General features: G+C 36.8%; 3 protein-coding genes and 1 long non-coding RNA gene across 8 annotated transcripts in view; 3 read left to right on the forward strand and 1 right to left on the reverse strand.

Moving 5' to 3' along the window:
- The first annotated feature begins 4,025 nt into the window (after positions 1–4,025).
- LOC122282106 (chloride channel protein CLC-f) lies at positions 4,026–32,835 on the forward strand. Of its 2 annotated transcripts, XM_043094062.1 has the most exons (9): positions 4,028–4,837; positions 5,584–5,986; positions 9,810–10,004; positions 29,058–29,512; positions 29,639–29,743; positions 31,005–31,226; positions 31,385–31,597; positions 32,221–32,453; positions 32,569–32,835. In XM_043094062.1, exons 1-9 carry the CDS (start codon positions 4,445–4,447, stop codon positions 32,648–32,650), a joined length of 2,301 nt encoding a protein of 766 aa, XP_042949996.1. In that variant the 5' UTR covers positions 4,028–4,444; the 3' UTR covers positions 32,651–32,835. The 2 variants fall into 2 exon arrangements, with proteins under 2 accessions (XP_042949997.1, XP_042949996.1); XM_043094063.1 differs by lacking the exon at positions 9,810–10,004 and having other exon boundaries at positions 4,026–4,837.
- Positions 32,836–33,632: 797 nt separating this feature from the next.
- Positions 33,633–49,472, reverse strand: LOC122281451 (peroxisome biogenesis protein 5). 2 transcript variants are annotated; one of them, XM_043092934.1, is made up of 15 exons: positions 49,187–49,471; positions 48,929–49,045; positions 48,599–48,785; positions 47,753–47,946; positions 47,015–47,266; positions 46,711–46,821; positions 45,598–45,753; positions 44,438–44,631; positions 41,442–41,688; positions 40,289–40,373; positions 40,033–40,142; positions 37,854–38,078; positions 35,437–35,502; positions 34,096–34,190; positions 33,633–34,009 (listed from the first exon to the last, which is right to left on the reverse strand). In XM_043092934.1, exons 1-15 carry the CDS (start codon positions 49,298–49,300, stop codon positions 33,931–33,933), a joined length of 2,232 nt encoding a protein of 743 aa, XP_042948868.1. In that variant the 5' UTR covers positions 49,301–49,471; the 3' UTR covers positions 33,633–33,930. The 2 variants fall into 2 exon arrangements, 1 of the variants encoding a protein (XP_042948868.1); XR_006230222.1 differs by lacking the exon at positions 33,633–34,009 and adding an exon at positions 34,391–34,747 and having other exon boundaries at positions 34,117–34,190; positions 49,187–49,472.
- Positions 49,473–50,447: 975 nt separating this feature from the next.
- On the forward strand, positions 50,448–53,752 carry LOC122282885. 3 transcript variants are annotated; one of them, XR_006230491.1, is made up of 3 exons: positions 50,448–51,323; positions 52,513–53,055; positions 53,186–53,752. It is a non-coding gene; the product is annotated as an uncharacterized LOC122282885 (long non-coding RNA). The 3 variants fall into 3 exon arrangements; XR_006230489.1 differs by having other exon boundaries at positions 50,454–52,512; positions 52,640–53,055; XR_006230490.1 differs by having other exon boundaries at positions 50,455–52,512; positions 52,795–53,055.
- A 15,135-nt stretch (positions 53,753–68,887) lies between these two features.
- The window catches only part of LOC122281393 (probable WRKY transcription factor 2), a 4,778-nt gene continuing 1,576 nt past the window's right edge, over positions 68,888–72,089 (forward strand). The window contains exons 1-4 of the mRNA XM_043092837.1: positions 68,888–69,604; positions 70,221–70,752; positions 71,372–71,560; positions 71,772–72,089. The exon at positions 71,772–72,089 is cut by the window's right edge and continues 554 nt beyond it. Coding sequence (XP_042948771.1) covers positions 70,300–70,752; positions 71,372–71,560; positions 71,772–72,089 — 960 coding nt within the window. The 5' untranslated portion in view covers positions 68,888–69,604; positions 70,221–70,299. The remainder of the gene's footprint in view (positions 69,605–70,220; positions 70,753–71,371; positions 71,561–71,771) is intronic.

The following is a 72,089-nucleotide window of genomic DNA, read 5'->3' on the forward strand; positions in this document are numbered from 1 at the left end:
TTAGTTCAAACCAACACTTACTATCAGAATAAAACTTTTGAATAGAAAGTAGGTTTGTTCCAGCAGTAGGTAATGGAGCACATGATTGAGTTTGAAAGACTTTTGTGAGTGAAAAACAGGGGTGGAAACTGAGTTTAGAATTGGTAAACCTGTATCATTGCCCACAACTATCTCTTCTTCACCTTTGTATGGTTCTTATATGGCCAAGTTTTTGAGTTCAGATATTACGTGAGAGTTGGCTCCACTGTCAGTAAACCAAGATTGTTCGTTTGATTGTCCATCAACGATGTCTATGAGATCAAGGCTTCTAAGTACTGGTAGGAACCAGGAAACCCAATTTAGATAGTTAAGGTTGTCAAGTTTGATAGGAATGAAGTGTGTAATGCTAGGTAGGGACAAGGTGCTTTGCAAGATAGGAGTTTGTGAGGAAGAATCCATGATTGAGATGTGGTTACAGATTAGAATGGTGTTACTTTGAAGGTGCTTGATACCATGAAAGAGTTTAGAAAAAATAGAGAAGTTTTATTAAGCAAAGAAATAGAGTTTGTATTTTAAACTAATATTATAATAAGCCTAGTCTGTGTATATATACGCTTTACATATAAGCTATGTTTGCATAGAATCCCATGATTAGAGATATTATAATGGAATGCTTGATATGATCATTTAGGATTGAGTAATTGGCTAATCATTGGATATTTCCTTGTTGGTAAGATTGACATCTACAAAATAATTGCTGTTTAGAATCCCATAATTTGAGGCTTGATGCTTGCTACTAGGGGATACTACTAGTGTCAAGTGAGCTTCAATTTTGGTCATTGATTGTTGTATCTTAACATTGATGGGGGATTTTAGAGAGAAAATCAAAGAGTGAACTAGTAAAGAAGAAATTTGATAGTTTAACTTGTGAACTTTTTAAATTAGGTTTGGAGCTGCATCTTGGAATGTGACAGGACAACTAATTGGGCAGTAATGTGAATGGAGTTCTTCGGTCAAGTATTGTTAATGAAGATTTTATCATATTTTTCCTTTGAATTCTTGTTGATGAAATGATCCACGTTAGCAACAACAACTCATTGAGAATATAAGGGTTGTGATAATGCAATCATATGTCGACATGGATACGAATTGAGAAAGATCGAAAAGAGTTGGAGGTGTTAAGCCCACATGTCCAGCTTGTGTGGCAATTGGAGGCTCTGCTACGTGGTGATAGTGTGAGATTTACGCATGGATGAAATGTCGCATGAGTCTTGAACATCATTATATCAATAGCTCTATAAGTTTTTAAGAAGAGAGTTGTCAGGAAGCAACCCCTATTTTAACACATTGGTCACATTGGCCAGAGTGTGGGATGAGGTGGATTTTTCTTTGACCAAATAAAACGAAATGGAAGAAATAAAAGTATTAAAATGGGAGGTAAAAATAGTTGAGGAAATACGTCTCACCTTGCCCAAGTTCGTCGTGCTCACATCGCCTAATCTAGAGAGAGGGAGAGAGGCCGAGAAATGGTCGAGTAACTTTTTATCATTCTATTTAAATACATACATATTTAGGTAATAAGATAGAAGAACAAAAATGATAAATTACATGATGATTAAGTGAAAGTGTGTGGTATAAGCCTTTTATATGATTGGCTTTTATTCGTTTAAGAATAACAGCCCATCAACACAACAACATGGCATGTGTGAAGTTTTATTGGAAAGAAAGTAGTTTTATTTCCTTTTTAGAGCAGCGTTTCATTAAATTTAAAAGGATAATGATAGATTTACTATCATCCTACCACTCTTTTACTACTCTATAGTGTATTTGAATTTCTTTTATTTTTTTAGTTTCAGGATTTTTAACATCTTTAATCATTAAGAAAAAATTAAAAAATTATATAACTTTACTAATAGTCACTTCCTTAACCATTAAGTAAAAGAAAAAAAAAATAAAGAGAATGGTAAAAGAATAGTAGAAAGTAATAAGTTTATCATTATCTAATTAAAAAAGTGAAATTCAAATGGCTAAACAAATATTATGTTATAAACAATGCAATGCATAAAAAAAAAACAATGAAAAATAAGAAGAAGAAAAAAAAGCCGCTTTGCAACGGTCAGGCCAAAGTTAAGTCAACAACAGTACCCAATAAAATTCGTCCACGTAAGCAAGCCCACACAAAAGCCACACAACAGCAATACACTCAATCAAAATTAAATCATCTTACAAAAACATCAAATACGAAATTGTTCTTTCATCTTCGACCCTCCCAAACGCAAGTACCATCGCCACCGCTCATTCCGTTGCTCACTGCAAGTTCCTTCGCCCATCGACGGCCACAAAGGGAGAAACCTCTCTCTGGGAGTCTCGCACTCTAAAAATACACAAAAGCAAGAACACACACCACCTTGATCTCTGCCACTAGAATTCCCTCGCTTGCAACTCAAACACACAAACAAACCCACTGAAATGCAAGGCTTTATCTTCCTTCTAATTTCGGCCTTTGCTGTCATGTTGGTCCCCGTTGTCTTCTAAGTCCTATTCCCCAACCTCTTCTTTCTCAAGAGGACCTTTCCTTTGTCTCACTGGCTTGAGCTTGACCATCTCATAGCCCTAGACTAAGCCAGGCACACCCGGGACCTAGACATGCGAGAAGGGGGAGGGGAAGAGGATTTCAGCAGGTTCTGTGGGTTGGGTTTTGATGTAGGGTCTGCGACAGTTACATCCATGTGAGAGGATGAGACAGGAAATGACTTCGGTGGGTTGTTGCTACGAGAAGCTGAGACGGGAGAGAGGGGGGAGAGGGGAGAGGATGGGTTTCGTGGGTTCAATAGGTGCAAGTTTCATGTGGGATGTAGGCACATCACAATTAGAATGGGGAGTCTATGTGTCAACATCCCATTGATAGACTGACTAGTTTGAAGTTATTCTAAAAAATAATAATAATAACTTCTAACTGGTCAATCCAATATCTCTCAAATAACAGCCTTCTAACATATGAGTGACACGTAGACACCACATGTTAGATTTCATGCAGCTGCACATCAGGCGGATGATTTGAAATTCATCCCCTCGCTCTCCTCTCTCACGGAAAGAAGAATTTTTGTTTTGCGACGGTGGCAAGAAAATCGTTGGACCTATTTTGCCCAACCCCTCCCAGGTGACATTCCCTGTGAAATTACTCTTAATCATGCATATTTTCTTCCATTTAAGCATGCAGATTCCATACAGCCCCTTGAAGTCCTTTTTTCATATATTAAATCACAATTGGAGTTCCAATCCCCTAGAAGTGATTATCCTCTATTAATTCTCTTTTTATTTTCACTTATCAAAAAGAAAGACTCATTTTATTTTCTTAAATTTGGGCCCATTGGTTTCTATCGATCAGTTTTACCTCTCCAGTCTTCTCTTTTCCTTTGAATCCATTTGAAAAAAAAAAGGTAAAAAGCCAGAGAGAAGAAGAAGAAGGAGAAGGAGATTGTCAGAATTGTGCACGATGATGCGTTGGAGTTGGAGGGTTCTGTGCGAAGCGGTGAACCACGGGTTGCCACCAGTAGTGCCGAGCAATGGGAAGTAGCATCGTGTTCGATACTTTGCCAAAAAGGCCCAGACAAAAACAATTTGAGAGAGAGAAAGAGGAAATAGTTTGAGCAAATCTTCTAATTGGTGGGCGACAGACGATGGACTGGTGACGGAACTAGTGTCGACGGACTGGTGATGGTGTCGTGAGGCGGTGGGCGACAGGAAGATAATGTTGGAAGGACGTCTGAATGAAGGTCTCAAATTGATTTTTGAATGGCAGTGAGGGGAAGATAATGTTTTATTATCTAGTGTAATGAGTCTATTGTAATTTCTATAGAATTCCTGACATGGCGGAGTATTAGTCGAGGTTGTTAATGCCTCACCTTCGGATGGACCATTGCGAAGTGGGTTTAAAAAAAAAAAAAAAAAAACAGGTGTTCGCTATATACTTTGATGTGGCCGACGAAATTATTGTCATAGGACGGTTATTTTATATGAGCCCACTAGGAGATGGGCTATATTGTGATAGAAAGTCGAAGCAGCTAACGATGTACAACGATGGAAAAGAGGGGAGTGGAAGGGTGAAATCTCGCTGGATTGGACAAATAAGGGGTTATTGTATGAATTTCAGAGAGTTGAGGGACCATATCTCGCTAATATTTGGAGATAACTCGGCCAAATCCCGTGGATGAAGAATGGAGAAATAAAATAGCGGAAAAAAGGGTATATGTTTGATAAAACCTTTTTCTTTTGTTTGATTTTTCCAAACAGTTGATTTTTTTATTTTTTGTTGGGGTGAAGAAAACTGTGAGAGAGAGAGAGAGAGAGAGCGGGGAAGAAAACGACCCGAGGGATCAACCCATATAGGAGGAAAAAACCGCATTCGACGAAGAAGAAAAGTAAAATCGGAGAAACTATTTGTGGGTGATGCGAGTGAGAGAATATGTCAGGAGGAGGAGAATACAGCGATGAGAATCATTTGCCGAATCCTACTAATTCAAATAACATAGACGAAGATGAGTTGGAGGCTCAGGAGAGACGTAGCGCTAACATCAACGACAGAGGAGGAGGAGGTGCCTTCCAGGATCTGCTCAAGCATTTGGATCGAGGCTTCTCGGGACGCCGCCACAGTTTCAAGCGCGTCGACATAAGAGATCATATTAATCATCATCAGCATCATGCATTACTAGACAATCATAATCACCTTAATAATCTCAATGCTTCCGATGCTAACGACGTCCTTGGCGACAGTGCCCCTCCCGAATGGGCTTTGCTCCTTATCGGCTGCCTTCTTGGCCTCGCCACCGGTCTCTTTGTCGCTGCTTTTAACAAGGGGGTTTGTTCTTTTTTCTTTTACTTTTTTCCTCTTATTATTGCTGCATGTATTCTCTTAATTTCCTTTAAATTTTCCCCTTCATCTGGATCTGATATGACCAGAGTCTATAGGCTCGCTCTTGTTTTAATTATAGGATTTCACTTTATTTGCTGTATACTTAATGTGTATTTGATATATGCTAAGGCTTTCATTATCTGTACTTGAGCTTTGCCTACTGCTATGAATAAAACTTCTTGATTACCCATAAAAAAAAAAAAAAACGTTTGTTACTAAGCCCCGTGTCTATAATAATGCACTGAATTTGTGAACGCAGTCAGGACAATAGTGCAATATCGATGAGGTTTCCTCACTTTTTGTTTTCCAGTTATGGTCTCATTTATGATCTAGGAGATAGCCAAAACCCATATGGCAGATTTGGATTTAACCTTGATGCTGCCGTCCGTGGTTGGGACTTGCAAATCTCTCAAATCAAACTTTTAAACAACAAATGCAGCTTGCCTGCACCAGTTTTTAAATCCAAAGCTCTCACCATTCCTCCTGAATAATTAGCAAGACCAATTTAGTATTTTCCTTGTTATTCACTCATTTATTTAAGATGCAAGTCTTATTACCTATCCAAAAAAAAAAAAAAAAATTATTTAAGATGCAAGTGCATGATCACCATCCCATTCTTGCATGTTCGGGGCATTTACTGTTCTCCATGAAGTTTTCTATTAACAGTTACTGATAGCTTGGTGGCCATCCAGGTGCATGTCATACATGAATGGGCATGGGCTGGTACACCAAATGAGGGTGCTGCTTGGCTTCGTTTGCAGAGATTGGCTGATACCTGGCATCGTATTCTCTTGATTCCAGTCACAGGAGGTGTTACTGTGGGCATGATGCACGGTTTACTTGAAATATTGCACCAAATAAGGCAATCAAGCTCCTCTCAAAGAAGAGGTTTTGATTTGGTTGCTGGAGTCTTTCCCACCATAAAGGCTATCCAGGCTGCTGTAACTTTAGGTACTGGTTGTTCTTTGGGTCCTGAAGGCCCCAGTGTAGATATTGGAAAATCATGTGCCTACGGATTCTCATTGATGATGGAAAACAACCGAGAAAGGAAGATAGCACTTGTTGCAGCTGGGGCAGCTGCTGGAATTGCTTCGGGTATGTAGATTTTCTTGTCTTGGATTGGTTTCATTCGAGATATTGCAATTCTGGACTTTTCCCTATAGTTCAGGATATATATATATATTTTATCGAGTACTTCGTATAGTTAAAATTTGTGCATCTTTTTTTTTTTTTTTTTTCCTGTTTCTTTATTTAGTTTGAATTAGCAGAAGACTCAAATTTTTGATTGATAAAATTTATTAGATATGAATGTATTCCACATAAACAAAGGATTGAGGATTAGGTCATAAGTTCAGTCCCTTAGGGGTGCAATCAAAGTGATCTTGGAACGACATGTTTCGTGCAATTTTTATTTTTATGGTGCGGCTAATCAAAGTACTTCGTATCTTTGTTCCCCTTGTCTTCTCTTTTGGTGTGGCTAATCAGATGGAGAAGATTTTTTTAGCATTATTATGAGGAGGAACTGGGGAGGAGGCCAAGTTCCATCTGGTTAGTTGAGACAAGGTGGTTTTGCTCTCCTATCTTTAGTGGAGTGTTGGGGGTCATAACCTGGGGATATGTAATTAGGCTCTTCTAGGGATATGATTAAGGCTGTATCACCAAGAAGGGGAGTCTTTGTGGAGGGCTGTAATTGATTCCAAGTATGGAGGAGAGAAAAGAAGGGGGGGGGGGGGGTGGGGAGGTTGGTGTTTTAATGAAGTGAGGGGTGCACGTGGAGTGAGTTTTTGGGAAAATATTAGTAATGGGCGGGATGTTTTGCTGGTCATGTTAGATTTGTTGTTGATGAGGGGGGATACCGGGTTAGATTTTGGCATAATGTTTGGTGTGGTAATTTGTAACACCCCGTTCCCGTAGGATAGAGACGTTATTAACAAACATGACAAAATGCCCGGTAAAGAGACTCATTATTCTGAAATACCTCATTTATTGAAAAAACTTAATTGAAAGGATATAAATAGTCTTGAAACTTGAAACTGAATAAAGCAAAACATGAGCTAGTCTTAAACAAGACTAGTTATTGAAATGACATAAAAGAAAACTTAATCCTTGTGTAAATGACACTTATTCATCTCTAAGTCTTTATACTAAAACTACTGCTGTCCATCCAGCTCTGCATCATCATAATCACTATCTGTGGCAATCAACATAGAAGAAAACAAAAAGACAAACAACAAAAATGAGTTGAATACTCAGTAAATAATACATCATACCGTAAAATACTATCTAGCTTAGCATAAATTTGATTTTTAAAGCCTTATCATAACTTTCATATAACATTCATGGATTAACATGAGCGGAAACATTCATAATCATGGCAAACATGAAGCGTGAATGCATGAGTAACTTGTTTATCTTGAATTATACTTATTTCATGGTGAACCACGCTTGAGTCCATGGCACCACATAACTTGTCATGCAGTGAAACACGTTTGAGTCCGTGTTTCACTTAACTTGCATAACATGAAGTGAAACACGCTTGAGTCTGTGTTTCACTTATCTTGCATAACGTGGAGTGAAACACGCTTGAGTCCGTGTTTCACTTATCTTGCTTGACATGGAGTGAAACACGGTCCGTGTTTCACTTATCTTGCTTTACATGGAGTGAAACATGCTCGGGTTCGTGTTCACTTAACTTACATGACATGGAGTGAAATACGCTTGAGTCCGTGTTTCACTTAACTTGTGGTAACCACGCTTGAGTTCGTGGTACCGTCTTAGCATAACTGTGGTAAACATGCTTGGGTCCGTGTTACCTTAAAATGTATATCTTTCTTAATGATAATTTTCTTGGACTTCATAGAATTTTCTAGCATGGCATATTCTTGTACATGGCATGGCATAACATGATATATTCTTGTACATGGTATAGCATAGCATGACATGGCCTAACATGATTTAATCATTTTATGACATTTCATGGCATGCATGATCTCAGAACTACATGAACATGGCATACATGATCTGGCTATTTATTACATGTGCTTGACTTAAGTTATTGCATGAACAATACATGGCATATATGGTCTAAGTACTACATGAATGAAGCATGCATGATCTGGCTATTTTAATTCATAGAATACCTATCTTAAATTATTATATTATCATATCATGGCTTCCATGTGATTTTATTAACATTCAATCCATCAATCAACAATCCATAATAGCATAACATATATATAGGCTTACTTTAATGTAAATTATCGTAATTCATAGAAGTTCGTGAAAGTGATCTAACCTTGACTTGGCTCTTAGCGCAACGTAGATAACCATCAAAACCATATCATATTATCATACCCAATTATAATATTTACATTACGCATACATTTATATGATCATACTATTTACCTCTTAGCGCTGTTTCCGAAATCTCACGTCATAGCTCGTGACCGAGAGGAAGATGAGGCAACGACGGCTCTAGGTGGTTGGGAGTGACCAGCGACGCCATTGGCCTTCTCGGAAAGGTGGTGCGACCCAAGAGAAGGAGTGAGAGAGCTGGAGGGAGAATCTGTCAAGCCGACAGAATAAGGGGAGAGGGGAGGATGGTGAACGGCAGTGGGCTTGCCGGAAAGGAGTGGGTTTGAAGGGGTAGGGCTGGTCGGCAATTTTTGTTGCTGTGGGGAGGTGGTCTGACGTCCTTTGTGGTCGACGAAAGTGGTTGGGAAAAATGAAGCCTATGCGTGTGAGTTTTTCTGCATATCTTTTGTGTGTGAAGAGTCTGAGTATATATTGGGGTTTTATGGAGAAAGGTTTCTTATTTACGTGGTCTTTAGGAGGAGTTTAGATAGGATCTGATTTGGGTGTTGTTCTAATCTCAGAATCTTTTTGAAAAGAATTTGAAATCCATCCGATAAAAACAAAGAATACAAGATAAAGGAAACCTCTTTAAAATTCTACTTAATTTGGTTTATTATCTCATTTAACAAATAAATAAAATAATAACATAAATAAATAATTTCTAACTGAATTAATCTAAGATCTTATTCTATGTTCGTATGTTACATAATTCCGCCCTGAAGACCATGTGCACTTCCCTATTCTAGGATCATGAAGTTCATTGTACAAGGACTTATCAAAAAAAAAATTTCATTGTACAAGGCTCTGGCTTGTTAGAGCTAGACTCCTTTTCCTTGGAATTGCATTAGGAGGAGTAAGGTGCCTTCCAAGGTCCCTTTTTTCCTTCTTTTTTTTTTTTTTTTTTTTTTTTTTTTTTTTTTTTTTTTTTTTTCTTTCCCCGGTTGGACAGCATCTCTTGGAAAAATCTTGACCATGGACAACTTGAGAAAGCATGGAATAATTGTTATGGATTAGTTTTATATGTGTAAGAAAAGTGGTGGACCTATGGATTATTTATTACTTCATTGTGAGGTGGCAAGGGGGCCTAGGAGGGTGAATCTGGACTTACATAGGTGATGCCTAGGAGGGTGGTGGGTCTTTTTGAGTGTTGGAAAGGCCTTCAGGGCAATCCACATTTTGCTGTTATATAGAAAATGCTTCCTTTATGCCTGGTGTAGCATTTGGCTTGAAAGGAATGATCGAAGCTTTGAGGATAGGGCGCGCTCTTGTGATGATGGTAGAAGTTTTTGTTTTCATACCTCATTCCTTTGGGCTTCTGTCATTGTACTCAATGGATCTACTATTCATAACTTTCTTGTATTTATTTCTAGTGCCTAACTTGTAATAGGTGTTCTCATACTCCTTGTGTACTTGGGCAACGCTTGTTTACCTGTTTTATTAAACTTATCAAAAAATGTTTTTATTTTGGTAAATTCTAGTTAATCTTCCAGCTTAATATTATTCCACATTTTCATCTCAAGACTTAAAGTTGTTAATTTTCTTTACAACCTTTTCTCTCTGCCAGGTTTTAATGCAGCAGTTGCTGGTTGTTTTTTTGCAATTGAAACTGTCTTAAGGCCTCTTCGTGCAGAGAACTCTCCTCCTTTTACCACTGCAATGATAATATTGGCCTCTGTTATATCATCAACAGTATCAAATGTTTTACTCGAGACGAAGTCCGCTTTTACGGTGCCTGGATATGACTTGAAATCTGCTGCTGGTAGATTATGTTGCCCTCATTATTTTCCTTCTTGTTAGATTCAGCATATGCATCTGATACAGGATTACACGTGTGAATTCTCTGATATGCTTATATGATAATTGTATTGGTGTATATACATTTCTCTCCTTGATTATTTTCTTAAGTAATTACAACTGTAGGTAATTTTTCCGAAAAGAAAAGCAAAAGTATTAATTTTCTGAGGCATATTATGTATGTATTAACATGGTAAACTAAAGTCATTCTTGGCAAGTTTTGGCTCTGTTTAATGCATATAGGGCTGAATAAAGTTGCCTTCCTTGGGATATACCATTTCTGTTTGTACTTTCTATAGGCCTAAACTCTCTAATTTTTTTCTCAAACATGTAATTGGAGATTTAAAAATTTTGTTGCACTTTGGTTGGAATTTTTTTTACTATCTCCCTTTTGTATATTTTGGACTGTCCAAAGTGCATATTGGTGTGAAATTTTTTCTAGGAGAGGGGCCACTTATAACCATGGCTTGAAAAAACAGTTCAATTCATATTGAATCAGCCTATTCAACTCAATTCAGTTAGACTAGCGTATTATTTGGTTTAAGCCAACAAACCAGTTAGATTGGCTATTCAAACCAATTCCTTTAGTTTGAATGCGAGAACTAAGCATATATAAAAATTTGAGAGAACTAAGCATATATTAACTTTTGTTTCAAACCAATTCGTTGCGTTCCAAAGATGATTTATTTATCATGGATGAAAATTTGAGAGAACAAAGCATACATAAACTTTCTTACTAAGATAAACCTCTATATTCAATGCGAACTAGTAGTGTCAATGGTCCTTTACAACTCCCAAAGAGCTGCTATCCAACTTGCCTACCTTTTATGTATTTTTTTTCCACCATCTGTAGTGCCAAACAACATTAGAAGTTATTTAAGTTTTTTTTTTTTTTGGGGGGGTGGTGGGGGTGAGAGATGGGGATAGAGCCTAAGGTCCATCTTGTGAAGTGGAACAAGGTGTGTCTGTTAGTTGCAAAAGGTGGGGTACGGGTGAGAAATTGATTCTCTTTAATCAAACTCTTTTGGGAAAATTGCTATGGCATTATGCATATGAAAGAGAGAGCCTTTGGAGGGTGCTATTGGAAATGAAATATGGCAGCTTAATGGGAGGTTTGGGTTCCAATGAGGTAAATGGGTCTTTTGGGGTTAATCTTTGGAAAAACATTAAAATGGCTTGGGGGAGTTTTTTTGTAACGACCCGGCCCAATAATTATAAGGTTGGAATATTGATAATTTTATTGTGGCTAAATTAGATTTAATGGGCTATGTTGGATAAACCCACGAGCTATGAATTATTGAGGTTAATTAGGAAATTTAATTAGGCTCAATAACTAGGTTAAATCCTATTTAATATTTATTGAATGAGTTAGACTCTTTTTAGAATTTAAAGATCGGCCATTAGAAATTTATGTCAATTTGAAATCATCACTAATTGATGTTCTCTACACAGTCTCAGTCACTCTAATCCTATATTAAATGAACTACTAGAGTATGTTTTTAATTTCAAACACACTAGGATTACAATTCTAGAATCCTCTTCACCTTAAAATTCCTAAACCCAACCCATACCATCCTATAAATAGAGTCCCATGTAGTGTACGTGCACCTACCTCTTCAAGACTAGACTTTTTGTTTTTAGCTCTCTTTTCACCTTCAGCATACTGTAGCCTCATCTTCCCCACCATGAAACACGACAAGGCGACCATCGTCTCTTCCTCCCTCATAATCACAACCGTTGTTGTCCCTCCATTGCACCGTGATCAATTTTATGTCGAAAATTTTAGAAAGTAACACTACAAGGTAAGTAGCTTGATCATAAATTAGGATTAACAAACGTTAGCTAGTTTTTTTTTTTGTAAGTTCATACATACGTTAGCTAGTTATATATATTATTATTAAAGCTAGTTCTTTGGAAGCCAGTGTTTATGTACTACGCATGTCATGATATTTGCAAGCACGTCATTCATCATGTTTCATTCCTCATATTAGAGTTATATATGTATTATGCATCTCATGCATCTCATGCATCTCACATTGCATAAAACATATAAACTTTCATAAGATCAAGTGTAAAATAAGCTCTAAACAGTTAATCAAATGGCCGTTCAGAGGCATGGTACCAATGCAGTCAGGGTGGATGTGCAAACCACGGAGCCAAGTGTAGTCCACCATAGCATTTTAGCAGATCAGATCAGCAGTTCTCCTTGTGGCCACAGGATGTGGGACTGGTGCACAATCTTTCACACATGGTTAAGTGTGTTGGCCAGTCAGAACAGTTAGATAATTCAGATCATTCAGACAAGTCAGTTAATTCAGATAAGTCATTCATGTCATAGCATACGTATGGACAGTCATAATTTTAAGCTCTCAATATGAAATATTTTATGAAATTTCAATAATTATCGGGGCCTGAGACAAGGGGACCCTTTATCCCCACTCTTATTCATTTTAGTGATGTATGTACTGAGTAGAATGTTGGAGGGGGTGGTGGACAGGGGATTTATCTTGGGCTTCTCTAGGGGTAGTTCCCCGCATGGTAGCTTGACAGTATCCCATCTTCTCTTCGCTAATGATACACTGATTTTTTGTGAGCCTGATCCCGATCAGTTTCTCTCTTTGAGAGCCCTTCTTCTTTGCTTCGAAGCTGTCTCTAGTCTTAAGGTTAATCTTTCAAAGTTTGAAATAGTTCTAGTTGGCTCGGTCAATAATTTAAGTGAAGTGGCTGATATCATGGACTGCAAGGAGTCCTCCTTGCCTATGAAGTACCTGGGACTTCCATTGGGGACTCCCCACAAATCCAAGGCAATGCGGGTTGGATTGTTGAGAAAATTGAAAGAAAACTAGCGGGTTGGAAGATGATATATTTATCTAAAGGTGGACGAATCACACTAATCAATAGTACGTTATCTAACCTTCCAATGTACTTTTTATCGTTATTTCCTTTGCCAGCAGGAGTGGCGAATAGATTGGAGAAGATTTTTCTTGACTTTTTGTGGAGAGGGTTAGAGAATGAGAAAAAAATTCCATTTGATTAAATGGGATAAAGTATGCACTCCATTGTCCTTTGGCGGGTTGGGGGTCAGAAAATTGAGAACATTCAATAAGGCCCTTCTTGGAAAACGGCTCTTGCGGTATCATCAGGAAGGGGATGCCCTTTGGAGGAACATCATAGACGTTAAATACGGGACTCTGTGGGGTGGCTAGTGCTCTAATGAGGTAAGAGGGGCGTATGGTGTGGGAGTTTGGAAATCCATTTGGAATGGATGGGAAGACTTGGTAATTTTAGACTAGAGGTGGGGAATGGTGACATGATATTTGGTGTGGTGATGTGACTTTGAAAAACACTTTCTCCTCTCTTTATAGAATTGCGGCTGATAAGGATGCCTTGGTGGTTGACAATATGACCATTTCCACTGTTTCTCTGCAATGGTTCGTGCGATTCACTAGAGCTGTATAGGATTGGGAGGTGTGAGACATTGCTGATTTTTACAGTGGGCTTCATGCGCTGAAAAACCAAGTAGGAAGGGAGGACAGACTACTTTGGACACCTACAGGGAACAAGAAATTTTCAGTCCATTCTTACTACAAGGCATTAACGTCTCACTCCTTCAATGTCTTCCATTGGAAGTGCATTTGGAGGAGCAATGTACCCCTCAAGGTTGCATTTTTCGGTTGGTTGGCTTCCCATGGAAAAATTTTGACTATTGACAAGTTGAGAAAGCGTGGTCTCTACTTAATAGATTGGTGCTCTATGTGCAAGCACGATAGCAAATCAGCTGATCACCTACTTCTTCATTGCGAAGCAATCAAGGCTTTATGGGATGAAATCTTCACTAGGCTTGGTCTTGCATGGGTAATGCCTAGGAAGGTGATTGACTTATTGTCATGCTGGAAAGGGGTACGGGGTACTCGCCACATTGCAGCTATTTGGAAGATGGTGCCTCTATGCTTAATGTGGTGCACATGGAATGAAAGAAATGGCCGCTGTTTCAACAATAGGGAATGCTCTACAGAGGGTTTTAGGGACTTTTTCTTTCTTACATTGTTGCTTTGGGCTTCTCCATTGTTTTGAATGGAACGAGTTTTAATGACTTTTACGCTACTTTCCGTATCACATAGTTTGTAATTAGGCTCTCTTTTGTATACTCCTTGTGTACTCGAGTTTTGCCTAATTATGTAGATCAATAAAATCTTTCTTAGAAAAAAAAATTATGAAAAACCTTATGTTAAACATAATGAAAAACCTTATCTTAAGTATGTTTATGTTATGATAGGTTTCTTACTGAGTCATCGACTCATTTTAGTTTGTTTTTATGCTTTTAAACAACCACAGGTTAGAATATTTATGAAGGTAGAGTTGCAGGACGGGATTTAGTCCAGGGAGGCGTGACAGTGGCCTATATCATGTACAGAGATTTTAAATTATGATTTTTTATGGCACGAACTTTGAGAAATTTTAATAAATACTTTCGCGCACTCTCTCTTATGATCTTAGTATTTTAATAAAGAATGATTTATATATAGAATCTTTTTATCTGGCGCTTCCTTCAGAATAAAAGAAAATATTTTTAAGTCAAGGTTAGTTCTCCAGCTCCCTAGATCTTTAAAAGAATAACTTTATTATTAATCGTGGAGAGTGGGGTATTATAGTTGGTATAAGAGCCAGGTTGAAGATTCTATAGACTTTAAAAAAAAAAAAAAAGGTCTAGGCCAAAGTCTCCGCAAGGCATGTCTTGCTATGTAGTAAGTATCTTGAACTATTACTATTTTCTTGTTATAATTAAGTTTCAAATATATTTTTAGACGGATGCACCTATTACATAAAAGACTTGTAGAGCATGAGATATGGAAGTTGCTAAAGGTGAGGTTAGGAAGTTTTGCTTTTAAGATTAATGGTGCATATGTTCATGAGTAAATAGTCTATTATTTTGTGGAGTTTTATCTAAGGAAATTAGGAATGAATTTAGAGGATTTTTGAAGTCATGACATAAATTTATGTATGGTGTATGGTATTTCATGATGATTGGCGGTAAATATCTTATAGTAACGCGATTTTATCACCTAGCACAAGTTGTAAGATTTAGGATTTGACCTTTGTAGAGTTTTGTGTTATTGTTTAAATAAGGTTATTATTTTATGTGGAGAGTTTAATGTATTATTTTATATAGAGATTTTTAATTACTATTTTGTGGAGTTAAGATAATGGTTTGGTGAAATTATTATTAGGCTTTTAAATCGATCCTATTGTTAAGGTTGATACTTTCTTTTGATAAGTGTTAAGGTTGATACTTATTTAGGCTTGTATTGAATTTGGAGTGTATGATGGTTGACAAATAGCATACTAACGTGTATGCCTAAAGGGTTAGTAAAGCATCGAACTAAAATATGGGACGGTCACAATTTTTTAATATTAGGTTCGATTAAAGAATCGAGGATTTAAAAGAGACATAAAAAGTATGTGGCGGATAAGTATGTAAGTTATATGAGGTCTACCAAATTTCGAGGACGGAATTTTTATAAGGAGGAGAGTTTATAATGATCCCGCTCAATAATTCTAAGGTCGGAATATTGGTAATTTTACTGGGGCTAAATTATATTTAATAGGCTATATTGGATAAGCCTACAAGCTATGAATTATTGAGGTTGATTAGGAATTTTAATTAGGCTCAATAACTAGATTAAATCCCATTTAATATTTATTGAATGAATTAGACTCATTTTAGAATTTAAAGATCTGCCATTAGAAATTTATTTCAATTTAAAATCATAACTGATTGAAGTTCCTTACAGAGTCTCAGTCACTCCCAACCTATATTAAATGAACTAATAGAGTATGTTTTTAATTTCAAACACACTAGGATTACAATTTTAGAATCCTTTTACCTTAAAATTCCTAAACCCAACCCATACCATCCCATAAATAGTCTCATGCATTGTACGTACACCTATCTCTTCAAGCCTAGGCTTTTTGTTTCTAGCTCTCTTTTTACCTTCAGCATGCTGTAGCCTCATCTCCCCACCATGAAACATGACAAGGCCACCATCGTCTCTTCCTCTCTCCTAATCACAACCATTGTCATCCCTCTATCGCACCATGATTGATTTCTTCTCGAAAATTTTAGGAAGCAACATTACAAGGTAAGTAGCTTGATCATAAATAAGGATTAACATACATTAGCTGATTATATATTATTATTATTATTATTATTAAAGCCAGTTCTTTGGAAGCCAGTGTTTATGTACTACGCATGTCATGATATTTACAAGCATGTCATTCATCATGTTTCATTCCTCATATTAGAGTTATATATGTATTATGTATCTCATGCATCTCATGTTGCATAAAATACGTAAGCTTTCATAAGGTCAAGTGTGAGATAAGCTCAGAATAGCTAATTAGATGCATGTTACCAATGTAGTCTACATGGATGTGCAAGCCACGGACTCAAGTGTGGTCCACCATAGTATTTTATCAGATCAGATCAGCGGTTCCCCTTGTGATCACAAGATGTGGGACTGGTGCACAACCTTGTACACAGGGTTAAGTGTGTTGGTCAGTCAGAACAATAAGATAATTCAGGTCAGCTAGACAAGTCAGTTAATTCAGATAAGTCATGAATGTCATAGCATACGTATGAACAGTTATGATTTTAAATTCTCAGCATGAAATATTTTATGAAAAACTTTATGTTAAGTATGTTTATATTATGATGGGTTTCTTACTTAGTCATCGACTCATATTAGTTTGTTTTTATGTTTTTAAACCACCCCAGGTCAGAATATTTATGAAAGTAGAGCTGCAGGACGAGGCTTAGTCCAGAGAAGCGTGATAGTGGCCTAGATCATGTATAGAGATTTTTAAGTTATGATTTTTTATGGCACGAACTTTGATAAATTTTAATAAATGCTTCCCGCAATCTGTCTTATGATCTCAATGTTTTAATACAGAATAATTTTAAATCTTTGTACCTGGCACTTTTTTTCAAAATAAAAGAAAAAATTTTTAAGTCAAGGTCAGTGGTAGCACTCTGGCTCCCCAGATCTTTAAAAGGCTAACTTTATTATTAACTGTGGAGAGTGGGGTGTTACATTTTTCCACTTTACTAGATTTGTGATAGGTCTAAAATCTACTTTTGGCATCATGTTTCGCGTGGTAATCAATCTGTCAAAGGTTTTTTTTCTTGGAGTTATTTGTAATCTCTCTCTTGTTTTTAAGGATGCTTGTGTGGTGGATCATTGTCAACTCTTGCACGATTCTTGTAATTGATTTTCATGGCATGACCTTTCATGAATTCCTTGTATCACTAAACTAGCATACCTATGCATTGCTCTTGTATATATCCCATATACTTAGGCTTTTGCCTACTCTTTTGATCAATAAAATTTGTTTACCACAAAAAAAAAAAAAAAAAAAAAAACTCTTGCACAATTCTCTTCAATGGTGTGTAAGTTTTGTTAGGGAGGCCAATAACTAGGAGGTGGATCTTTTCGCATTGTATTTCACTGGTTGTATTTGAGTAGGGGTGATGCAATGGTGAAGATAAAATGGCTTGGGCCCATCTAGGAAATGAGTGGTCGAAGTAAAGTCATTTTTATATGATTCAAGAGAGAATTTTTTCATTTGACCAATGGCTTTAAGGAAGATTCTTACCATGGATAATGTGAAGAGAAGTGGGACATTGGAGTGATCGATCATGTTGCATGTAAGAAGCAAGGTGAAACAGTGGATGACCGTCTTTTGTATTGCGAGGTTGCTATCTTTTGTGGAGCATGGTCTATGGTCTATTTGGGATGGACTGCATTATGCCTTCTCAAGTGGGTATCTCAAGTAACTGTCAGTGCACGCTATTATGGAGAATGATCCAATCTTGTTTATTGTGGTGTGCATATAGAGAAAGAAAATGAGCATAGTTTTGAGGATTGCAAAATTCGTGTCATAATAGTTGCTTTTTCTATTTTGACTTTTCAAGAATTTTTAGTTCCTTTTTTCCTTTTACTAGTTAGGTGATTTCTTGTATACTTCCTATGTACTGGGATGGCATCTTTTTGCATCTCATTTAAATTTATGTTACCTATAAATTGGTAATAGGAAAGAGGAGTGAACATTTGAAGGATGTGCAAGTGACAGCTATTGAGAAAATATACAAGAAAGTTGCTTCAGTCGGTTTTATTTTGTGCACCAAACTTGATTGCACAAGATTAGGTTGCCTTTGATTTAATCTGAAGAAAAGGGCTGGGATGCTAGAAATGGAAAAATATGTTTAGAGACAGCTAACAAAGCAAATGATAAACAGAGATGATAGAGAATACGACCCTTGATTGGGTAGATTGGCTGAAATAAAATACATGTGGTGGGTTCTAAAGTAATGACTCAAGGAAATCCCAAACAGCAATTGCTAAAATTTGTGGTACTGAAATTTTTGCAGTGGTCTAAACTCCCTTCTCTTGAACGCTAGCATACATACAAGTTATTATTCTGACAAATAATGCACAAGTTCCTATTCAACCATTGATGTGTATTGTGACATTCCATTAGACATGTATAGAAGTTTGTGTGTTTGTGTTAAAAAAACTAAAAATGCAAAGAAATTCAGTTTGCATTTATCCTGGATAGCATGTATAGAAGTTCAACAAACATAAGATTTATGATATCGAACTCATAATTGGGGCATAGGAAAATGATAGTATGACTACCAAATATGCCCACAAAAAAAAAAAAAAAAAAAAAAAAATTCATTTAGGGACTTTGTTCTTGGACACCCTGTACCGATTAAAAAAAAGTCATTCAGTTGGTCCACACATTCTCTACGCCCTTCATTAATAGTTTTGCATCGGTACCAGGTTTCATCATATGTCCAACATATAAACATTTATGACGTGCATTCATCATTCCCTTTTTCATAATTTTCATATCATAAGCTATAACATTCATACCTAATTGGTTAACTTGCTTACAATTTAGCGAGTATTTTCCATCTGACTTGTTTTCATGCATTCGAATGCACTAACCAACACCACTCAACTGCAACCATTCTACAATTGATAGGTCTCTAAAGAGATTACCTAGAGTCACTGGCTTGAGCCATTAAGGCTGCTGTCCACTGCTACACATTCAGCTTCATGGCTGATTTATGAAGGGCATGTGCTTGAATTTCCAGTAAATATACCCTTGTAATTGGTGACTTTAGGTTCCAATGAGGTTCATGGACCTCATGGGGGTGGGTTTGCGGAAAAAACATTAGAAGTGGAATGGGGAGACTTTTTCAAGGTGTAGTTGTCTTGAAGTGGGTGATGGTCAAGGGTGAAATTTTTGCAAGACCAATGATGTGGTGACAGGGTACTCAAGGGGTCTTTTCCTGAGTTATATGGGATTGTGCGGAAGCAGGGTGCCTCTGTAACAGATCTTCTGGATATCTCAAGCAGTTCCCCTCGATGGCACATCAAGTTTTATAGAACCTCTCAGGATTGGGACAGGTACTTTATCACAGAACTTTTCAAGCTATTGTACTCTACCAGGCCAAGAATCAAAGGCGGAGGCAAGATCCTTTGGAGCCCATTCAAGAAAGGGAAGTTTACCATTCGTTCATTACTCATCTGTTTTACGATCTATGTTTGGTGTGATCAGGTCAACATGAAACTTTTTAAACTGAAAACACAAGGAAACCATTTTTTTATATTCTTGGACTACCTGCATAAAATCTAACTCAGTAACAAAAATCTTGAAATCAATCCATCATACACATATCAAGTTAAAAACAAGTCTGAACAGTCTTTTACCTAGCTTCAAAAGCGTGAACTATGAACAATATCTAGTGGCAGAATCTCTTCACCTATGTTTCCTTGACAAGCATCAGCCTCTTGCACTATATAGCCATAGGGTTCTGTGTTTGACATTGAATGACAGTGAGGAATATGTTAGATATGTAAAAAAAGAAAAAAAAAAAAAGGAATTCTAGTTGTTGGGTGATTGCTCGAGAAAATTTGCATTGAAATGAGTTTGGCGGTTGAGCAATGGAGTAAACTCCTAGAACCCTTTAGGACTTGAAAGATGTACTCACCAAGCAGTGACTGTGTGTTGTGTTTATGATGAATTTAGAATCAAGATTGGGTCTTGCACTGTTTTTATGCCAAAAACCATTCAAGAAAGATGTAGAAGTACAGTAAAAAGGTCATTATATATCTAAATTTGAACCTTGATGAAAAGAATTGAAAATACTTGAAAAAACTTGGCTAGATCACCAAAGGGAGGCCAACAGATGCGATTTCTATAAAGGGTGACAAAGTGGTGATTTTATGAAATTATATGTGTTCTGAAAGGGATAGTAGCATCAAGAGGGAATTATGGCTGAGCTGAAATGAAGATGTTTAATGCCCTTTTTATAAGAAAAAGTTGTGGTTTTCTTGGGCTATATTAAAGCTGATGAAAGTAGGTATTTAGGGATTCTAGAAAACTCCCAACTTCTATTTGCAAATAAGGAAATTCCCTAGGCTCTTTGAGAGGCATGGCAGACCTGCCCTTAGGGTTTCTAGAGACTAAAATTCTGATTTGGAAGTTGTCCCAGTTTAGGCAACTTTTCCTTTTTCCCATACAAGCCTTATTAAGATCTAATTTGGCAAGTTTTTTTCATCTACTTGACTTCTATACCTTATCAGCACTTAAATAAAGCCAAAGCAGTAACTAACACAATAGATCAACACTTTAAAGCAGTCAATTCAGCTGGAAATACAAAAATAAATAAAATTCTAAACTACTAAAAATAGAAAAATAGAAACTCTAATTTCAAGCCAATTTTAAGCCCTAGGTACTCGGGTATGACAAGATTGCACCAAATATTTGCAACCTCTAGAAACTCTGTTGAGACTTGGTAGGGCTGTTAAAATGTTTAACCGGTGAGAGGAAACAGAATCATCAAGCTGGATCACTAATTTTTTGTTTACAAGTAAGAAGATATTTTATTGATACTGAAATAGGCTGGATCAGTAATTGAAACACATTTGGTACTTTTACTATTGAAGCTTGGGGAAAAACCCTAGAATCCTCTTGCCAGTAAGTGCAAGCAGCAAGAGGGAACCAAGATTGCAATTTAAGGCTTGCAATATGGAGTTGCAAATGTGGATAGATTCATTGGAAAGTGTTCGGATTTGTTTCTGGATAAAGTTTGAAGGAAAGGTTTCTTGAAATCAAAGGATTTCCTTACTTCTAGGGTGCAGCAGCCTCTACAAGTGATTTCCAATCACTATACTTAATTTTTCTATTTCGTAAGTTTGAGAACAAAGAGCTGACAGTTCTTGGAGTATTAACAATTTCTTGGACCCCTACGGCTCTATTTTGTGGAATGGAAAAATGACATTGCTGGCAGGGTATCTCCTCTTGGCAAGCTGCAATTTTTATTTTAACTTTTTGTACTCTAAGGTCCCTTTTATAAGAGCATTGCATTGTTTTAGCTAAAGTTTTAGCCAAAGAATTTAATTTTTCTATTTCGCTGCTTTGCATAATCATTTGAAATTTACCTCACATTGGACAAGTTAATCATTTCCCTAAATTATTATAGTATTATTTTTTATTGGGGATCCCACGAATTAACTGCTACCAAATGGTCTGAAATCCCCATCAGCCCTGTGTTTGTTTCCTGAGAAGGATATAACTCTTTCAAAAGCAAAAATTTCTATCCTTCTGCTCTAAAACTACTTGTCCATCTTATCAAAAGGGTAACAAATCTCTTTAAGAGTGGCATTTTTGGTCTCTGCAGTTACTACAGCCTGCTGCTCCCTTCCTTCCATTGGCTAAAATTCTCGTAGGAAAAAAAAACCACATTAGAAATAATTAAGAAGAAGAGAATGGTTAGAAGAAGGAACATCAAAGGTCAAGAAATTCTTGAAAGAAGGGCAAGTTGGAGTGCTATTGGTTTATTGGCTGCATATGCACAATTTGGTGGATTTTGTTGTTTCTGTACAACACCATGTGACAGAAGTGTGGTGGAAAGCCAAACCTAGTACGTGACAGAAGCAACACGATGCTGCTGCTAAACCCGCTGGGTGTGAAATTGAGTTAAGAGGCAGAGAAGAAAAACAAAGATTTTGATAAAGATGAGTTTACAAGAGAAGAGAGATGTGAGGAAGAAAGAGAAAGAAAATATTAAAATAATCTTTAGCTGTGCTGCAGTTTCCAGATAGATTTGTTGAGACACTGTGGTTCAGTGCCATTCACAAAGGAAGAGATGCATGACAGATATTTCTCGTTGATGTTGGCCTACTTTTTTATGTAATTGGCTTAATTGTACTGTTGTCGGTCGCACTACAAGAATTTTCTATATGATAGCAATGTTCTCACATATATCCTGGATGAATTTGCATTATATATATATATATATATCTTGGATGATTTTGGATTTAGTGACCTTTGTTCTCCCTCATCCCAATGGTGAGGTGATTGACACTTAATGCTCATATAGGATTATATGTGGTCCTTTTGTACTCTTTTGGTAATTATTGTTGTATGTAAACTCTATTAGCGGCAAATACTGGACCAACTGCCATTAAAATCCATTACACAACCCCTAAGCATGTCTTCAAAGATGTGGATGGTCCATCCAGTTGAGTATAGAAGGTTGGTGATTAAAATCCTACATTGTTTGAGAGGTAAAAGATTATTGTCCTATTAGCTTGGTGAGCGGGATGACAAAATTCTCTCCAAAGTATTGGCGAATAGATTGAGCAAGGTGTTGGAGAGGTTAAATATTGAAGCTTCATAATGCCTTTGTCAAAGTTAGGCAAATCCTTGACTTAGTACTTATTGCCAATGAATGTTTGGATAGTAGACTCAATTCAGGAGAGCCGGAATTTTTGTGCAAGCTGGACATAGAAAAAGCCTAAGATCATGTAAACTAGAGATTCTTACTCTACATGCTAGAGAGATGTGGCTTTGGTATGAAATGGTGTACTTGGATCCATCATTGTATCTCTACGGCTTGTTTCTCTATGTTGGTGAATGGCATGCCAAAAGGCTTCTGTAGAAGTTCACGAGGATTGAGACAAGGTGATCCTCTTTCTCTGCAACTCTTTGTTTTTGTGATGGATGCTTTTAATAAGATAATTTTAGGTGTCATGGAGAGTGGGTTCATATTTGGATTCTTAGTGGGGGAGGCAATTACTGGCTCGCTCAACATGTTTCATATATTATTCGCCGATGATACCTTAATTTTTTGTGGGGCCACCCATGAAAAAATTCGAGTTTTGAGGGCTCTCCTATTATGCTTTGAAGCTGTATCAGGGTTGAAGATGAACTTGGCCAAATCAGAAATAGCGTTGTTGGGGGATGTTCCTAATGTGGAGAGTATGGCTTCTATTTTGGGATGCAAGATATTGCAGTTGCTCATGAAATATCTTGGCCTCCTGTTGGGTGCTAGGTTCAAGTCGAAATTTTTTTGGGATGTTCTAGAGAAAATGGAGATGAAAGTAGCTAGTTGGAAGAGGATGTATTTATCCAAAGGTAGTAGGGTCACCCTAATAAAAAGTTCTCTCCCCAATTTGCCAACTTACTTCCTCTCATTATTTCCACTTTCCGTCAAGGTGGCTCATCGCATGGAGAAACTCCAATGACAAGTTTAAATTTCACTTGGTGAAATGTTGTAACGCCCCCAATAGAAGGCCCAAATCACATGACCTATACTCCAAAAGGACTAGTCAATGATATAATTAGAGTCCTATTAGAATCTTATAAAGAGCAAGAACTTCTCATTCCCAAGCAATGTGGGATCCCATACACCACTCACCCTTATCCTTATCATATGGGGTATCACAATCTCTCCCTCTTAAATTTCTAACGTTCTCGTCGGGCCCTTTCGTCATAAGCGACACGGCTCAAGTCCCATATTTCTTGTTGGGATAGGCTCTAATACCATTTGTAACTGGAAAGGCCCAAATCACATGGCCAATACTCCAAAAGAACTATTCAATGATACAATTAGAGCCCCATTGGAACTTTATAAAGAGCAAGAACTTTTCCTACCCAAATAATGTGGGATCCCATACACCTACCCTTATCCTTGTCATACGGGGTATCACAAATGTGCCACAATATGCTCTCCCATGAAAGGAGGATTGAGTATTCAGAACTTAACATCCTTCGACAAAGCCTTGCTTGGCAAATGGTTATGGAGATATCACTACAAACACCGCGTGTGTGGGGGGGGCGGGGGGGGCTTGTGGAGAATAATCATCGAATTGAAATATGGAGAACCATGGGGAGGATGATGTTCTAATGAGGTGAGTGGGCCTTATGGAGTGGGGCTGTGGAAGCATATAAAAATAGGATAGGATACATATGGAAGAAATATCCGCTTTATTGTGGGTAATGGATCCAAGGTCAAGTTTTGGCATGATGTATGGTGGAGCGATAGGGCACTAAGGGAAACTCATCCACAAGTTCATGGTCTAGCACAGATGAAATAAGCCTCGATTGCCAACCTACTAATCATCTCCGATGGTATTCCTAAATGGAATGTTACATTCCTCAGAGAAGCACAAGATTGGGAAATTGATTTTTTATTTTTTTTGACATTGTGACCCGTTTGTCAAGGGGAGTGTAAGATAAGATTTTTTGGTGCCCCTCTCAGTAAGGAATATTCACAGTCCTTTCTTTCTACCAAGCCATGACCACACACAACACAAATCCATTTTCATGGAAGAGCATTTGTAAGATGAAGGCACCTCTATAGGCAACATTGTTTGTATGGACAACTTATTTGGGGCAGATCCTCACTCTAAGATAACTTAAAGAAACGTCGAATCATAGTCATGGATTGGCGTTGTATGTGTAAAAAGAGTTTGTTGACCATCTACCACTTTGTGAGATTGCATGACTTTGTCATAGACGAGGCCGATGGGCCCTGGCGTCCTCACTGAGGGCCGTTGGCGTTGGTTCCTAGTCGGCGAACACTTTCGCTTTTCTTCTTTGCCGGCGTTGATCGCCTTGCAATTTGAAACCACCATAGACCTGAATGACAGTCCTCCGTTGTGGGGCCTCTGACGTCTATCCTTCTCTGGCGACTGGGAATTTTCTGTTGCTCTTCCGTTACCTCCTTTGGCGAACTGTGATATGAGCCTTTCCACTAGCCACCGCTATAGACTGTTTCGACGGACTCCGATGACCACTTTATGGGCCTCCAACATCGGTCATCCTCCAGTGACTAGAAGTTTCTATCTGTTTCCATTAACTCAGGGCCTCCTATAGATCTGCTTTTTTTTTTTTTTTTTTTAACCTTAAGAGGATGAAGCGGGAGCGGTGGGAACAGTTTTGCAGTGGGATTTGGCAATGACGATGAAGCACGATGCAGTTTCATCCCAGTTGGAAGGTGAGAGGTGGTTGAAAGTGGAATAAAAAACTTTCATTTTTACGAAAAAGGGAGGAAATTTCTTTTGTATTTCTGAACGTAACAAAATGATAGCTAAGTTCATGTGTCTAGGGGGAACGACAGCTTCGTGGGAGGCTAAGGGGATTGAGGATTGTTTAGAACTTAACTACCATGAAGGTTTCTTCAGAGAGCTAAGGATGGGTAATGGAGTTTTTAGCATTCAACATCATGTTAATGCAAGGGGCAGTTTTTTGCAGCTCTCAGAATTCCGAAATGGAAGGAGGAAAGGTTTGTTGGTGATTCTGGAGGGCGCAAATGGCATTGGATGGAAAAGCTTTCTGCAGTCCATTCTAAGTGTCATTGAATCCAAACCCACTACTCGAAGTGGGGAGTTTGTTGATGGAAAATCGGTGGGAAGACCTTCCTCAATCAAAGGTGCTTCATACGCAAGAGTGCTGAGGTCACTGGGAGGTAGTCAGGCCAAGATCAGCTCAGTGGTAGAAAGAAAGGGCAAGGCACTTTTAGGGGACAAAAGACCTCAGGTGACATTGGGAGAGTTGGATGGGGTCTTGTGGGATGTCAAATCTCAATTGAAGGGAGTTATGGATCATGTAAGAGATCTAATGACTAAAGTGGATAAGGGGCTGGAACTAGTCGTGGGTACAAGTGTGCCGGAAAGTGTGCAGGCAAAGGGTGTGTCAACGATAGGGTCGTTGGACACTGGCATCTTTGTTCATGCTAGTGTCACTATGCCTTCTGAGGGAGCTGTAGGGTCTTAGGCACCAGTTGTAGATGAAGTTGGTCCTTCTGTCCAGGGTTCATTTGTAGTTGAAGACGGGGGTCCCTCCAAGGTCTCGAGTTTTTTGGAAAAAACAGTTGAGCCTCTTTTAGAAGATGCAAACGGGGTAACAGAAGGTAGTGCTTCCCCTCTTGAGGAAGCAGTAGGGTCAGACAAAGTGGCACGGCAAGGATCGTCGAGGGGGTGGAGCAAATACACGCAATGTTGATAGAGGGGAGGAACCTGTAATGGTAACAGATGGAGGGGACAACAATCATATAGCTGTCGAGCAACCTTTTGGTGGGATGGAAATTATCGATTTGTCATTGGTGCCTCGTGTGGGGGAAGGTTTAGAGTCGACAGTGCAGTTGGGTACTGTGGTTGAGGATAATGTTGTTCCCCTGGTTTCTTTTCCTCCAATTAACGATATAGCGGGTTCAACATTGGATTGGATTCTAAATAAAGATTACGGGTTTCTTCAAACCCTGGGACTTTCATATGGAGAACAGGGAGAATATGAAAACCAATTTAAAGCACTACTCACTGCAATTGAGGGGAGCCATGCGCTTGAAACCAAATCTAAGTTTAAGAAAGAGAAGCGCTTTGGGCCAGTGTCTCTTACCATTGCTTTTTATCGGAATCAAATGGGAACGTGCCACATATGGAATTGATGTAAAACCCAAGTCTTTGCGCCACAGGAGATCCCCCTCCCGACCCCCCTCTCTCTCTCTTCTCTCTCTCTCCCTACCTCTCTCTCCTTCTGTCCCTCTCCTTCACGAATTCCATAACCCAAAATAACATCTCTCCCCTTCAACATTCGTACTTGTCTCAATCCCTTTTACCCAAATCCAATTAATTGGCTGCTTGTTCCAGGATTTGAGCTTTAATCCAAGTCTCCTCAAGACCATTGGTTTGCAGCGGTGGCAATGAAAAAACGCTAACAATATAAGCTCTTTATGTATAAGCTCTTCTTGAGCTTCTTTTGGGACTGACATTCTTCTTGGCTTTATTTTTTTTTTCTCAGATAAGGGCTTGGACAGAAGCCTTATTGGCTTACTTCCAATCATACATGCAAGTTTCCTTTTTTTTCTTTTTTCTTTTTTTTTTAAAGAAAATTAAAGATTGAAAATACCTAGAAGTTTTGGTACGTAAAATTGATCTTTTTGCTCTGATATTTGACGAATTGAAATTTGTGTGAAAACACACATCTAAATCTAGATTTCATTGGAGGCTCCTAGCGTGGTTGCTGTTGGGTATAACATTTTTTTTTTGTTGGGTGATGATGGAAGAGAGGGAGGGAGAGAGAGAGAGAGAACATGAACATGTTTGTTGAGGAGAGAGAAAGATCAATGAAGAATGATTTAGGAGAGAGAGCTCTTTTGCAGGTAGTGAGATTTGAGAGTGATGAGGGAGAGCGATTGGGAAAGGAAACAACGTTGGTATTATTCTACATCTAGGTCTATGGTAAATTTATAAATCCACTTAGGTGTCTCTTACAATTGATGAAGTCGACTTGTATCTTCTAGGTATCATAACCCCCCTGACGTGAAACTACCCAGGTACAAAACATCCTTGACGGAGAAAGAGGGAATGAGAGAGAGATGTGATTTCGGGGTAGGAATTTCGTGAGGGAGAGAGAGGGAAGGGGAGAGAGGGGGAGGGGGGTTATGCCCTGCAACGCGGAGACTTGGGTTTTTCATCAACCCCTTATGTGTTACATTCCCATTTGTCTCCGATAAAAATCACTTGTAGGAGACACCGGCTATAAGTTAGTCTCTTAAGAAAAGCAGGGAGTTAAAGAATCTTTCATGGGCAATCAAATGCTAAGGGAGGTAGCTCAAGTCGAGGGAAGGCTAAAGGGAGGGCTTTGTGAAGATGTTCTCATAGTGGGATGTTCGGGTAGAGGATTAGTTTTACAAAGTCTTAGGGATGGGGTCAGGGAGGTGTAATGATAGTTTTTCAATTCGGGCTTGGTGTATTTTGGGTAGGTTTTCATGGGCTTATGGGTCATTAGGGGCTCTCTTGTATGGGTAGGTGTTTTTCTTGTATACGTCCAGTGCACCTGGTTAATCCTATTGATATATATATATATATATATAATATTATTACTTATCAAAAAAAAAAAAGTCTTTACTCGGTTAGGACTTGCTTGGGTGATGCCGAGAAAGGTAAGCGACCTCCTCGCTTCTTGGAGAGTCATTCAGGGCAGCTCTCAAATTGCATCCATATGGAAGATGGTCCCATTATGCCTATGGTGGTGCATTTGGAGCGAGAGGAATGAAAAAAGCTTTGAAGATCAAGAGTGGACAATAAATGAACTTGGAAACTTATTTTTTAATACTTTACTCCATTGCTCGATTTTAATTTATTTTTATGGCATAACTTTTCATGAATTCCTTGTATAACTAAAGGTTGCGTCTGGGTAGAGAGGTGATATCAGATACTTTGTAAATAGTGAAATGATAAAAAATTGAATAGTAGTACAAAATAGTGAAAAGTAATGATAAAATAATGAATAGTAGTGGAATATTTTCATAACACTCCACTACCCAAATTAGCCCTAAAAGTGTGAGAATTGAGCCGTGTCACTTAGGAGAATGACCTGACGAGGATGTTAGTGAATGAGATCCCACATTCCCAAAGAGGAGGAAATCGTTACAGTTTGTTATGATTCTATGGGAATCTAATTGTAACATTGTGTAGTTCTTTTGTAGTAGAAGTTCATATTTGGGCTTTCCTTTAGTCATTACAATTACCCCTCTATCCAGTTTGGTTTGTTCATCTTTCCTGTTTGGGATGTCTTGTAGTAGATTCCAATTTGCGCCATCCATGCACATATTTATATGATATTGCACACTTCTCTAATTTTTCATGTTGCCTTGCAGAACTACCTTTATACCTGATATTGGGCATGCTCTGCGGTGTTGTCAGTGTGGCCTTCACTCGCTTGGTTGCTTGGTTCACAAAGTCATTTGACTTCATCAAAGAAAAATTTGACCTTCCTGCTGTTGTGTGTCCTGCTTTAGGTGGTTTAGGAGCCGGGATAATAGCCCTTAAGTATCCTGGAATATTGTACTGGGGTTTCACAAATGTTGAAGAAATTCTACACACTGGGAAGACTGCTTCAGCTCCTGGAATCTGGCTGTTAACCCAATTATCAGCAGCCAAAGTTGTTGCCACTGCTCTATGCAAGGGATCTGGACTTGTGGGCGGCCTTTATGCGCCAAGTTTAATGATTGGTGCTGCTGTTGGTGCTGTATTTGGAGGCTTAGCTGCAGAACTTATCAATTCAGCAATTCCTGGAAATGCTGCTGTCGCTCAGCCACAGGCATATGCTCTGGTAAAGTTGTCCTCTCTAAGGGGTTAATTTAGTTAAGTAATAACTGTTCAAACTTCTCACTTGCTGCTCCTTTTTTCTTTTTCAGCCTGTGCAAGTTGACTGAATATATCCATACATCTATTGCAGGTTGGCATGGCAGCTACCTTGGCTTCCGTTTGTTCAGTACCCTTGACATCAGTTCTACTCCTGTTTGAGCTGACAAGAGATTACAGGATCTTGCTTCCTCTCATGGTAATTCTTGCATCATAGTGCTCAATACTAACTGTATCTGTAATAGTTCTAGAAGGCAGCATAGATCAACCATCTTAGGTCAAGGAAGCGTGTAGCTGCCTTCTCCTTTCTCAAATAGATCATTTTCTTAGAACGTGGCCATGTACCTTGGCTTTAGTTTATTGCAGCAGAAACTTCTGGTTTTCTGTTTCAGCTGTCACACTATTTTTCCTCCAATGTTGTCTGACAGCATATTTCCCAGGAAGTGCTTGCTTCACTTCTTACTGGCTTAGCCAATTAATGAAATGCGAATATATAGTGCTACCCACACCCATACAAAGAAAAGGCACTCTTCCATATTAAGCACCTTTTGGGGTGGTTCCCTTTGGTGTCGAGTTTCTTCAACACCCAGAAGTCCTACCTTTGATACGGTAGACCCTAACCCAATTAGACCATATCGAATGGTCCTTGTCAAAGAGAAAGAGTTTGCTTTATATGAGACCTGCTGTTGTTGAGTTGCAGCCTACTTCGTCTCTCTGATCTCCAAACCCTGCTATAGACGCCTCTATCTGTATGGGGGAATTTCTTGCTCAAGGTAAGGGCCAGGCATGGTGGGGTAGGAGCATTCTTCAGCAATCTTTTTGGCTTGACTAAGAAGTCTTAGGTCCTCCAACAGGGAGTAGAATCTGGGAAGGACCAGGAAGGATTCATGGAGAACGAATCTATCTTACTTGAATCCATTCCTCCCCCTACTTGGAAGGGCTGATCATAGACCTATATTAATGACGACCAAGGATAAGCCCTATACCTTTGAGGATATTCCTTTTCTTCCTTTTTCTGTCAATGTTACCAATTCCCTGAATACTCACACAACAGTCGATACTCAGGATTTCGTTTAGCTAAGTGGCCTGTATAATAGAATAGTAAACCTCACCCGAATTTCCTTGAAGCAAAATAGTGAATAATAATTCTCCAAAGGTATTCCTTTGATTCTTGCAGCTACTCCTATTTCTGAAAAAGTAGAGAGATGTACTGATTGACACATGAAGATGATTTTATGCACAGCTGTGGCAGCTTGAAATGACAATCTCCATCTTGTTTTAAACTTGTTTGTTTTCCTCATTTCTTTGTGCTTGTTTACATTAGCGCTCCATGTCTTTATCCAATTTTTTGGGATCAAGGTTTTGTTTTACCTTTTCAAGATATCATTGGACACAACATGAATGTTGACAGTTTTTTAATGCTTGAATTTTTCCCATGTTGCTGTGAATTTTGTAAGTAGGGGGCTGTTGGATTAGCAATATGGGTCCCCTCTGTGACAAACCAGACCAAGGAGAGTGAAGCATCTGATACACGGGGTTCAGTGAGAGGCTATACTTCTATTTCACCTGCTGCTGATGAAGTTATTTGGAGAGGAACTGATGGTAGAGATGATTTAGAACTTTCTGTTATGGGAAATGTTGCTGAAGAAATTAATGATGATATGCTTCTGGAAGAACTGAAGGTTGAATTATTTCTCTTTTCATAATCGATATTAGTATTCGCTATTTTACTTTTACATTTGATTACGTTTCTCATTGAGATTTTTCGCCTTGACCATATTATCTACTAATTTTCTTTTTCCTTTTTAACTGTCATCAATTTTATGTCCCTGCTTGTCAGGTTTACCAGGCCATGTCAAAGAACTGTGTGAAGATTTTGCTGGCGATAACCTTGAAGGAGGCAATAGATTGCATGCATGGTAAACAGCAGAAATGTGCAGCGGTAGTTGATGAGGAAGACTTTTTAGAGGGAATACTAACATATGGTGACATTAGACGATCTCTTTCCATGAAGCCTAGTGATACCACCAAAAGCGATTCAAGACATCCAGATGTATATATATTTATGAGACTGTCTTCATCATTCATAACATTTGTTTTTTATTGCCTCTGATGGTCATGCTAATATACTTGATTACCTTGTAGTCATTCATGATTCTCTCTCTCTCTCTCTCATGCATATCTATGTTTCTGTTCCTGCAGAATAATGAAAGTTCAATTTCCATTGATGTGTTTGTTTTGTTTTATTCTCTTATGGAGATATTACACTTTTCACGCACAAACTACCTAAAGTTTTAATTTGCACCTTAAACTAGGTATATTTTTCAATTTGTATTAGTTAAGATCTTACTGTTGATATAAATAAAAACTTAACAGTGTGCCATAGTCTCAACGGTCAAATCTTAAGCATAAGTAGAAATTGAAAAACATAGGCAATTTGGGTGTGAAGCATGTCAAACCAAAATACTTTTTAGCTCTCCCTAAAAATAAGGTCTTGAGAGTATAAGTTAAAGCTTTTGGTGGTTTGAGGTACAAAGTGAAAAAAGGACGGTAGTTCATGGGGGAAAAGTGTAATCATACAATGCTTGTTTTTGTACTTTTAAGATGTAATCATGTATAAATTGTTGGTTTGTATACAATTTCTTAAAATGATGCACGTGGCTAAAATATTTGCAGGTGAATACAATGCTTGTTTCTGCTGTTTGTACACGAGGAATAAGCTATCGTGGCCAAGAGCGTGGAATTTTAACCTGTTATCCAGATACCAATTTGGCAATTGCCAAGGAGCTAATGGAGGCCAAGGGCATCAAGCAGCTGCCTGTGGTTAAGCGCGGTGAAGAATCCAAGAAAGGAAGGAAGCGAAGGATTGTAGCTCTTCTTCATTATGATTCAATCTGGAACTGCCTTAGGTTCGCATTAGTTGCTTAGTCCGCGGTTCTATAATATTACGTCCTTACTTTATTATATCTGCTTCAAATTAATTTATGTGCTTTACTTTAGGTTGATATTTCTGTCTGTGTGCAGAGAAGAGATAAATCGCAGGAAAACCATCTATCAGCATAGAAAAGAAAACAATCTCGAGGAGATAGTTACGAATGGCCATTGATGTGGTTATGCTCGCTGTCAAGAGTTCCTTTAACTGCCTCAATGAAAAATATATAAAGTGGGACAGTGTTCGTCGTTTTTGTTTTTCTTGTAGTGGACCTACTAAGTCAGTTGATAACCAAGTATATGTTCTACAGTCCCTCATTTTGAGGGTTGAGATCAATATTATGATCAGTTTTTGCTGAATTCCAAGAGTCCTCGTTGGATATAGCAATTTGCACTTTGTACATGCCACTTTCTATTACGATTCAAATCAGAATACTTTCTGACTGAAAGGAATTGGAAGCACAGTTTGATTCAAAACCTGATTATTGAACAAATTATCTGACTTGAAAGGCATCTCTTTATAAATTTAAACCCATCAAGATAAAATAAAATAAAATGAAATTCAACTAACTTCTAAATAAGTCAATATTTTAGAATTGCGATCAGATCCGGCATTGTCCGAAACTTGGACTGAACTGAAATTAGTCTAATTTTAAGCTAAGTATAACTTACAAATACTTAATTTTCAAATCACTAAATTTATCTCAACTCAAAACTTCTTTACATGTAATATCTACAACTTCTTTCAACTTAACACCTTTTTATACATGAGATCTACAACATTTCTTAACTTTCTTTAAATATATCTAAACTCATCTTTACATTTAAACACATCTAAACTCATATTAGACAGGCTTAACAAAACTCACTCTATTATCTCAACTCATTACTATTTATAAAGAACTCATCTTAACTCAACATCCAAACGGGACCTAAAATTGCGATCTCCAATCATTTCAAACTTTGAAACTAAGCTCAACAAAAATTTGAAGACTTAAAAAGGACTTTGAAAATAAATAATAGTATTCGGTTTTCAAACTGCTAATTAACAAGTTTGTCCTCATTCGCCTCTTTTAAGTAATTTGACTCTTTGAGGTAGTGGATTGAGGTCGTGTATTCAAACCAATTCTAATGTAATTCTATTGAAGCAATAATCATTATTTCAAAGCCAACACAGGATGGAATGCGTTTAAATATGGAAGTATTTATCAAATATTCATACATTAATTCCCTAAATAAATTCCTTATTCATCACCAATAACCCAGCCCACCTGCGTTATACAGTGTTTGTCGCTCAACATTTTTCAAAGCATGTTCCTCGCCTGGAAGCATTAAGTAGACCTAATATCATCCTCGAGCTTCTCAAATAGCTAAATATACAAAGAGGAGGCTTCATATTTCCCCCATCTCAGTGCTAGACCCCCTTATTCATCCTCAGCTCCAAACACAGAAAAGTTACAATGGGAACTCCTTCTGAAGAACATCAAGATTCCGGGAATCACAAGCTTCAAGCATGTCATTCCTAGAAGCACAGCTGCAAAAAAGATAAAGATAAAAATATGTACACAATTTGGTTGAATCACAAAACAGACTAAGAAAGTTCTCTTCTAACTGAGGTACCTCAAAGAAATTCTCAAATATTGCCATGCATTGTCTGCCTTTGGATTCATAGCAAGTGCCCGGACGTAGTAACATATGGAATCCACGTACATGCCCTAGGTAACAGAAAAAGTGAAACCATTTCGTCATTCAAAAACTGCCCTTACAGTAACTCAACTGAACCCTATTTCCAATGTACAATGTTTTTGTAATTTATCAAGCATTCAAATTTTGAACTTATTATTGCTTTTATATATTGTTTTCCAAAAGATGCTATAAGAATCATGAGTGCCACAAAGCTTGGGATAGGTTAGACCTATCTGCTTCTTGGTGCCGACTTTGGGCGTGACGGGGAAGTGGTGGACCCCTATAAGCTGAATGACCCGCACACATACTAACTCAACAGGAGCTCCGTACCCAATGTCCTGCAGGGTGTTTTGCCACCCGGGGGCCCAGGGGGTAGGAGGGGATGGGGATTACACATTACCAGATTGTCAATCAGCCCCCCTACTTTGAAACAGAGGTTGCATTTTAATCCCTCGTTAAAATTTCAAAGCTAAGGAAGAAAAATAGTTGACTGGACTAATTGTACTTTGCATCTTCTTTACATATCCACAAGTGATGGGTTTTTGACAATCTAAATAAATAGCCACCACTCCACTGAGCTGCGGTCCTACAATGTGAAGAACTTTATAATTTAGTTCGTGTAAAATAAATTTGATAAAGTTTTTATGTTTATGGCCAGCTTGATGTAAAGCTATTTTGGGAAAAAAAAAATACCCGAAAAAGGAAATTTAAACGATGGTAATATTTTTTTATTTATCAGTAATCTAGGTGTTTTACATAAGAGTAGGCAAATCCCAAGTATACAGGGAGTATACATGAGAAACACTTAACTAGAGTTTACAACTAATAGTAAAAACTAGAAAGTCATGGACATTTAAGCCGTTACAAACATTGGCCCCTACCCATGAGAACAATGTTTTAAAGAAAAGAACTTATAGCTCCTCCATTGTCTTCTCACGGTTTTTGAAGCTTCTATTATTTATTTGTATTTATGTTTTCCCAACCTAGCAGCTACTTGCTATTATGTATTTGTTCTATTCACTAGAAAAACCTTGATTAATTATTGGCTGTTGATATTGCTAGTTTATAGACATGCATCATTTCATTTTTCTCTGAGTGGCTCTCAAGCTTTTATGTATGAATCAAACAACTCTGCTTAACCAGTAACACATTCAATAATACAAAATAAAAACAAAGAACAAGAAAATAAAAAGAAAATCAGTTCTCATTTAAAAGAGGAAAAAAAGGGGGGCCAAAGATGACTTTTAGATGGAACAACCAAGCACAGAAACAAACCTGGTTGGCATAACTGATACCCATATTTGCCCAAGCACGAACATAATTAGGTTTCAAATCTAGTGCCTGGAAAAATAAACAAAATAAAAATGACAAGGAAATATATTTATCAGTATGGTTGACATAAAGGAGGGACAAGTATGAGAAAGTACAAAAGGAGCACTAAAGTCTATAAACTGTCGACTTTAGATGGCCAGCAATGTGATAACATGGAATATGTTAAAGTGGAAAAGTTTGATGAACAATTATTTTTTAAGTAATGAACAGCAGAATTTGAAAGAAGAAACTTGTTGTTCGCGACAGAATGAAACATAATAAAGTTTGAGGTGAAAATTCCAGAGTGGGATTAATAAAAGTATCTTCTATACACCAATAAGTGCTTCCAGTAAGATTTAGATGGTAATATAGATTACAGTCAAGAAACGTTATCCAAAGCCAGGACTGCAACATTCCTAGTGGTGCGTCATTGAACAAAAAGAACCCCCCTTCCCTAAACAATAAATAAATATATAAATCAACCCCTTGAAGCTAAATCACCTGAACAACTACCTAAAGCCAAATGGTAGGCCCCATGTCTAAATTACAAATTTCCTTTTCAGTATTTATGTGGAAGGGAAAATTCAGGCACAAAGGGTTAAATACTAAATAGTCTCTGTAGTTTGCCTTGTGGACAGATCAGTCCCTATACTCTAACCAATGATTGCATGCCAGTGTTGTGTAAAAGGTTAAAAAAATAAAAATAAAATAAAATAAATTTAAATTTAAAATAATTAATTGAAAAGAACTGACACTAAATCATGCATTTCTGGGTGGCATAAATGGGTGCAACCCCAGATTAGCTCAAGTCACCACCTAGGTATAGAAAGGGTGCAACCTTGGCTCGCCTAGGCGTGACCCCATATCTCAGGTCACCACCCTGGCTCGCCTGGGTGGCGACCCAAGCATTGCCTAAGCATCGCCATGGTGTAGACCTAGGCAACTTAGTCTAGCAGTCGGCCAGTTTGGGTGGCAGCCCAGGCATTCTGCCTAACTCACACACATCAAGGTTGACTTTTTATATTCTATTTTTTTTGCTTATTTTTTATTTTTGTTTCATAAAATGAGATTTTAAATTTTATACAGGTGTCACTCCATGATGTCATGGCATATTTAACAAATTAGTAACAGTAAAGTAACAGAAGGATTAAAACAATCAAAGTTGAAAGTACAGGAGTAGTGGAATGAACCACAAGGACTATTTTAATATTTAACCCAAAAAAAAACCAATATTCTAATAGGTGCTAATGAAAAGATACAGGGCTAAATAGATGACTGTAAAGAATGCTGTATAAAACCAGTAGCTCAACACTCCAAGTGATGACCTTCCTTCTTACATATAGACATATTCCGCATTAAAGAACAAGAAATCCATCAAAATCTACATAAACCCAGCATACACAACTTCTAGACTGGAACTACCACATTGTAATCATAAGTTATTAACTAACAAAGCATAAGACTCAAGAAGTTCTTAGGCGTCAAGCCAATAAGAAATAGTTCAAATGGCACTTCCTTGCCCATGTGAATGGGGTAGAGTCATATACTTGACCATAAAGCTATCCTTAATTACTCAATTATATTTAATAATCAATTATTGTTTTATTTATTTTTTTATATGTACAAGATTTTATTTATAATGGTAAAAGTAGGCATAGCTGAAGTACACAGGAATTATATACGAGGAAAGGGTAGAAGTAAAAGATTTTATTGTTGTATACAAAGCAAGGATAGAAGTTCAAGATCAGTTGTTTTTCCTGCCCATCTTCTGAATGAATATGGAAGCAGCAATTTGAGACAGTAACCTGCTCCTGAAGTGGAGTAGCAATATACAATAGATGACAACTGTGTCCCTTTTTTGGTGGGAGTGGTGTAGGGAGAGGAGGAGGGGGGTGTTGGCTCTGTTCTTTAAATGCAAAATCACAAACCGTAGAAGATTTCAACACGCAGAGAGATGCGTTTGGTGTTCTTGAAGAGATGGTATTTTATGGAAGGAGTAGAATTAATTCCTCAAAGTCATTGAGAAGACTCGAGAACATCTAGCTTCAAAAATCCTGGAAATTTCTACAGAGTCAATTAATTGTAACGCGTATTCTATTAATTGGCTCAGTGTCTGTCACTTGGGTATAAGTGCCCATGTAACCAACCAATAGGGCAAAAATATTTCTGAAAAAAACGTGTCAAGGCCGTAGCTACACACCACTGTACTTTTACTTCTATATCATATTCACACCACATCATCAACTTGACATCATGATTTCCACCAATAACTATTTGTGACAGCCTAGAAATAGCCTAATTAAACCTCCTAATACACTACAGAACCTAAAAGAGGTCATCGATAGAGGATTAAGTTGATGGGTTAACAGCTTACAAAATACCTTTTGATAAGCCAATATTGCATCAGCACTCTGAACGCTATTTGCTTGTGTTGCACCAAGCTTGTTCCAAAGAGAGTAATCATGGGGCTTCAGTTTCAAAGCTGTCTGGAAAGATGCAATGGCTTTGTCATACTCTCTGGACAAATTGTATAAGACACCAAGAACTATGTGAACATCAGCATCGTCTGGTGACATTTGAGCAGCTTCGTCGAACAATCTAGCAACCTGCAGACCACAAAAACATCTCTGATGCACATATAAACGAATCATCTACGGTTACAGATGCTCATCATGTTCTAAAACTTTCAATACTACTGCAAAACCCTTTGTGATGGTCACCTAAATGCACTACTCCCTTATGGAACATACTTAAATTTTTCACTGGCTGGCTGGCTGCTGTTAAAACATCCCACCCACATAATTAAGCTAGTAGGTAAAGAGGCCTAACAAGCAGATAATCCCCTAACCAAGCTCAAACCTACAAATGCGGGATCATTTTTTAACACCAGCAACATCCAACACCATTGGAAAAGGGAGGCATGGAGCCACCAGTCACCATTGAACATTCTGAGTTTGCAACATGAGACATGCTCCATCCCTGGCTTTCTCCCTAGATATTTGCATTAAGTTTTGTAATTACAAATAAACAACTTCATTTAAGTTTATATTATTCTTTTGTTTACTAAATTGGTCACTGAAAGGTACGTTTGGTTAACAGAAATTTTGGGAATGTTTGAGTTTTTCTAAGAATTTTTGTAAGATTATTATTTATTTGGTTTTGTGAAAGTAGATAGGAAAATTTGTTTACCGACCAAATAGGGAAAGTAGATAGGAAAATTTGAAGATCTTTTTTTTTTTTTTTTTTTAAATATGTTTTGTATTGAGATTTGTGAAAGTATATAGGTAGAGTTGAAAAGTTATTTGCATATAATTTTTTGGGTAGTTTTTGTTTTGGTTTTTGTATTTTTTACTTTTCACCAAAATCTAGATAAATGATAGAATAAAACGTTGAAATAAGAAATTTATTTCAGATTGAAAGATGTTTGGATTGAAGTTGAAAATTCTATTGCAAAACTTCGGGAAAAAGAATGGCAAACCAAGCATGGCCTAAATCTCTGCTACATTGTAGTTTATCAGCTATAAATGTTCAGGGGAAAGGATACTGGCATGCATTGGACAATTGGACTAGAAATAAATTAAAACATAAAAAGAAAGAAAAGAACAACACGAAAGAGTGTGTGAATCATCATAAACTGGGATCAAAAGTCAAAACTCATTTGCACTTTTTTTTTAATAAGTAAGAAGATCTTTATTAATAAGTGCAAAGGCGCAACCTGATGTACACATGTAAATACAGGCAATCATTTTATCATGCAAAAATTGATGCCAGTATCATTGCAAAAAATATTTAAAATTTAACCAAGTCAGGAAAAGATAAAGAAAGTGTGATAAAGATATGCCCCTTTGGGTGAATTATTTTCCGAACTTAATAACAAAATAATAACTATAGGGTGAAAAGGTGGAACTGGAGAGGGATTAGAGGAGTCAGACTCTTCATAAGAAAGGTTGTTTTTATGCCAAAAAAAAAAAAATGATTAACACAAAAACAAAACACAATGTTTGCAAACATGACAAGTGGATAAGGTTAGGATCTCCAAGAAATGACCAAGAGGCGAGACCAACATGGCAAGAAGCAAGGCAGGTGTTGGAAAGACGACCTCTGGAAAGGCATCTAAACTGATTGACAATTAGTTCATGGCACAGATTGCACCCAGGACTAGGGACCCAAGCTCTGATGCACATCAATGCCCACCTCTGCAGGGTGTAAGGTCCATAGAACCTTGAAGGAAGAAGCATCAAGCACCGTTTTTGTAAAGTGAGCATCCTTCAACTGGCTACTCATGGCAAAGTACAAAGAATTTTGGTTTGGTGGGATGTAAAAGGTACTGCACTGGAGGTTCTTCTTCCAAATGTAACACCGACACAACAGTTGAAGGATAATTCACATACAATGGGGGTCTATCAATGCAAGAAGGCCTTCTAATGAAAAATCATAAGTTCTATAGTATCAGCCTATGAATTTTCCCATCTGAAAAGTTCCAAATTCCCCTGCAAAACAGGTTCTGAAGGGAACACAAGCGTGCATGTGCACACACACCCCAACAATAACAACACTTACATCAGCATAATACAAAGAATCGGACAGCTCTGGACGGACAAGTGTCCCATACTTTGGGTGATGACGTAACCATCCATATAAATATTTCAATGCAGCCGCCTGCTCAAGTTCTGCATATTTGAAAACAGGTCATAAGTTACTTGCTCTTCCATCATAAACCGTTAGTTTCCAGTACTTTTGTTCATGGCACCAAAAAGTACAGAACTCCTAACACGAAATATATGCCAAGAAAAAAGTGCAGCAAGCAACCACTAACCATTTGTATGACTCACTCCAAGGGCAAGAAGCACTTCCAGATTTGTTGGATCTGCCTCCTGCGCACGCATCATGGCTGCAATAGCCTGCATATATCAGAGTTTAGCTTTATACATTATTATGTGAGAATAGAAAGTAAATGATTAAATTTACATCTTCACTTAGCATAAACTTTAAGGACAATTAGTAGTTGAACTTGGCATTAGGTCTTGAATTTGAAACCTAACTCTACACTTCACCCTATTTCTATGAAATATTCTACATGTTGCACCCACCTATTAAGGAATCTGGCCAACATGTCAAAAGAGTGAGAATATAAATTAGGTGATTAAATTCATTAGTCCCATCAGTTTAAGCTTTTGGGACATTTAGCGATTTAACATATTCTACAAAGTAAAATCAACTAGTCAGAGTTGATAAACAACAAAGATTGTGCAGAGCATTAAATGCACAAGACTACTAATCTCAAATATCCTTGATCATGAGACTTATAACTGTCCCTATAAATAAGAACCATAATTTTTTATAAGTACCTATAAGAACCAAAATTCCAACAGTAGTAATTAAGATTAACGTAATAGATACTGTATACCTCTCTGAATATTTTTTATACTTCTCTCCAATTTTTTTTTTACGCCTATATTTTTTTGTATCTATCTTTATTATTTATGCAATTCCAATTCAATACAAGCCACTCATTATTTTCTTTTATTTTTATAATAGTTATAACAATTCAATATTATGTTCAATTCAATAAGAAAATATTGTTGAATTAAAAAGAAAATATTTAATAATTTTCTATTTTAATTTATAGTTTTTTACATTATATTTATTTCTCAACTCGGTTGTAACTAGATAGGTATCTTTCAAGTATATGCCCTGTGTACTTGGGATTTGCCATTTATGATGAATAAAACTTCTTGATTACCGATCAAAAAGAAAAATTTATTTCTCAACATTCACATTCATATTGACAACAGTATATCGAACAAATATTATAAATAAAAGAATTGCTCTGAGTGGCCATGTGGTAATGTCCTTTAAGAAGCTTGGATAAAAGTATAATTGCCCAACAAGAGTTCAACTTTGTTGTAGTCATACAAACATGCAGAAAATCTAGTAATTGTACAATTAAGCATGAAAAAGGGAATAACCTGTTGATCATCATCATTCTCGGCATGCGCTATTCCCAGTAACCTCCAACCTTCAGCAATGTCAGGGTTTTTCAAGACTTCAGCCTCTAATGCAAGCACTGCTTCACTCAGAAGACCTTTGCGGAACAGCTCCTGACCTTCTTTTAAGGGATTGGGGTGACCAACATAAGGATTCATATCGGAAAAGACATATAACCCCCTTGAAGTGTCAGACCGATTCTTGGCAGCCACTTGTTCATTTAGGTACCTATATTTTAGTGGCACACGTGGATTAATCCCATGACAAGGAGAGCTTATGTCTTAAAACACTCATAATTTTGGCACCAATTATATCATTTGCACCATTTTCGACTATACACCAAATATTATGAGAGAATTATGTGGAAAAGAATAAAAAATTAACAAGAAACCATAAGGATGAATTACACTCTGCATTCACAAAATACCAACCCTTTTGGAATGAGCACCCTAAACAACTAACAAGTTTCAACGTGCAATGAGCACCCTAAGCAACTAACAAGTTTCAATGTGCACTCCATTAAAAATTAACTGTTAAGATTATACCACATTTTTTTTTTTTTAAGATTATACCGCATGGTATAACTAAAACATATAATAGTTATAACTATTTTTTATTCATCGTAACGGTCACATATTAACCAGAGGTGCAAGTTGAAATATATTGGTAGTTTAGGATGCACATTGAAATCTATTGATAGTTTAGGGTGCACATTACAACTTTCGTAGTATAGGGTGCACTTTGCAAAACAGATGATAGTTAAGGGCTGCATAATGTAATGTTACCTACAAATCGAATTGATAGGATTTTGTTATTTATAAGAAATAATAATAAAGAGTATACCTCAACTTAACCTGATATTATAAAAGCAAGCACCACAACAAGATTTATACAACAGGAAAAAAAAAAAAAATCTTTATTGGGCATGCATATACATGTATCTTTCCCTTCTTAACAAAAGCAACTACAATCTTGGTAAATCCAAGATGGTTGTGGTGGGTGCGGTGCCCAATATTAACAGCTTGGTGCGGTTGTTGGATTGCAAGGTGTCTTCCTTGCCTATGAAATATTTGGGTCTCCCGTTGCGGGCCACCTTTAAGGCTCGAGCCATATGGGATAAGGTGGTGGAGAAAGTTGAGAGAAAGCTTGCTGGGTGGAAACAGATGTATCTATCGAAAGGAGGGCGATTCACCTTAATTAAGAGTTCTTTAACTAATCTCCCTACTTTTTTCCTTTCACTCTTTCCTTTGCCTGTAGGGGTGGCGACTAGAATTGAAAGATTATTCCGGGCTTTTCTATGGGGGGGAGTGGCGGAGGAAACAAAATTCCATCTGGTTAACTGGAACAAGGTTTGTTCTCCTATTCCAAATGGAAGCTTGGGGATATGCAATTTGAGGACGTTCAATAAAACTTTATTGGGTAAATGGTTATGGAGGTACCACTTAGAGGGGGATACAATGTGGAAGGAGATTATTGATTCCAGACATAGAAGTGCGTGGGGAGGTTGGTGCTCCAATGTAGTAAGGGAGAGACATGGTGTGGGCTTATGGAAATTGATTAGGAGGGGTTGGAGGGCTTCGAAAGCCACATACGTTTCGTGGTGGGAGATGGCTCTAGAGACAAGTTTTGGCATGATGTTTGGTGTGGAGAGTGCACTTTATACAGGGCATTTCCAACACTCTACAGTATTGCAGCTAACAGAGAGGCCTCTATTGCAAATATGCGGGTATTCTCCCATTGATCTTATCAGTGGAATATTCTTTTTAATAGAGATATTCATGATTGGGAATTGCAAGCTGTGTTTGATTTCTTCAGGGTGCTCTATTCTACAAGAAATACTACGGCTCAAGAGGATAGGGTGCAATGGAGGGTTAATGGTAGTAAAAAATTTAGAGTCAGGACATACTACAAGATTTTGTCTAACCAAGGCCATGTCTCATTCCCATGGAAGAGGATTTGGAGATCCCGGGTGCCTTCTAAGGTAGCTTTCTTCGTATGGACTGCCGCTCTTGGGAAGATCTTGACCATGGACAATTTGAGGAAGAGGGGAATCATAGTGATAAATTGGTGCTATTTGTGCAAAAAACATGGAGAATCTGTAGATCACTTACCATTGCATTGTGAGGTCACAAGAGGGTTATAAAATGAGATCTCTAGAAGAATGGGTATTGCTTGGGTAATGCCTCCACATGTGGTGGATTTATTGGCTTGTTGGAAGGAGCTTCAAGGCTGTCCCCAAGTGGCGCTAGTGTGGAAGATGATCCGTTGTGTATCATGTGGTGCTCATGGTCGAAGAGGAATGAGAGATGCTTCGAAGATAAGGAGAGCACAATGGCAGAACTTCAGAATTTTTTTATGCGCACTTTAATGCTTTGGTTTTCAGCCATTGTACGTGATGAAACAATGTCCATGACTTTCTTTCCTTAACCTAGAATGTAATTAGGAGTTCTTTTGTATACTTCCTTTGTACACAGGCTATATCTATTTCATTCATATGAATAAAATCTACTTATTACTTATAAAATAAAAAAATAAATAAATAAATAAATAAAACAAAAGCAACTAATAATAATTGGGTCGGGGAGAACCTACTATAAAAGGGTGCTGCTACTCAGCCCCATGAGTTTGCCCCCTCAAACCTACCACCAATGCAAACTGCACCTTTTTCTTTTTCTTTTTCTTTGAAACATTTTTTAAACATCTTTATACATTTTTTATAAATAAATAAAAAAAATACACAACTTCACTAATAGTCACTTCCTTAGCCATTAAGAAAAAATAAAATGCCCAAGCAGTAACTTTGAGGGGGCAAACTCATGGGGCCAAATATCATTTTTCCAATATAAAAACCTTACAAAATGGTCACAAAACCACCCAATTAACAATGCTAGTTCAAAAGTGTTCTCCCCAAGTACAAAGATGAGCATTTGACGATTGTTCAATAGTACTATATCTTCTAGAAGGTCAACTGACTTACTCATCATATGCATTCGCCCAATTATCAGCAGAATCCTCTTCCAAAGCCCCTTCACCAACTTGACGCCCAAACTCTTCTGCCCAGTCCTGAACATGCAGCTTAGAGAATTCATTGACCCACTGATCATCAACTGGCCCATGTTGCTCTTGTTCAGTTGTAAACTCATTCACCCATTGATCAGAACCATGAGAAAGCTGAAAAAAACTAGAATCAAGACAACAGAGATTGGAGGAAAACTCAACCCTTACAGAATTATGTGATGCACGTATTTTAGACATCAAAGTGAACAAAGCCAATGCCTTATTTGCATGCACCCCAAATATAGGTAGTATCTTCTAGGGCGCACACAAATAAATTGTACACGTCCTTAAACCATTGTTGTCATTTCTAATTTGCCATCATCCAAATTTACCCCGAGAAAAAAAGTCAAAAGTTTAATTTTCCAATGATACCTTTGATTTTATTATTGGTTACATGTACCCCATCTGCCTTTTTCCAAATAAATAAAAAATAAAAAATAAGACTCAACTCAAATGGTGATTTCATAAAGGACGGGCAAATGCATCTAATCTACTGATTTCTTTCTACCACTTGAAAGATAAGAAAAAGAGGTTGAGGTAGAGCTTCATTGAGTATGAAAACACTTGCCTGTCTCTGTGCAGCAGAACATGATTGTTATAAATATCATTGACTCTGATATTCTAGAATGTGACTGATATATATTTTTGTTTTCACTATATGTTGATTTCTAAATGTTTGCTAGATCAGTTTTATGCACAACATATATTGATGGCCTTTGTATGACCTTCTAATTTTATATGTCATGTAACCTATCAAAAAAATTTATATGTCATGTCATAGCTTCTTCCTCAAAAACCTATCCAAAATACCTGCTATTATAAGTTCAAGCATAAAAAAAGTGTTACCATTTGAAATCCTATGACTGATATGTAAAACTTTAAAACACAGTTTGTTTATGTATAAATTTTGTATCAGTTTATTGCTATATATGTGCATGTTCATATGCATACACATGTAGTTGTATGCTTATACGCACATGTACACATTGGGAAATGATACATACATATACAAAGAAATGCAAAGCAATGCTGTAATATATTGGATGAATGCATTAGCCAAACATATACTTGAATACATACAAATTCATCAGCCCAAGCAGAACTCCTGTTATACTGTTGTCGATATTCTGCTGCCCAATCCCCAGATGCAGGTAATGCAGTTTCCTTGACTTGATTATCATCAATAATAAGTTCACCACGACTCATCTTTGACAAAAACTGAAGAAATTTTGAGTTCTGCATGCCACAAATTGCTGTACAACATTAAATATTGCAAGAAAACAAAGCCAAAAAGTACAAAAATAGATCAATGAAAATTGAGTCATTTAATGGAAACAAAGGAAAAAAAATTTAAGTGATCACAAAACTTTTTTTTAATTGAAAAACAAAAATTTTATTGATCATGAAATAGACAAGCCAAAGTATACAGGACATATACGAGAGTGTCTCCTATGCGTAAACTGCGGCAAAATTAACACTTAATTTTATTATTATTATTGGCACCCGGTGTCCAAGAACAAAGTCCCAACTAATCCCGACAATGCACAAGCCCTCAGCAAAGAGTTTCCCACAAGTGCACCTCAGGTAATTCAAAGGAAAGTTTCCCCAATCCAATGGTCCTTAGAAATTGTTTGCACCCAACAGGATTTGAACCCTAGACCTAGAGGGAGCATGCCACCAAGACCAAGGCCTTTAATGCTCAAAATGGTCCAAACAAGATGAGTTCTAAAGAGTATTGAATCCTTTTCATTCCAAGAACAGTTTTATAGAGATTGGTACCATCATAAGTGCAACAGCCAAATAGCTCTAAGAATTTTTGAATGGTTCCTTAAAGATGTTTTCAGCATGATGCTTAAAAGATGCGCATGAAAGTAAGAACTTAAAACTTTTTTCTTCAAAACTCTGCTACCTTGAACAGCCTCTATAGATTTTAATGGGCAGAGTTTTCTCGAATATTTTCTTATTCCTAGTTAGATGCTCCTCTTGTATACTTCTCGTGTACTCTTGCTATGCCTTCTGAGTTTTTTTTTTTTTCCTTTCTTTTCAAATAAAATCTTCATTACCAATAAAAAAAGGTCGATATAAAGCTTGTTTATGTCAAACATCCCTGAGCATCCAAAACCCAGAAAATTCACATGCAAATACCATGTCAAGAATGTATGAGAAACATTAATTTCATGAGAGCATAAGAACCTGAAATTTAGGGTCATCATTTTGGGCTAACGTATTTGCAAGCATGCGGGTCTGCTCCATGGCAGCAAAGTTCGAGATATTTGCACCTCTCATGTGATCTACCGACGTCAACTGAGATTGTACCAGTAATTAAAAAAAGAGATATCAATAAAATGTCTCATGATACATGTAGTGAAGTAGAAAGGCCTTATTTTTGTCATGATCTCAATTTAAAGATTGTACGAATTTATGCCCTATGATATATACAGTAAGTACAAAAGAAGTTGTGCGGAAATGCATTCCTTAGGTAAAAATACTTTCTTACCTGCTCGAATTCAGAGGCCCAACCAATTGCACCATGTTGTTGTTCAAAAGAGTGAGCCCAAGCATCGGCATTGCCATGTTCCATTCTCTGTTGGTTAAATTCAGTTACCCATTCATCTGCAGCATGAGCACCATGTTTCAGGCTATCTTGGGACTCATTCCAGTAATCCTCTAGTTCCCTAAATCTCCCAGGCAGAGGCCCCTTAGCCCGAACGTCACCATCAATATCCAAAGAACATAAAAGAGCATTAACCTGGAAATATAAAAGTAAACTAGTTTAGATTATACGTTTCAAGCAATTGAGCTGGAAAAAATCAAGTATATGTTCCTTATGTACATCACATAATGAGAACAATTAAAATAAGGACCAAGGCCAAGACATATTTGCTTCTAAATCCTTTGAAACAATATAAATAATTCCTTATAAAAAAAAAAAAAAAAAAAAAAAAACATAAATAATGATGATAAAAAGATTATAAAAAAAAAAAAGAACTCATTCCACTCCACTAGGACCAATCAAACTTTAAGCAGAAAATTATGAAAGAAACCAAATGGCTAAACGTTAATGTAAACACGATAAATGAGGGCAGCAATCCCAAATAGTTAGATACTATAAAACTAAGCTAATTGGAACTTTGCTCAGTCCACGAAAGACCAATTCAAAATAGGGATGAAGAAAATCACTGAGAAAGTTCTGAAACACGTAATAGAATGAGGTAAATCAAGTAACATTCCAGACCTGTGCATTTATGAAGTCTTCACTTTTATCTGCAAAAAAGTGTCGGGCCATTATGCTGCTACGGTCGCGTATGCATTGCTTGTCACCTTCAGACAAACCTAATATTGGGAGTGGAATAGGGCGAAATGGTACTCCACCACGGCTACTATCAACGAAGGAATGCAAGAAGCTGGATAACACTCTCTGTGGTGGCCCTGCAGGTCAGTGGGAAGTAAAAAATATTGACAAAAATAGTAAGAAACTTTTCTTCTGCTTACAAGAAAGAGCATCCATAAACCCACCAACAAATTCTCCCAAACCCCCCCCCCCCCCCCGCACAGGGGGCGCGTTTCCCTCAGTTAGACCTGAATCTCAAATTGTTCAGGTCAGCAACATGAATCCTTCTTAAAACTACAGTGGTGTCTTTTTTTTTTTTTAAGTTTTATTCTAATAGGGAGTTTCTATTGTCCTGACCAGACCAACTTAACCATAAGTTGTTTTTCCCACAAGGAGTAATCCCCTATTGAAAAAAAAAAAAAAAAAAAAAAAAAACCTTATCCTTATTCATCAATGTTCTACACCTATCACGTCTCTAAAACCATCTTGAATTTCCTACTTCCCAATGTAAACACATAACTCTTTTCGCTTCCAATATAAGCCACATCAACTTACTAGCACCTCAAGAACAGTCTATCAAAACCACAAGAGCTTTTAAACACAGCATTACTGTAGTCATGCACCCTGTCAAAGGTCCATTCCTTTAAGCTTCTCCAAGCCCCAAGGGCCTTTATTGTAGCTTTTCTAATTCGACTTGTGTAAAATTCACGTCCAAGAAAAGCTCAGAAATCAAATAAGCTCAGACGTTACCGTCCAAAATTGGTTGTTGAGGCTGAGTGAGAGATGCCCTATCATATATGCGGTCAAGCTCAGGGATGAGGGTTTGACTTCCCCTACCCTGAGGCGGAAGCGGAGCCTGAGAACGCTGTATATCATCCCACGCAGCAGAAAGTTCACCCTGCCCTGCAGAGCGGAAGCCGCGAAGAAAGTCTGAGCCCTGACCGCATAAAAACAATTATGATAAAAGGTCCAAGTTATTCATGATAGAAAGAAATCCAAGTTATCCAGCAAGACAAGTAACAAAACAATAGAGAAGATGACCATTATGAAAAACAAAATAAAATAAGAAAAAGAAAAAACCTGGTCGTTGGATTCCACAAATGACCGATCAAGAGCTCCTAAATGATCATCGGTATCTGCGAAGAAATGCCTCTCGGAACTTGTGGGTACAGATGTAGGAATCTCCTTTATCTTTTCCTGTAACGAGACAAAAAACAGTCCAATTCTCGATTAAATTAAAACTACGATAGTTTGTCAAATTTTACATCAGAAACCCAAATCCAGTAATCGTGAACAGGAAAACTGTGACAAAATCAAGGAAATAGAGAACACATCTACCTTAGAAGAAGATCCAATAAGAGCGTTGGCCAGAGCACCGATAGGATTGGACGAAGAAGAAGAGCCGGGTACCGCACAAGCAGCTCCACCGGTAACAAGCTCACGCATCGCCATAATACTCTCTCTGTGTCTAAATTGTCAACTAAATTCTTGTTAGAGTTGGAGGCCTGTTCGATCTTTCTCTCGCTTTGTGGCGGTGTTGCTTTCTGGCTTTGCCTTCTCTCTGTTAAAAAGCTGTGTACTTATTCGTTCCGCGGTTCTACAACTTTTCTCTCTTTTATTTTTATTTTTGGCAATTTTCAACAGTTGAGCATGTTTTCATTTCGGAGTGGTTTGGTTTCGTTTGGTTAGTTCAGATGAGAAAAAGGGATAAAATATTTTATTAAAAATTAAATAAAATATTTTTAAAATATAATTTTTTAATATTATTATTATTTTAAAATTTTAAAAAATTAAATTAGTTATTATATTTTATGTATAAATTTAAAAAAATATAATAATAATATGAGATGAGATGAAAAATTTTTACTATTCAAACGGAGAATCGAATTATTACAAATTTTTTAAACTTTTAAATAAAATAAAAATAATAACATAATTTTTTTAAAAATTTTCAAATAAAAATAATATTAAATAATTATACTATAATAATATTTTATTTAATTTTATCTCATCTCATCTCATCTTTTTAACCAAAAGACCTTACACTTTTATTGTTTTGAAAGAAAAACTGTGGTATATTTAGAGCATTTGGATAGATAGAATAATAGTAAAATAGTTTGAGTTAAAATGTTTTATTAAATTTTAGAAAATTAAAGAGAAAAAATTGAATAAAAATATTATAAAATTATAAAATTATTTTAATATTATTTTATTTTGAAATTTGAAAGAATACTATTATTTTTTGTATTTTTTTTTATTTGACAGTTTAAAAATGTTATCATGATTCGAATTTAATTAGATGATAAATTTAAAATTTTGTAATTAAAAGTATTTATGTTTGAGTAATATTTGAAAAAGAAATATATGAAAATATTTAAAAATACTTGAAAATAATTACATTGCCAAAAAGACTCATAATTTATGAAATAATTATTATCTAATTACAATCGTAACATAGGAAAGAAATATGGACGAAATCTTAAACAATGAGAATAATTATTATTTTAAAAAGAAAGATGCTACATGTAGGCCTACAAAATCCTCATAACGCCCAGCTTCATAAAGCCCAAAACGAGCCATTAATGTCAAGCGACCACTTCATCCTTTGCATTTTACTTTCTAGGCTTGTTTGGTTCTTTGACTGCTATCAGCTGATGCGGTTTAGATTAGACATCTTCTAACAAGTGAACATTGAATTGAGTTTGCATATGTAAATAACTCAGTTGCTTTTAACACTGTAGGTAGATGTAACATGTCTTGACATAAAAGAGATTCCTTACATAAAATCAAACATTATAACTCTTTTTTCTCTCTCCCCCTCTCTGTTTCACGTCCTTCTTCCTTCCCAAGCCGTCTATAACAAACATCCAAACATTCCTATTTCATCATCATGCCATCTCGAATGGTAATAGAGGCGACTTCACGGCACCCATTGAAATTGGCATCACTATCGACACTCAGCTATTTTATGTTTACAAGCGGGGCCAATTTCTAACTCCAATCGTCCCCCACAGTCGACAACGAAATGAGATTTTTTGTACTGGGATTTTGAAAAGGCTGGTGTACTGTGTCAACGGAAACACTTGCCACCGTCAACCCCTCCAATGTCTGCAACAAAGTAATTGTCGTTTGAACCACTGCAGCCCTCTGGCTTCTGCTTGAGCGTGCTAAATCAAAAGGGATGCCATTTGAGTGCATTACGCTTTGGTCAAACTGATCCTCTGCTCGTTTGCACGAAACTTTATTTCCAATCTCTCAACTCATAGGTGCTACTGTAAACCAGGTCTAGACGATAGTGCCCCCATTTTTTTTTTCTTTCTAGCAATTTTTCCTATATAATTCCACCATGCCGAAATCAAGATGCCCCACCAGCATCTTACCTCGGAAGCAAAGCTCCTCTATAGTCATGCTTCACTCCCGAAGTCTTACCATCAAGAGACCAACAATCACGACACCTAGGACGTGCTCTTACCGAGTAAGCAATGATATCAACTCAATCTTGTTTCATTTCACTGTTCAATGTTTCATAAGAATTTTGTCAAACATGTGGAGTGCATGTAGAGTGCATCATTAGTATCATATCTTGATCAAGGACATCATTCGGATTTGCTCCTCCTTCTAAATGATGATTTGCCTCTAATCTAGTGTAAAATCTCAATCTGTCCATGTCTTAATTTGGTACTACATAATAGGTTTTGTGATGCATGAATTTATTTTCAACACCATAGTCAATATCAAGCTGGTTATAGAGCCATTTTCTTGAATGTATGAGATTCATGAATTAGATAACAACTGCTTAAGGAAGTCCATTGGAGAACCATATATTTGAACTTGGTCAACAGAGAGATCTTGTAAGGTAGATTCGAATTTCTGAATGCTATTTCAGGTGAAACTGGTGGCTGGAAATGATTGTTAGGATCCTTTTGATCATTTTCTTCATCACTTGAAAATAATTTGCTTTGATTGAATTTCACTCATCGCATTTAAATTAATAGGGAAGCTTGTGTCCATATTGATTGAATTGATGTGTACCTTCTGCGCTTGTGAAATGTTGCATTGGGCTATGATAAGATCAATGGCACGATTATCTTTAGTAACCTGTTATGGAAAATAGTTTAGATATTTTTTCTCAATATAATAGGAATCATGAAAAAATCATTTTTAGCAAATAAACAAAGAAAAGGCCAAACCATAATGCTCATGCGAAAGTAGGATGAAAAGTATCCTTGTATTTCTTAAGTTCATTATGAAGAAAGGTAAGAATGGTATTAATTAAGAAACATCATACTTGTTTATTAGCAAACAACTCAATAATTACTCCTGCCAATGGAATCAAAACCCTAGTACCAAATGTTTCCTGCAATTGTGAACGGTACAAAAACCCTTTTTTCCTATTGGATGTTCTTAATGAAGAAGAAACAAAGAATATAAAAGCTAACCACTTTTCATTCTAAAGTGTTTCTTTTTATATTTGGATCCAAGTTGCATGTTAAACTAGTAGGTGAACTGCAACCTTTGCATGAGTGAGAGTTTATAATTTACTTTCTTATTTGGTAATTGTTATCTAATTCTTTTTTGGTAATTGACAATAATATTTACTTTCTTATTTGTTATGTTTCTGGCAACCATACTTCCTACGCTCATCTGGTGGCTCCTTGTACAAGGTATATTTATTAATTAGTACAAATACATTATCAATAATATTTACTCACATGTATGGTTGTATTCATTCTATGATATATTACATGCATTTAATTACTCAACTTAAATGTTTGTGCTGAATGCATGTAGCTAGTATATGATGCGTATCAATACGTTTTCATATGGCTTGAAGTGCATTGTCTATTGTTGGGATTGTCTATTATTTGTATTGTCATACTCGCCCATTAGCAAAATACCATGGATGATATAGAGATTCTACGTGATCGTGACCTTTGGGTTGGCAGAGATGCTGGTTGATATGTTGTACCAAGAAACATGGAGGGCAAATTGGTGGAGTCCAAAATTACAAACCATGACAGTCTAACTTGCCACGCACCTCACTGAACTTGGTATTAAGCCAGTTGATTCATCATAAGGGAAAAATCGCACGTCTTAAGAACACACTATGCTAGTTTATGGATTTAATGGGCCAAACGGGCAAGGTTTGGAATCCCATCACAAAAACTGTAATTGATACGAAAGAACATTGGGCAAATGCTTGTCGGGTAACCTTCTTCTTCTTTAGTCTAATACATTTCTTTTTTATTAATTGCATTCTATAATAAATTCCTAGCCCATTATATGATTATTTAATTTTTTTTTTTAAAAAATCTAATAACTTTTTCCATTTCTTAGGTCCGACTGCAATGAAAAAAGTTCAAGATTTACGGTTGTCAAAACTACAATATCCTATGTGCAAGTTTTGGTCAGTCGGTTGTCACATGAGTGCTGGATTATGTCTCAACGCAAGTACCCCTATAAAGGAGGAGGAGCGGCTGGAGGATGAATTGAGAGCCCTTGACCTTGTGTTGGGCACAATACTAGCACTACCACAAACTCGACCATTGATTTGGATGACATCAAGATGGCCGGCTTGCCTCAGTGAGGGGGGCTACAGCCAAAGAATTCTCATAGGCAACGTAGGGGCCCAACCAGGTCGTCAATCTCACCAGAGCTTAGCAATGCTCCGCAAACAATTGCTGCGAGCGTTGTAGCATAGACAGAGTTAGATGCTAAGATTTACGAGGTATGCAGTTCAAAGCACAGTAGAGATGAGGGCTCAAATGGTGGGCTAATGCAGCCTTTAGAAGTATTACACAGTGTATGAAGTTTTTGCAGGACATTACCCCTCTGTTACCACCGGACCTTCATCTTCATGCAGCGAAAGCTTTTATGGATGAATAATATAATTTTTTAATATTAGTTTTGTTTTGAGATTTGAAAATTTTGAATTGTTTATTATATTTTGTATGGAAATTTGAAAAAGTTATAATAATGAGATGAGATGAGATGAGAACATTTGGATTTGGTTAAACAAGTGGGGCCTAACTGTCTTCCAGCACATGACTCTAAATCTAAGATTACAGTGGGTTTGGTCGCTAGTCTAACCACACATCTTGGGCCCCCACAATTTACTTTATCGAAACATTTTAATAAGTAGTAGTTTTCAAACTTTGGTGTGCTCCCTCGGGCCACAACCATTTATTTTATCGAAACATTTTAATAAGTTGTAGTTTTCAAACTTTGGTGTGTTGCTTGATCTTATTTTCTCTAGTCTGATTTTAGTTGTCTTGATTTCTAACACTTATTTCATGTTTGCTAATTTAAGTTCAAATATTGCATGTTGCGTTTATTGAAAGTACTTGCTAATTTGATAAAAATATTTATTTTGTTGTTTCTAATATGTTAAACAGAAATAATATTTTTTGCCTGAAAATGTTTGCATGGACATTTTTTTCAAAAGTGTCGAATGGACAATGATAGTTGATGGAATGATAAGGTAAACACCGATATCAACAATGAGGGAAACAGGGAGGCCTCCAATAGTAACCCCTTAAATACATTTGATGCAAATAGATGGGTGGAATGGGAAGTATGGAGAAGCCGTAACGCTGATGTCTACAATGGCCCTTCTAACTCTGGTCACAGCAGATCAGCAACTTAATGCCTAGCCTCCTATGCCTAGGCCACAACATAACATTGGGTTGCGTGGAAGGGAGTACATAATTTCAGTCTTGAATGGATATCCTAACAACTATTATGAGATGTTCTGAATGAAGGTATATGCATTTTGGGCCTTTATGTGATTGGTTATGTAGAGATGTGACCTTGCGTGATTCGTTACTAGAGGTCTCGATTGAGGAAGACTTATGAATGTTTTGCTATACCATTGGGCATGGTATGGTTCAATGAAATGTGGCTAACCTGTGTAAATCGACATGTCTACACAATAATGCGAGCATTATGTCAATTATCACGCTAGGTGATTAAACCAACTTAGATGACTGGGATGATGTCTTATATATAAGGAAATCTCAAACATTATACATGGTTCGAGGTAAATTATTATTATTATTATTATTATTTTTTTTTTTTTTTACATTTGCTACTTTCGTAGGCTAATGCATGTGGGAAGTACACTATACACATGCCATTTCCTGCAATCAATACACGATTTTGAAGTTTATGAAAATTTAACAAAAATCTACAAAACTGTCATTGTGTAATGGATGAAATCATGATTGATGTAGTTGTGCTGGCTTTAGTAACTAATGCGTATCTAAATCAGTATTACCAGATTGCCCAAAATGTCTTGTGTTTCTGTGATTTCAAATATGAAATTCACATTCATATACGCTAGGTGGGAGGGTACAGCTCATGATACTCACATTTTAATCAATGCGTTGAGGTGTCTAGGGAACAATTTTCCATGGCCTCAAAATGGTAAGTTGTATACATTATTTAATTTGTACCTTCCAAGTTTGCGGTAATTTCTATATACCACATTTATAAAAGATCAATGTTCTCCTAAATTCTCAGGTTATTATTATTTCATAGATTCTGTGTTTCCCTGCACAGAGGGATTTATGCATCCATATCCAAGTATGATGTACCACAAATCAAAATGTTAATACAATCGTACCTTCGAAGGATATAAAGATCTATTTAATTATCGTCATTAATCCTTCGGAATGTCATTGAACAAACTTTCGGTATATTGAAGAGGCGTTTCAAATTTTAAATTTAATGCTCCCATACCTTCCAACTTGGCAATGATATCTTATTATTGCATGTTGTACGATATATAATTTCATCTGCACAGTTACACCTGATGATGACGTATTTGCATTGTATAGAAATCTCAATGATTATCCATATATGAATGTAGATCATAACACCAGTGAACAATCTCATGTTTCTGACATGTTGACTGCATCGGCACAGACAATGGCCACAACAAGGGATGCTATTACACTACCAATGTGGGTGCATAGTACTGGGCAACAAGGAAACACCTAATTTTCAACATGGTGTAACAATGTTTTTGTTCATGTCAACATTGTAAAATAGATCGTAAATTGGAGACACTTTATTTACATATATCGATGTTTAATGTAGAGATATTGTATTTCTTTTAATTTAAAATGACCTCTTAATGCATCGTAATTAAATTTGAAGTAAAACATCGAATATTGCTTGCGACCCACATGTCGAGTGAGGGTTGACAAACTCTTTGTAGGGGAGGCACTCAAGCTCCATGTCGAGCGCCTATCGAGCGAACTCTTTGTATGAGTTACGCTCGAGCACATGTCGAGTGAATTCTCTGTATGAGTTATGCTCAAGTCATGTTGAGCTCACTTCGACTCATTCTCACTTTAACTCACTTCAACACTTGTTACAATACAATTTTACAAATGTTAGTGTTAGAATATGCCAACACACTCATTTTTACTTTAACAATCTCCCCATTTGGCAGTTCTGTGACGAAACCTCTAATACATGGACCTAATCCTAACACACCCTACACAGGATTCCCAGATACAAGTGCAGTCTTGAACAAGTTGGAATATTTCTATAATCACTGAATAAACCGTTAAACACCCCTAAAGCATAAAGATATAGGAAACCCCTCAAAATTTTTCACACTTGTTAACTCAATGTTTGCTAACAAATCAAGAACAAGAATTCAAGTATAGACATAAGAAGAATAAGAATTCAAGTATAGACACAACAAGCACATGACAAGCACAGTTTTCATCAAGAAAATCTTCATTAAGAATTAATCAGATATTGAGTTTGATAAAAGAATACAGAAGCACAAAAAATGTATGCCACAAAAAATTCAACTTTGTTTGTTTACACGCTACTCCCCCCTAACTGTATCCTATCCTACTCCACATGCTGTTCCCCTTACATATGATACCACTCCCCTAAATATATACCATACTCCCCCTGCAAATATAGCACTCACCCTTTTTGTCACAAAACGACAAATGGCTCAATGACTACCGTCCTCGCCATCTCAATCATTCTCATCATCCTCACTAGTGGTGGCAACTAATATCTGTTTCATTTCATTGAAGTGTCGTGTCACATGTTGTGGGAGGCTATCAATGCAGGTGTACAGGCTATCGACACGAACCTCTAGACTATCAAAGCTAATCTCGATACGATTAAGATGAGTATATAAGCTATCTACAAGAGCATCCATGCTATCAATGTAAGTATCCAAACGATCCTCGATGCGATGTACACGAGCATCCAGACTATTGAAGCAAGTATCAATGTGATCAAGACAAGCATCGATGCGACTCAAATAATTAAGTACCATCTGTATGTTTGACTCATTAGAATCTAATGTAGAAGTAGATGGTGTCGAGCTAGATGACCTAGAACGGGACAACTAAGAAGTGGATGCAGGAGGATACTCAACATCAAAAGGATGAGGAAAAATGTGTGCATGACTCAGTTGAATGGTCTTACAACCAATAGGAGCCTTAAGAGGGATTATAGGCTTATGGGAAGGAATAGCAACAAACTAAGACAAAGTAATGCAGGTGATAAGACTCGTAAAAGGTAATCCAGTACATAATTTGTTAGACTGAAAGGTCTCAAGAATGACTCTACAAAGATGACTTCCCAAATCGATGGGAAAGTCATTGATTAGTGCATAAAACAGAGTGGCTCTGTCAAGGCCAATATCTCTCTGATGGGCAGTTAGGTCAAAGTTAGTGAGCACGACTCTATTAAGAAAGAGATAGTCAGGGGGAGCTAAACGGTATGTAGCAGTGTCCGACCATCCCAATTAATCTTATATCCATACAAGAATGCATAGATAGCTGGCTTGCTAGGAGGAGGGGTTCTGGTATAGGGATATGTGGAGTCGATCACACGAGGGGCATTAAGCAAATTAGTTAACATGCCAGAGTCACTTAGAATTGGACGTTCCAGAGACTGACGTCAAAAGAACCATCGAGTGAAATAGCAAACAAAGGCTTAGGTTCAAAGGAACTGTTTGGGGCAATGAAAATGACTGAAGGTGGTGAGGAAGGCAACAACAGAGAAAAGTTTGAGAAACGGAGAAGAAGATGATGGCATAGGGGAGCTTGGGAAGTGGAGGAAGAGACGATGGTGAAGAAAAGCTCGGGAAATAGAGGAAAAGGCGACGGTGGAAGGGAATTTGGTAAGGGATGATGGCAAAGAAAAATTTGAGGAATGGAGGGAGCTCGAGAGAAAGCAATAACGGAAGTACACAGAGAGAGAGAGAGAGAGAGAGAGAGAGAGAGAGAGAGAGAGAGAGAGAGAGAGGTATCAATGGTGAAGAAGAAGAAGAAGAAGGGAGGGAACCTTATATAGCCAAGGGAGACTAATGGGCGTGTGGGAAATGAAGCGACGTCTAACACGGATAAAAGTAGTGAAAGGTTCGTGCACCCCAACCGACGTGATTCGGCCCTAGCAGGAGAGGTCATGTCAGGCGCGTGGGAAACACAAACCAATGCACATCCCATGACATGGGGGCCCCACCTGACAAGTCTAATCAATCGTTGGGAGACAAAGGAATTGCGGGAACCAAGGAGACACACACACGCATGACAGAGATAGGTGGCCTTGGGGAACCCAACCAATGCAGGTCGACGCAAACATTTAGGGAGGGGCAATAAAAGGCACGTGAAGGAAACTAACCGACCTCCAGTGTGGGACGAAAATGGGGGTTGGATAGAGCCCGTCTGTTGGGAATCGGTGAGGCTCCGGAAGCTCAAAGGGCCCTCTAACATTGATGGCGAGATAGACGGTTGCAAGGTAAATGTCCATAGAATGTGAGCCGAGGTGCATTGAATTCCCATCACATTTTTATCATAAGAATTCGCGGGGTACTATGAGGGGGATCTCCCCAAGACCAGCCCTAGCCCAACGAGATCGAGTCGGGAAATACAAGGAGGCCTTGTGCCCAAAGAGCAAGAGTGGAGTTATGCCAGAGGCTCGTCTAGGAAGCCCATGCCCAACAAGATTGGGCTAGGAAGTATAGGGAGGCCTTGGGCCTAAAGAGCAAGAGATGAGTTACGCTATAGACTCGTCTAGAAAGCCCAGGCACCAAGTCCAACCCGATTGAGAAGCTTGGCCACAAGGCAGCTGAAGAGCACGCCATGGACAAGAACCACCCGACACCCAATTGGCTAACAAAGTCTTGCAAACAAGGATGGGAACAACACCTGCCTCAGAACCCCGGTAGTTGGACACATCTAGGAATGGGCATGCCTAACCAAGGTCACACCGCATTAAATTGAACATAAAGGGAGGCACGCCATAGCCAAAGACCATGCCGCATTCAATACACACCAAGGGGTATACACACAAAAAAGTGCTTCCTGAAGTGTCAAAGGTCAACACAACCCAGACCTGACATACTACTACTTGGCAGAGATACAGACAACAAGTCTGACTCAAGTACGGATTGACACCCCACCATCTTCCTGGATGGCCAAGCCTGAGCCAAGTATAAATACCCTACCTCCATTGAGGGGAGGGAATATGATTCTTCTTCTTCTTACTTTACACTCTTACTTTTCCCATAAGCTTACGCAAGGAAAGTTGTCTGACTTTGGCATCGGAAGGACCCCTAACCACATCGGAGCCCACTCTTCTTCTTGGTTGCAAGTTTTGGCGTTGGGCCTCCGTGGAATTGCTCGAGCTGCAAATCACGACATTAACACTAGGTATAGATATATATATATATATTCTTTTTGGTTATTTAATTTCTTTTCCTAACTCATGGATCTCAGGTATCCGACGATTCCGACCTCCAGCTCCTGTTGGAGGAAAATTTTTACTCCGACTCCAAACAGAGTCAGAGTTTGACTTTGATTGAAGTTTGGAACTTTGATTGGAGTGTGTTTGGGCCAAGGCCCATGCCCAATGCAAGGCCCAACAACTTAATTGGCTTCCAATTTGCAAAACGTGCTACAAAAAAAAAAACTTAAAAACAAATTACAATGATTAACTTACATACAATACAAAACCAAAGAGTAGTAATTGAATAATGACAAACACAAGAATATAATATGACAATATAAATTAAAACCGAGACAGGAACAAAGTCTTGATTCTTGAAGCCATAGTAACCACTACCAGTTGTCATCATCAACTTTTATCTATAAAATAATACATCCAAAAATACTTTAAAAAAATATAGTATGAATTATGAAATTATCAACAATATTTTAAATGATTTAAATATACTAATATAGTATTTGAATAGCATAATTACAACACATGAATACAACTCCTCATCCATGTAACTTGTAAGACTCTCAATCATCACTCGTCTGCAATTATGCTAGGGTTCGCAACTAGGTCTACAAAATCATAAAAATTAGAAGTTAAAATTAAAACATTACAAATATTTAAATTATCATTTAAAAGCATATAAGCTATAAAGTTACATGATTCAAACCTATAGCTCTCGGGATCAATAGTATTTAGTCTAATGGGCGTTTCACTTAGCCAGTTCTATATGCAAACGAGGGCCTCCATAGTTTTCGGTGACAATGAACTCTGATTAGCATCCAACACGCAACCTCGAGTGCTAAAAGCCCATTCAGAGGCAACTATAGTAATAGGAATAGCTAGCACATATCGATCTATTCGGGAAAGAATAGGAAACTTGGTAGAATTAACCTTCCACCAAGTTAATAAAACAAATGCATCACCAAGTTAATTAATTTAGTGCTCGGATTCTCGGACTACACTTGTGATTTACAGCGTCACGAGGCTAAATGGCAATGGTGTAGATGACAACAAGATCATGACGAAAAACGGGAAACGAAGTGGGCGGAGGGTTTGCACAGCCCTAATCTTGGGTTAAAATGTTACTCGAACTTTATGGAGTATGTATTATCTTCTCCAGTAACTTTTCTTTTCTACTTTTGGGGATTCACCAAAAAGCACATAGGGGACTTAGGGGGCAATTGCAGTAGAGCCTGATCCTCTAGAGCTCATATTGTATTCCTCATCTAGAAAATTTCTCCAACAAAATATGAACCATAAACATAGATGTTTGTGTACCACTTTACCAAAAGCGTCAGTTCATTCCAAGTGAGTGAGGGTTGCCTTTATGGTTAGTAATGTACTGGAGTGCCTGTGATGGCAGCTAATGAAAAGCCAAACTACTTGGACTCAATAGGTTTTAGCTTAACCTGTTAATCATCATTGTTACCAGACTTTTAGGAGATGTATAGATAGTGAGTTGAGATGAGATACAATGAGATGAAAGTTGAATAAAATATTGTTAGAATAATATTTTTGTTTTAAAATTTGAAAAAGTTGAATTGTTTATTGTATTTTGTATGGAAGTTTAAAAAAATTGTAATGATTAGATGAGATAAGATAAGTTAAGAAACTCTATTAATCCAAACAACATCTTAATGTAGTTGGTAACTAGAAGTCGTTGTTGCACATATTTGGTTTTGAACTTTCTTTTTTCTTTTTCTTTTTTTTTTAAAAGTGGTTTTGAACATTTTTAAAGAAAAAATAATATCATTCTTCGTTGCATTTAAATCAAGAGTCTAAAACAGACTTTTCTAACTCGATACAATGCATAATTTCTAAAGGACCTTCCTAAATCCAAACTAATTCATCAACAAAATGTAAAGCTAATTTGGCCATTATATGTGTAGCTTGATTTCCACTCCTTGGAATAAATTGAATCTATCTAGTTACCATGGAACCGAAAAACTGCTTCAAATCTTCGATCTTCTAGCCATACCACACCCAGTTAACATCTTTGCTATTTACTTCTTTAACCTCATTAAGTGCATCCCCTTCAAAGACAATCTGATGAAGCCCTAACTCACCAACCAGTTTTGTAGCTCGTTCTAAGACTAAATGTTTAGCCAACATAGGATTAGTTACATATTTCCTAGACCAACTTGCAGAGGCTATTAGATCACCAACCCTATTCCTGATTACAATCCCCCCACCCATCACCTATTTTTTCACATCTAAAGTTGCATCCCAGTTCAACTTTAACCAATTCTTAGCTGAAGAAAGTTTTCTACCTCCATTCTTGCCCCATGCCATACCTTACTAGGATTGTCACAAATTCCTTGGAAGACCATCTTGTTCTTGCATAACCAGATCCTTCTAAATGCACATGCAATCACTTTTAGTTCTACTTTATTATTCTACTGCAATAGTGTCTCCCATAGCAAGCAAAAGTCACCTTCCCTGCACTTAGCTTTCTATAGAGGACTCAATATGTTTGACCATATATCCTGAGCTGCCACACAACTCCATAACACATGACAGCTTGTCTCAATCTCCTGCTGGCATATTGGACAAAACCCGTCCTCAGTGATCTTCCTTTTTAACATATTCCCTTTAGTAGGTAGAGCTTCCCCTACTACTTTCCACATGAAGACTTTCACCACATTTGGAACTTAGCCCAAAGCTGTTTCCACATGCCAGAATTACCATCTCTACTTGAATTGCTACTTGCTTTTATCTTTTGTTGATCACTAAGGAGGAAATAAGCTGACTTAACCAAAAATTTTCCATCCCGGGAATGCTCCCATATAAGTTTGTCTTCAAATTGTCTTTTTTCTCACTATCAAGCCCTTAATTACATTTGCCTCTTTAGACTTGAACACCAAATCAATGATCTCATACTTCTACTTCCCCTTCTCATCAATCAAAGCATTCACTTTAGCATCCTGATGCGGTACATTAATAGGAGATTGAATGCTCTTATCTTATCACCATTCCCTTATCTTATCACCATTCCCTACTCTCCACCTCAAATCATCCCTTACCAAGTTACCTACTCCCCATATGCTCTTCCAAATTAAAGAAGAACCTACTCTTTTTTTAACTCTCAAGATGTCATCATGCTTAAAATACTTTTCAAACATAACCCTTGCAACTAGACTACAAGGATTAATTAAAAGTTTCCAAAACTGTTTAGTCAACATAGTTTGATTAACGTTGCTCATATCCCTAAATCCCATCCCTCCTAACCCCTTAGAGAGACCCACGTCACTCCCTTTTTTTCAGTGTACTTTCTTATTATTATCCAAATGTTCCCACGAAAAGCTAGCTTAGTGGTTTTGAACTTAATTATAGCAATTCTTTGCACTTGGCAATGATGATAAAAACAAGGCAACTCTTCTAGTTTAATCAATTGTTTTATATTGGCTATTGTAGTTTGTTCAGAATATTGGGGCTTAAGTTTTTGAGCCTAGTAAAGCTTGGCAGATCTGTTAGAATAATGTTAAATATAAGTAACAAATTGACAAATTTTGCACGGATTCTTTATATATTTTGACATATAACAGGCACATTCTTGTATTTCTAATTGTCTATACTCACATATTTAATAGATATTCTAGGGATATGAAGTATTAACGGTTTTTCTTGTTGTTATAACCCCTTTAGATATGTTTATTAATGGATGCTTCATTTGGATTTGGCTATTTATTAATTGATGGTGGATCTCTTTAAATAACCCTATGACAAAGTTGGAAAGCAACAGACTACTGGATCATACCAACACATAAAAAAAATACCAGCAGCTATTTTAAGAAAAATGGTAAACATATAATATTTTTACAATCTTTTATATAATTTTGTTTTAAACGAAAAATATTTTTATAAAATAATTTATAAAATTAATATCACGTTATATAAATATCATTATTTTAAAATATAATTTAAAAAAAATGATACGTGTATCATAAATCTTGTTTTAGTCCTTGCAATTACCCAAGAAATGGCGAGTTACGACAAGACAATCCGCACTCACACAATTGGACTCTATGAAAAGTACTTAAGAGTTGTCCTATCTTCCCAAAAATAAAGAAGAAATAAAATAGCCCAATCACCCATATAGGAAGGCTCTATTCCCCGATATGTATACTCAATTCCCCGTTCTCCGAGAGATAAAGGAGTAATTACATTCAAAAAAATTATAATGGAGAAGTCTCTATGAAGGAAGGAGATAGAGAGTCTTAAATGAGATTTTTCTGTTTTTTTTTTTTTTTTTTTTTTTTTTTTTTTCACTTAAAGCTATTAGTGGTAATAAAAAAAGAGCGAAAAATATGGAATTTCGTTGGACATCCATTATGGAGTTGCCTCCCAGTCAGAATACTTTCATTTTAATGGTAGATTTAACGGGATGTTTAGATTAGTATCTTAAAATTTTGTAAATAATAATAAAATAATTTGATTGGATGTATTTTATCAGATTTCATAAATGAGAGAGTAAAAATTAAATAAAAATATTTTTTAATATGAGTATTATATTGAAATTTGTGAAAATGAATAGATAAAGTTTAAAAATTGTTTGAATGAAATTTTTATTTTGAAGTTTGTTAAAATTATATTAAAGTATTTTTATGTTTAAGTGATATTTAATAATGAAATTATGAAAATTTTTGAGAATATTTGGTTTTACCCAAACATACCCTTAGCCTCACCAGCTTTTCTTAAAACCAAATTGTTGTTTTTATTTGAACTATTTATCACTTGGTCCCTTCACTTCTTTAATACGCTAGTTTGACAACACAATTATTTTAAAATATTTTCTTTTTAAATATTACTCAAATATAAATATTTTTTAATTTTAAATTTTAAATTTTTTAATTTAATCATTACAACTTTTTCAAAATTTTAAACAAAACACAAAAAACAATACAACCTTTTTAAGTTTCAAACCAAAAATAATATTAAAAAATTATTCTAACAATTTTTTTTTAAAATTTATAATATTTTTTTCAACTTTTTTTCTTTTATTTTCTAAAATTTAATAAAATATTTTAATTCAAACTATTTCACTGCTATTAATTTACAAATATATTAATATATTCTAAGTATCTAAACGGCGGCTAAATTGTTAGAGCACTGGCATTGGCCTCGGTAAAATGAAGGAAACTTCAAAATTTGAATGGTTTGGAGGTTAAAACACTGGCATTGGATTCATCAAACGCTAAAAGTCAAGCTTTAAGTTACAGTAAATTTAGTTTTATCTTCATCTTTGAAGACTCACTGTTTACCGTCTATCTCATTATTTTATTACAAAATCACTTTTTTCAACTGTTCTTTCCTTTTTCGCCCGTGATTCCGTTTCTCTCTTTCTCACCCTTTCTCTTCGTCTGTCTTTCTTCTCTCCCAGATGTTTCTTTCACCCCTGAATCCGAAAAAAAGTTTCATTTCTCTCTTTCGATTTTTCCTCTCCATTTTCTCTCTTCCTTTTATTTATTCCTTTTTATTTATTTATTCCTTCTTTTTTGTCAGCCAAACTTCCCGTTAATTTCGCTTGTTTTTGTCTTGGGTTGTAACGCTTCTCTGTTTTGTTGGTTTTTCCCTCTAAGCTCTATCTTCCATTTTAATGGAGGTCAAGCTGTTAGGAGCTGGTTCTCATGCTTCCATTCTTACAAGACCCATTTGCCCCATGGTCCTCCAGCTGGGTTCCAAGGCTCGAGCTTGACGAAGAGAGGCATTCAATCAGTACAAGCCGCAGCAACTTCCGTTGGGTACCAAATTAGCAACCTTTTTGTTTATTAGTGAAACCCAGTTTATTATTGAAACCCAGCTTGTGATTCTTTGGAATTCGTTATTTCTGGGACCGGAAAAAATATTTATCTGTTGGTTTTTGCTTCTAATATCGTTTTTGTTACTTTTATTGAAATAGGCATATATTATTTTTCTCTGCTGTTTCCTGGTTATCAAGAATTATTGTTATACTGTTCATGGAAATTGTTGTATATCTTGCCTTATGATTCGACTTGCGTGTCTTGTTTTTTCATGTTCACTGTATAATGTTTTCTACCTGGATGCATAAATAACATCTAACCATGATTATGAATGATCAGATCTGCATCCGAATGAGATTCATAAATTTAAAAGAAGAAAAATTTATGTGAAAGTGTTGGTGTAAGACTAATGGCAGCACCACTTGGTAGAAGGGATTGCAAGGACAATAGTAAGGTCAAAAGAGAACATGGGGTCCGGATGGTTAGAAAGACATAATTATCTTGCAAAACAAATTTAGGAGAGCGTAGTTTGTTTACGATTTTGTTGAGTTGAATTATGATTAGTTTAGGTGCAGGAAAAAAACAAGATTTGGGTGTTGTTGAATGGCAAGAGATGTCTTGCCTATTTTTTGAATAATTTATAAATTCTAATTCCAGATGCTTATCCTTGATCTGTATCCTTTTATGATGGATATTGTTTGCCCAAGGAGGCAGAGGAGTACCTTGCCTCACATGGGCTTAAGAATGCAACTTATTCTACTAGCGTTGTTGGTGTTAAAGAAGATCTATTTGGAAAACTTGTTGCTTGCCCTTATCAGGTTTGTTATCTAAGCACCCAATCTTTCAGTTTTGTCTGTTTTATTTTTATTTTTATACACTCTTTTAGTAGTAGGTCTGCATCTGCCAGGGTTCTTCTGCTGATCTAAATCCTTACCTTGGTTGTCAAAGGGTTAGTTAATATTGTTGGTTCGCAGAGATGTTTTATTTAGTTTTCAGTGTAGAGAAATTCTCTCGTCGTTTATTGAATGTATGATTGGTGAAATCATTTTTGTTGGACATTATATCCCTTTCAGCAACAGCTTCCTCTAGGGTAAAAGCAGCTAACGAGGATACGCCCCCAAAGAGATTGCTAGAAGTGTTTGATTCAGACTTTGTAAGTTGACATAAGTTATGGTTCATTTAGAAAACTGATAGTTTATAAGACAAATTTTTTTATCTTTGCATGAATAAATTTTGGAACTAATGGAAGTTAGATGGAGTATAAAATGCCTCACGACGGATGGGAGTTGTTATGATAATCTTACCTATATCATCTTTGGGAGTATGTACAACTTGATTTTGTTTTAGTGGTGAGTAATTCTTGTGGTTTCTGTTCTACAGGAGATGGTTGGATCAGCTTCATTTTCCTCAAATCCTCATAAGAAACCTTTCAAATTAGATTATTTCCATGAAACTCAAGCAATTTCATTAAGTTGTGTAAGCAGCTGACCTGATAGTACTGTTCATGGACCAAGAACACAATTGATACTACTGTTTAATTATGTCACATCATAAAAGGATCCTTGTTTATGTAGTTGCTGTAGACTTGATCTGTATCCTTGTCAAATTCTAAAGCTGTAGAGTTGGAATGTTATGTTTGTGTGGTAGTATGGTTGATGTGTTCTATTGTGGTTTATTTAACTTCAAATGTGCTACTATGTGTTCTATTGTGGTTTATGTAGTTAGTTTCAAACATAATATTTTATCTTAGATGAACAAATTGTATATGTGTTTCTTGTTCCTTAAATTATTATATATTTGATTGTTAGGTAGAAGAAGAGTTGACAAAATGTGTTTGTTGGTAATTAGGTTGAGGAAAAAAATTAGTTGGAAATCAATAATTTAAATATCAAATTAAATTATTAATGTACATATAGTAGGTTTAATTGCAAAATATGGAAAAAAAAATAGTATTAAAAAAAATATTATATTATTATTTTGATGAATCCAATGGTTAATCCAATGTGAGATTATGGATAGGAAGAATTTAGAATTATGGAAAACTTGTACTTTTCATCAAATTTTGAAGATAACTTTGATGAAACTAATGTGGATGCTCTTAGATATGCCAAGCCAAAGTACATGCCATGTGTAAAAAGAGTTTAAAAAATCTAAAATAAAAAAAATAATAAAATGTAAAAATTATATCCTAAATTAATAAGTAATATATTATATCAAATAACTGTAAATTCTTTAAAATGAAATAAAATTATTTACAAACAAAAAGAACAAAAAGCATAAGGGTCATCTATGGAAGCAACTCAAGCCGAATCAAACTGTCCAAGGGGTGGCTGCTGTCGGCAAGTCCTAAGGTGGCTCTCTACGAACATATAATGGCTTAATCTTTTTTTTTTTAATACAATAATGGCCTAATCTTGATCACCAAGTGGTGGGCAGATAACGAGCTTGTTTAAAGAATAATGATATTAATATGAAGTTCAATGAGTTTATTTATTAAGAGGCAAACTCTCAAAATTCGAGTCATTTAGGTTGAATAAATGAGATATGCGGATTAAGCACTAGATAACGAACTGTTTCTTTTGGTTTTTAATAGAAAGTGGACAGCTCATAGACCAGAAAAAGAAAAAAGAAAAAAAAAGAAAAAAGTGAAGAACTCACAATGGAGACCCAATGAAGAAAGAAGGGAACAGAGGAAGAGGTTGGAAAGACGGTCCACGTGGCGTGGTTGGATCAGAAGGTAATTGGATTCTATTTACAAAAATGATCCCACAATCCAACGCGACCCCAGAGATACTGCTTACTTTACCAAAATAAATAAAAGCAAAGAAATATTTCAAATTTGTCCTTTTTGAGTTTAATATTTTAGTTTTATAACTTTGCTCTTCTGCCTTGGAAGTGGCCCTGGCACTTGGGATTCCGTCTTTGGGAGCTCCGATCATCCACTACGTAAAACTGTCCTCCCCTTAAACCAATCCTCAAGCTCGAGTGATTCATTGGCTTCGTTCATTTTCCTACTCGATCGGGTTTGGTTTGCTCCTAAATGAAGTCCTCGCAAAGTGCCGAAATTATAATACCCAACCCAAGAATATCATAAATTGCTGAATTACCATGTGGGCATTGGTCGCCTTTAACTGGTTATTGTTGCGTAAAAATTAAATATAGTGTGTACAAGTAAACTAAACCGCATGGTGTCAAATAGTTCTGGTCAATTTATCACGTTTGTGGTTTGTGGATGCCAAAATTGGGAGAACAATGATATTAAGAATAGGAGCATGAGCGTGTCGAAAAAAATGGTACGCCAAAGTTGCATAAAAGAAGGCGGTTGGTTATAACATCCTTCACATTTGAAGGGCACAGCCACAGGTGTTAGGCAGCTATGGTCTCTCATATAGTTTTTGACAGACACCATCCCCAGGCCTAGCGTTTGTTACTCACACGTATGTATATATATTCCAAATTAGAACGCACAATATACATTTAAAAAAAAAAAAAAAATCACTTCAGCATTCGGCTGCTATCGTCTGCACACGGTCAATCGAGGCACCGGCTTTGGGAACGTGATATCCTTTCCACGTAACCCGCAAAGGACGAGGCGGATTGGCGAAAATGGGCCCAAAAAGAAGCCCAGTCCAAAGAAAGATGGTGTAATTGGAGGAGGTGGACCGTGGAGATGAATCGCGAAGCGGAGGTGGCGGTGGAGAAATGTGTGTAGAGCTTCTTTCTCTTTTCCCCTTTCTCTTTTCTCTCGCTCGCTCTTTTTTGGTTCTTTGAAAGATTCCATCCATTTTTCGGTCCACAACAGTTATGTTACAGAATCGCCCTCCCCTTCCCTCACCGCGTTTCATCTCTTCTTTTGTTTTTTTCCCCTCTTTCTTTTAATAGAATAATAATTATACATCTATAATACTATATCTTTTTGTAATTATTCTAGAAAACATCATCATTTTCAATTTGGGCTAAAATCAGACAGAGAGAGAGAGAGGGACAGGGACAGAGAAAGTGAGGAAATTGATAGGAACGTGGGAGACGTTTTCTCCCATTTGAATTGAAGGAGATAATCACAGAAAGAGGAAAAAAATAATTGAAGAGGGGAAGGGTTGGGGGTTTCGGGTCGGTGTCCCGTCGTCTGGTCAGGTCAAGGAGGTTGCCTGGTCGAGTATGTAGTGGTGGTGGTGCTGCGGCCGCTGGGTCTCCTTCGGCAAACATACAACAACCGATCATCTTAGCTCCGACTCTAATCAGCAGTCAGGTAATCATTTGTTCCTGGTTCTCTCTCCCAAAGCTCCTTTATTTATTTTTTCTTTAATTTTCTTTTTGTGTCTATCCAAGTCAAGTTTTGGAGTTTTTTTTTTAATCTCATTTTCTGACAGTGGTTTAAGGTTTCTCGCTGCCTATCCTTAGTAACTTTCGTTTTCTTCTTTATAAAATACCAATAAATATGACCTGAAATTTTGCACCTTTCTCGTTAGATCTTTGATGCACATTGGATTTTAATTAATCATATATGGAATAATATAACGTTTTTCCCTGGACGACAAAGATGGAAATTTTTATGTGATGGAAGATTTTCCTTTATCCAGAATTGTTCATTTTATAGTACTCGGTTATGAAAGAAAATTAAAGTTCTTTTTTTCTTTTAGTTTATTTTTCGAATGGTACTTAACCTCCTGGAATGTGGTCGTTTTTTATACCATATAATGAATCAATGATTAAACCAGAGTTCATCCTTCTTGTTATAATAAAGCCGATTTTTTCATTTGCCTTATTTTTTTAATGTAAAAAAAAAAAAAACTGAATATCACAAATCTACGTCATTTTACAACAATCCAGCTAAAATTGTTTTGCATTAATCCTAAACCTTTCAGGAATTTCATCTTTGGTGCAATATCAGACCTTTGAGGAATTTCATCTTTGGTGCGATATCAGACCTCAATATTTGTAAGTATGGCAGGGATGGATGATAATGTTGTTATAATTGGAGATTGGGTGCCTCCTAGTCCAAGCCCAAGAACCTTTTTATCTGCAATGTTAGGGGACGATGTTGGGTCCAGATCAGTCTCAGAACCTCCCAGCAGTAACAGAACTGAGGAGATCTTTCTGGGATCTTCAGAGTCAAACACCAACGTTAAAAACAATGGGACAAAAGACGGTGTTTCTAGTGAGAAATTCACTGATTTAGGTTCATTTCCTGAACATAAATCATCAAGCTCACATGCCGGCCTCATGGAAAGGATGGCAGCAAGAGCTGGATTTAATGCTCCCAGGTTGAATACACAAGGCATTAGATCAGCTGACCTCTCATCCAATCCTGACATTCGCTCTCCTTACTTAACGATACCTCCTGGTCTTAGTCCTACTACGCTGCTAGATTCTCCTGTTTTCCTTTCCAATTCGCTGGTGAGCTTCAAAATCTTGGAAGTTCTTTGTTTTTTTCAAAACAACTGTTTAGTTGCCTTACCGGGAAAAAAAAAAAATTAAAATTAAAATTAAAAAAAAATAAAAAAGAAGAAGAAGAAGAGGAAGCTATTTGGTTGCCAATGGTATAGGGAATATGAAGAGGTAACTGCTATATTGCATATTATGAGCTAGAAATAGGTTGCTTATTAATACACTTAAATGCAGCTATGCTGCTATTGGCATTTGTTTTGTTTGCTTTTCTTTTCTTACTATGTAAGCAACAACGTTGACTTAATTATTAAGATTAAGATTGTTGTTGTAATTGACTTGTTGCAACAGGATTTATAAGATAATTTATACTGAGGGCTTAATATTCCTAGCAGAAAGGGAAAAAATTGAGAATCTGGAAATTGGTTTATAACAGTTTTGTATGGCAAGTTGTTATTGTTTGAAACAGGATAACTAGATTTAGCTTAATTTTTGCTATGAATGTATGTTTAATGTCTTTGCTTTACTTAATAAGTTTTCCTTCAGATTGAGGTTGCTGTTGAATAGCATTCCTTTTAAATCTTATTTTTACCACGTTCTGAATTGTGTCTCTGAACCTGTCGCACTGCAGGTGCAGCCATCTCCAACAACTGGAAAATTCTCGTTAGTGCCAAATGGTGACAGTAGGAGCTTGACATTGATCTCAGAGGCCCCTGATAGAAGTAAAGATAATCCTTTTGAAGATATTAATACCTCATCGTTTGCTTTCAAGCCCATTACCGAACCAGCATCCTCATTCTTTTTTGGTGCTTCAAGCAAAGTAATAATACTCCAGGAATTCTATGTATTTGAATTTCATTTTCACAATAAGCTTTTTTCAATTTAAAATACAAACTCACTCTTCATGCATGTGATCCTATTGTTTATTATTTTTCATATTATTATTGAAGTCCTCTGCATTTAATGATGGTTTGGGTGGTGGGTGGTAGTTGGTCTGCATCTTTCTAGTTAGTAATATTTATGTTGTACAGATGACTTCAAAAACTCTTCCTCAACAATCCTTTCCAAGCATCGAGGTGTCTGTTCAGTCTGAGAGTTCTTTTCAAAGTGGAGAACATACCAATCAAACACAGAATAGAAGCAGCCTCTATTCTCAGGCAGACAACTCCCGATCATCTACTGAAAGGGATATTGGGACTAATGTGATTGTGGCAGATCAAACAGCCTTTGATGCTGTTGGTGGCAGTACCGAACATTCTCCTCCACTTGATGAGCAACCAGATGAAGAAGGAGATCAAAGAGGCAGTGGAGATTCTGTGGCTGCAGGTGGTGGTGGTGCACCATCAGAG

Source organism: Carya illinoinensis, chromosome 11, assembly GCF_018687715.1.
Source record: "Carya illinoinensis cultivar Pawnee chromosome 11, C.illinoinensisPawnee_v1, whole genome shotgun sequence".
Taxonomy (NCBI): Eukaryota; Viridiplantae; Streptophyta; class Magnoliopsida; order Fagales; family Juglandaceae; genus Carya; species Carya illinoinensis.

What these genes read in the sequence shown, in the direction of transcription:
- LOC122281451 (XM_043092934.1), bottom strand. Translation starts at nt 49,300, where the DNA reads ATGGCGATGCGTGAGCTTGTTACCGGTGGAGCTGCTTGTGCGGTACCC. An exon ending in ATGATGACCCTAAATTTCAG is followed by an intron (nt 45,754 to 46,710) that starts GTTCTTATGCTC and finishes TGTGGCATGCAG; the next exon opens with AACTCAAAATTTCTTCAGTT. An exon ending in TGGGCGAATGCATATGATGA is followed by an intron (nt 41,689 to 44,437) that starts GTAAGTCAGTTG and finishes ACTAAAATATAG; the next exon opens with GTACCTAAATGAACAAGTGG.
- LOC122282106 (XM_043094062.1), top strand. Translation starts at nt 4,445, where the DNA reads ATGTCAGGAGGAGGAGAATACAGCGATGAGAATCATTTGCCGAATCCT. An exon ending in TCGCTGCTTTTAACAAGGGG is followed by an intron (nt 4,838 to 5,583) that starts GTTTGTTCTTTT and finishes GTGGCCATCCAG; the next exon opens with GTGCATGTCATACATGAATG. An exon ending in TGACTTGAAATCTGCTGCTG is followed by an intron (nt 10,005 to 29,057) that starts GTAGATTATGTT and finishes GTTGCCTTGCAG; the next exon opens with AACTACCTTTATACCTGATA.